The following is a 72,089-nucleotide window of genomic DNA, read 5'->3' as shown; positions in this document are numbered from 1 at the left end:
TGTTTGAGTGAAGAGTCTATTGCTGAAATCTGCAATAATCTACTATATAAACATAGCTGTCTCAAAAGAGACAGCTGCAAAACTAACTTTGTTCATTATAAGTAACTTTCTTCTGCAGCAGAAAACTCATTGCACTGCCTCCACACCACTATAGCAAAGTAACTTTTTGAACAAGTTCAAACATCAGAATTTGAACCAGGGCCTGCACAGAAGACACACACTATTTAGACGCTACTTAGACGCTACTTAGATGCTACTTAAGCTCCATACCACCAGCTCAGGTCAATCTCTGGGTTTTCTTATTGTCCCCATAAGACCAAATGTAGACGTCATTTCCACCTGGAATAAGAACATGTCAACAGTGAAAGAATTTGTGGCCAAGGGTCAACACCAGAGGTAGTGCACTGATAAAATTCTCTATGATAAATTAGAGCTAGGTAAGTGTGGGTTCTATTCCCAGTATCTCCTCCTTGAGAGGCTTTCACTAGTACAGTTTCACAAGATGAGGTGTTTTTTTTAAAGGAGAAATGCATTGATTGCCCTGTTGAGCCTCAGCCGCATTATAAAATTGTTGGGAAAAATATCGTCACTGTTAAGCATGGGCAGCAAACTTGTGTAAGTAAAGAGGACACCATCTACCATCTACCATCTACCACGCACGCACGCACGCACGCACGCACCAAGCTTTGAACTCAGGCACATGGGAAAATTTCATAGCAAACCTGGACTAAGCACTTAAGCCTCAAGCCACCCCACCGCCATGCCACAACATCAACTGAAGTTTCTCTTGTAGAAAGTCTGATTACCCCATTTCTTTAAAGTGGTGATAAACATGCCCTTGTGTAGCTGCTGTGCAGTTGGCTCACAGCGTGCATGATCTAAGATGAGCACAGGGATCACTTCTGTACAATGTGGGTTCTAATCCTCCTGATGACCCTGGGCAGCTCCCCCCCCCCAAAGTGCCACCCATGGAGTGATAGATTATGATGCCTGTTTGGGTGATGAGGTGTTGATATCTGCAATAATATACTATATAATTGTGTGAGATTCTCCTCACTTATACAAGTTTGCTGCCTGTGCTTAACAGTGACAATGTTTTTCCAACAATTTTGTCAAGTGCCTGATGCTCAACAGGACAATCCATTTCCATTTTAAAATAATTCCTCACCTTGTGAACCTGCACTGATGAAATAATTACAAGGAGGAGACACAGGGAGGAGATTCTGGGGCTAGAACCCGCATGTTCCTGACTTCTCTAATTTATCAGCAGAGAACTAAACCAGTGCACTATCTCTGGTGTCAGGGGCCGGCCACAATTCTTCCACTGATGACATGTTCTTATTCCTGCTGGGAGTGACATCTACATTTGGTCTTATGGGGACAATTAGAAAACCCAGAGCTCTACCTTAGCTGGTGGTGTGGAGCTTAAGCAGTGGCTAAATACTGGGTGTCTTCTGTGCACACCCAGGTTCAAATCCTGATGTGTGACCTTGTCCAAAAAGATACTCTGCTATGTTGTGCTCATAGTGGTGTGGAGGCAGTGCAGTGAGCATATTTCTGCATAAGAAAGTTACTTATGTGAAGAAAGTTAGTTTTAGCAGCTGTCTCTTTTGAGACAGCTGTATTTATATTGCAGATTTCAGCAATATACACATCACTCAAACAGGTATCATAATCCATCACTCCATAGGTGGCACTTTGGGAAAGGGGGGAACTGCCCAAAGTCACCAGGAGAACAACATGGGGATTGGAACCCACATTGCATAGAAGTGATCCCTGTGCTCAACTCAGATCACACAAGCTGTGAGCCAGCTGCACCGCAGCTACTCAAGGGCACATTTATCACCTCTTTAAAGAAATGGGGTAATCTGACTTTCTACAAGAGAAACGTTCGATTGCATTGGTGCATGTCAGTGCGGTGGCTTAAGGGTTTAGTCCAGGTTTGGTATGAAGTTATCCCATGTGCCTGGGTTCGAGGCTTCCTGCATGCTGCTGGGGAGGTAGATGGTGTTCTCCTCATTTATACAAGTTTGTTGCCCATGCTTAATTGTGATGATGTTTTATCCAACAATTTTGTTAAGCAGCTGATGCTCAACAGGGCAATCAATGTATTTCTCATTTAAAAAAACCCTCACCTTGTGAACCTGCACTAGTGAAAAGATGAAACACGAGAAGATTCTGGGCATAGAACCCACATGTTCCTTGCTCTAATTTATCATAGAGAACTTTACCAGTGCGCTACCTCTGATGTCGAGAGCCGGCCACAAATTCTTCCATTGATGACGTTCTTATTCCTGGTGGAAATGACGTCTACATTTGGTGTTATGGGAACAATAAGAAAACCTAGAGATTATCCTGAGCTGGTGGTGTGGAGCTAAAGCAGTGTCTAACCAGTGAGTGTCATCTGTGCAGACCCTGGTTCAAATCCTGATGTGTGTCCTTGTTCAAAATGTCTTGTTAGGTGGTGTGGAGGCAGTGCAATGTGTATGATGCTGCATAATGAAAGTTACTTATGGGAAGAAAGTTAGTTTTGCAGCTGTCTCTTTCGAGACAGCTGTATTTATATTGCAGATTTCAGCAATATACTCATCACTCAAACAGGTATCATAATCCAGCACTCCATGGGTGGCAGTTTGGGAAAGGGGGGAGCTGCCCAAAGTCACCGGGAGGCCAATGTGGGGATTAGAACCCACATTGTACAGAAGTGATCCCTGCGCTCAACTCAGATCACGCAAGCTGTGAGCCAGCTGCACCACAGCTACTCAAGGAGATGTTTGTCACCCCTTTAAAGAGATGGAGTAATCTGACTTTGTACAAGAGAAACTTTAGATTGTGTTGGGGAATGATCGTGCTTTGCCTTGGACTAGGTTTGCTATGGAGTTATCCCATGTGCCTGTGTTCGAAGTTTGCTGCATGCCGCTCGTGTGGTAGATGGTGTTCTCTTATATGAAAATATTTTTCCAACAATTTTGTCAAGCGGCTGATACTCAATAGGGTGCTGCATTTCTCGTTTAAAATAATCCCTCACCTTGTGAACCTGCACTGGGGAAAGTTATAAAGGTGGAGACACAAGGAGGAGATCCTGGGGATAGAACCTGCATGTTCTTGACTTTTCTAATTTATCAGCAGAGAACTTTACCAGTGCGCTACCTTTGGTGTTGAGAGCCAGTAACAACTTCTTCCAAAGATGACATGTTATAATTCCTGCCAGAAGTAACGATCACAGAACATTATTGCAGATTTCAGAAATATACTTATCACTTAACCAAGTTTCACATTTTGTCACCCTGTAGGTGGCGCTCTATGGGGACAGCTGAATTTTGAGCACATAAGCTGTGAGTTGGCTACTTAGTGGCTCAACGGCTCCACCGGATCACATTCTTAACCTCATAAAAAAAAGCGCGGTTATTTGACATTCAACAGAAGTCACATTAGATGGAATGAGGGAAGACGTGCGCTGTGGCTGTGGCTCTGGATGGGGGGCTTAAGGCTTAGGCCAGGACCACTACAGTGTTAGTGCATGTCCCTCTATTAGATCAGTTTGGATCACAATGATATTTTAAAGACTTATGTACACAGACCCATATAATTCAATGCGGCCGTTCACACGGCTGTTGTTTCATGGACCGGGTGAAGGGTCCGTGAGAAAATAGGACATGTCAGAAGTTTGTCGAACGTTTAGCTGCACTTTATTTTTTTTATAACAGATAAAAAGACAAACAATCGAGCACAAAGCCAATTGCTGACCACGCGGGGCCGCTTAACACAAGATATCCAAAAACCGGCGTAGGTAAGAAATATTATGCACCAATAACAGTAGATGAATAAAAGCAAAAAGAAAAATACAAAAAAAAACAAAATTGTGGAGACATAAACTTTATATAGTACAAAGTACAAAACGTGCTCGAGACCGGACTGCTTCATAAAACACGAGGAAAAGAAAGAGAAGACGACCGGTTACCTCCAATCAAGGGGTCGTCTGTCTGTCCTGGGAGATTCTTAGTAGCAGGATGGTATGTAGAGGGCAGACGATGCTTGGACGGTATGTAGTCCGGGGAGGGGACCCAGAGGAGGATCGTTTCAGGACTTAGGCCCTGTTCACACAGAGTTTTTTTTTGCAGGCAGAAAAGTTTGCTGCGTTTTTTGCATCATTTTTCACTCGCGGCCATCGAGTGCCGTGGTCAAAATGCGCCGCAAAAAACGCTTTCCCTGCCTCCCATTGATGCCTGAAGAAAGGGCATGTCGTTTTTTTTTTTCCCCTCTAGCGTTTTTTCTCGATCATGGGAATAAAACGCCTCCACCTCCCATTGACATCAATGGGAGGCGATTTTGGACTTTTTTTTTTAACATCCCAGATCCCGTCTATCTCCTTCTTACCTGCTTCCCAGAAACTATTCCAGGGCTGCTCAACCAAACGTCAGATAATGGACCTGGCGCAGAAAAACATCTCCAGCCGAGATTTTCGCTGCGTTTTTTACGGCCGTTTTTGGAGCTGTTTTTCTATAGAGTCGATGAAAAACGGCTTCAAAAATGGCTCAAGAACTGACCTGCACTTCTTTATGACGGGCGTTTCTTTACGCAGCAGTTCTTCCAAACAGCCACGCAAAAAAAACAAAAAACATCCCGTCGAAACAGAACGCCGTATTTCTCATTGAAATCAATGGGCCTCATGTATACTGCTGACCCTGTCTATGGAGGGATGCGTGAAGCGCAAAAAAATAGGACCTGTCCTATTTTTTAACTGACCCTTCACACGGCCAATTAGAAACAACCGCCGCGTGAACGGCCCCATTGAATTACGTAGGTCCGTGTGACGGCTGTTGTTTTAACGGCCGTCACGCGCACGATGATAAAAATTCTTCCTTTTCTCCTTATAGTTAAATTGATAATGATTTGTAATTTATGTATTTAGTATTAATAATAATATTTTATATTGTTGTTGTCATTATTATTATTTTTTATATTTTCTTATTTATTTTATTTCATGTTTTATTATTTGATACATTTATGTCAATACAAATATTGATAATATTTGTATTTTAATTATTTTATTTAGAATTGTTACGATGATTATCTGGATAATAAAGAAGAGGATGATGATGATGATGATGATGATGATGGTGGTGATGATGATGATGATGATGATGATGAGCGGGCGTCAGGCAGATTTTCCAATAATTTGAATGATCAGAAAATAATCTGAGTCCTGTTTTCAGGTAGAAGTGAGTGACACATGAGAATTTCCACCGTGTAATTACAAGTATCACTCATGAATCTTCCCAGTTCTGTTTATTACCCTCTACACGTCTTCAGCACGAGGAATTGAAAGTTTTATATTAGTAAATGAAAAAAAAAACAAAAAAAAAAAACGGTGGCTCTCCAGCTGTGGCAACACTACAACTCCCATCTTTCACCTTCGTTGGCTATGTTCTTACCATCACATGTTTCCCTTTTAAACGTAAAATATATAAAAAAACGATTTAAATTTGTTTAAAAGTGATTGATTTTGGAAGATGAGAAGGAAAAACATAAAAATGAAAAAACAAAAAATTTAAAAGAATCTTAAAGGGGACCTGTCACCAAAAAACCCCAACTATTTTTATATTGCCCTAATGGCACCATACGAAAGGCTGCTGGAGTATGAGTAATCAGTGATTGGTCAGTCAACTAATCCCCCTCAGCCAATCAACACTTTTAGGACTTCTTTTAGATACCCTAATATAAAGCGCTGTCCCCTTTAACAGATTTTCTGTTAGTCAGTGGCAGTAATAGATGTTCTCAACTAATTTGACCTGTTTATATAAATACTGTAATTAAAGATTGCCAGATATTGGCTGCTTCATATGGGTGGAGTTGCCCTTTAAATGTTCCTTTAAGATGAACCATTGACATAGATAAAGGCCCTGCTTCAAAAATTGTTCAAGCTCAAATCCCAAAAATTATGTTTTTGACTGGGTTGCCACATTGTAGTGAATCATGTATTAATCTGGAAGTAAACATGACCTCATTGTATATTCCCAGGTGTAATATATATATATACTTAACCCCTTCCCGCCGCAGCCATTTTTCAGATTTTCATTTTCGTTTTTTCCTCCCCACCTTCCAGAAGCCATAACGTCTTTATTTTTCCGTCGATATATAGTCCTATGAGGGCTTGATTTTTGCGGGACGAGTTGTAGTTTTTTGTAGCGCCATTTATTTTGCCGTATAATGTACTAGGAAACGGGAAAAAAAATATTTGTGGGGTAAAAAATTAAATAAAAAAACTGCGATTCCTCCATGTTTTCTTTTGCGCTTCGTTTTTACAGAATTCACTGTGCAATTAAAACGACATGTTAACTTTATTCTGCAGGTCAATACGATTACGGCGATACCAAATATATATATGTTTTTTTCTATATTTTACAACTTTTACCAGTAAAAACCTAAGTGTAAAAAAGAAAATTTATTTTGTGTCGCCAAATTCTGAGAGCCACAACTTTTTTATTTTTCCGTTGATTACGCGGTATGAGGGATTATTCTTTGCGGGATGAGCTGTAGGTTTTAAATGATACTATTTTGGTGTACATGCGACGTTTTGATCACTTTTTATTTCATTTTTTCTGGGAGATGAGGCGACCAAAAAATAGAGATTCTGGCGTTTACAATTTTTTTTTTCGGCGTTCACCGTGCGGGATAAATAATGATATATTGTGATAGTTCAGACTTTTACGGACGCGGCGATACCAATTATGTTTGTTTATTTTTATTTTTTTACTGTGCTCTAGGGGGAAAATGGGAAAAGCTTTTTTTTTGAACTTTTAATATTTTTATTTTATTTTTACAGTATTTTTAGTATATCGTGATTCTGACAGGCCGGAGGCAGCGCTTAATAGGAGCACAAAGATGGCGGACCTGGGGGTCTTATATTAGGCCCCCAGGCAGCCATAGCAAACATCGCCCCCCCCGCGATTGCGTTGCGGAGGGCGCGATGAGCTGTTAGAGGGGGTCGCCCCCCTCTTTCTAACGATTTAAATGCTGCGGTTGCTATTGACCTACAGCGCGATCCCGCTCGTTACTCTGAAGTGTTGGCTGTAACATAAAGCCGACACCGGCATCGTATGGACCGGGTTCACTCCGTTAGCCCGCTCCATACTTCCCCTACCCGACTTTGGCGTATGGATACGTCAAATGTTGGGAAGGGGTTAATATAATTATTCACTAATTCAATGTTACATTTATTATTATTATTATTGTTTTTATTATTATATTAATTATTTATTATTATTGTTTTTTTATTCTTCTTATTATTACTATTATTATTATTTTTACTATTATTATTTTATTATTATTATTATTATTTTATTATTATTATTATTACTATTATTTTTATTATTATTATTATTATTTTATTATTATTATTATTACTATTATTATTACTATTATTATTATTATTTTTACTATTATTATTATTATTATTATTACTATTATTATTATTTTTACTATTATTATTATTTTTACTATTATTATTTTATTATTATTGTTATTATTATTATTTTATTATTATTATTATTATTATTGTTATTATTATTATTTTATTATTATTATTATTATTATTACTATTATTATTATTATTACTATTATTATTATTTTTACTATTATTATTTTATTATTATTATTTTTATTATTATTATTATTATTACTATTATTATTATTATTATTATTTTTATTATTATTATTATTATTATTGTTATTATTATTATTTTATTATTATTATTATTATTATTACTATTATTATTATTATTACTATTATTATTATTTTTACTATTATTATTTTATTATTATTATTTTTATTATTATTATTATTATTACTATTATTATTATTATTATTTTTATTATTATTATTATTATTATTATTATTATTATTATTATTATTGCTTATTGTTTTTTTTTTACATGAAGAATTTCTTACAATGATACAGTGTAACAAAAATGTTATATTCTGAAGGGTTAAGGGAAGGACTCATGTGTGTATCATTACTGAGAAAACATTTTATAACTAAAAAAAAATAGTTACCCATCTAAAGCACAAAATATATCATAAAAATTAACATTAAAAATAAAAAAAATAATTTAAATTCTTAAAACATTTCTTTTAGTGCCGTGTTCTTTGTTTACTAATAAATGTGATATATTATATTTTATATTGTCATGGGATATAGAAGACTGTCAGGGACGGAAAAACTGTGAAACACAAGATCTGCTGGAGTTTTCTGCACGTACGTCGCAGGTGCGGCTGCAAATACAGAACTGGAGTATTTTTCTCATTGATGTCAGGAAGCTGAAAGAAAGGCTCAAGAATAATGTCAGAGACAGGGAATGCTGCCTTTTCACTCACTTTATCTAGATATGACATTTACACCTGTACGGAGGAGTTGTCAGAAACGGAAGCGTCTGGAAATGAGGTAACGTTTATTTATAGGACCCGTCTGATTATATTGTATAATGTGATAGATGTAAAAACAACATAAATAGAATCATGTAAAAGAAGACAAGGTAATAGATTATAATGTAATAAATAATATCCGAATACTGATGGTTATAATCTGAACTCCTTATAATATAATAGTTTCTTCCTAGTAATGCAGCGGTGACAGAGCGAGCGCTGCCTCTACATGGCTGCGGGTGACGTCATCCTCAGACGCTGCTGGTTCTGCACTTCCTCCATGTTCCTTCCACCAGCGGGCTACTCGCCGTGACTCACAATTGGAAAAATCTACCCGTGAGGTCAGAAATTTCCTGTGTCTCACTTCTTTCTACCGCAGAGCTGGGTGATGTCTCAGCGCGGAATCCATCTTCTTATTGGAGGGCAAGAGCGGAAGAGGAAGTGTGTGCGACAGACCCGGAACGCTGCGCGCCGCGTCCACAACACGACTGATTTATCTCTAGTGACGTCTCAGCCCAGCAGACAGTATCACACATGATAGGATTAGATACAGCGGCCCAGCAGACAGTATCACACATTATAGGATTAGATATACAGCTCAGCAGACAGTATCACACATCATAGGATTAGATACATGGCTCAGGATCACACATGATAGGATTAGATACAGGGCTCAGCAGACAGTATCACACATGATAGGATTAGATACACAGCTCAGCAGACAGTATCACACATGACAGGATTAGATATACAGCTCAGCAGACAGTATCACACATGATAGGATTAGATACAGGGCTCAGCAGACAGTATCACACATGATAGGATTAGATACACAGCTCAGCAGACAGTATCACACATGATAGGATTAGATACACAGCTCAGCAGACAGTATCACACATGATACGATTAGATACACAGCTCAGCAGACGGTATCACACATGATAGGATTAGATACAGGGCTCAGCAGACAGTATCACACATGATAGGATTAGATACACGGCTCAGCAGACAGTATCACACATGATAGGATTAGATACAGCAGCTCAGCAGACAGTATCACACATGATAGGATTAGATACAGAGGCTCAGCAGACAGTATCACACATGATAGGATTAGATACAGCTCAGCAGACAGTATCACACATGATAGGATTAGATATACAGCTCAGCAGACAGTATCACACATGATAGGATTAGATACACAGCTCAGCAGACAGTATCACACATGATAGGATTAGATACACAGCCCAGCAGACAGTATCACACATGATAGGATTATATACAGGGCTCAGCAGACAGTATCACACATGATAGGATTAGATACAGGGCTCAGCAGACATCAGACATGATAGGATTAGATACACAGCTCAGCAGACAGTATCACACATGATAGGATTAGATACACAGCTCAGCAGACAGTATCACACATAATAGGATTAGATACACAGCTCAGAAAACAGCATCACACAGGATAGGCTTAGATACACAGCTCAGCAGACAGTATTACACATGATAGGATTAGATACACAGCTCAGCAGACAGTATCACACATGATAGGATTAGATACATGGACCCAGCAGACAGTATCACACATGGTAGGATTAGATACAGGGCTCAGCAGACAGTATCACACATAATAGGATTAGATACACAGCTCAGAAAACAGTATCACATATGATAGGATTAGATACACAGCTCAGAAGACAGTATCACTTATTATAGGATTAGATACACAGCTCAGCAGACAGTATCACACATAATAGGATTAGATACACAGCTCAGAAAACAGTATCACACAGGATAGGCTTAGATACACAGCTCAGCAGACAGTATTACACATGATAGAATTAGATACACAGCTCAGCAGACAGTATCACACATGATAGGATTAGATACAGGGCTCAGCAGACAGTATCACACATGAGAGGATTAGATACACAGCTCAGCAGACAGTATCAGACATGATAGGATTAGATACAGAGGCTCAGCAGACAGTATCACACATCATAGGATTAGATACACGGCTCAGCAGACAGTATCACACATGATAGAATTAGACACACAGCTCAGCAGACAGTATCACACATGATAGGATTAGATACAGCAGCTCAGCAGACAGTATCACACATGATAGGATTAGATACACAGCCCAGCAGAGAGTATCACACATGATAGGATTAGATACACAGCTCAGAAGACAGTATCACACATGATAGGATTAGATACCACGGCTCAGCAGAGAGTATCACACATGATAGGATTAGATACAGGGCTCAGCAGACAGTATCACACATGATAGGATTAGATACATGGCTCAGCAGACAGTATCACACATGATAGGACTAGATACACAGCAGACAGTATCACACATGATAGGATTAGATACACAGCCCAGCAGACAGTATCACACACGATAGGATTAGATACACAGCCCAGCAGACAGTATCACACACGATAGGATTAGATACACAGCCCAGCAGACAGTATCACACATGATAAGATTAGATACACGGCTCAGCAGACAGTATCACACATGATAAGATTAGATACACGGCTCAGCAGACAGTATCACACATGATAGGATTAGATACACGGCTCAGCAGACAGAATCACACATGATAGGATTAGATACACAGCTCAGCAGACAGAATCACACATGGTAGGATTAGTTACAGCGACTCATCAGACAGTATCACACATGATAGGATTAGGTACAGGGCTCAGCAAACTGTAACACACATGAGAGGATTAGATACAGGGCTTAGCATACAGTATCACACATGATAGGATTAGATACACAGCCCAGCAGACAGTATCACACATGATAAGATTAGATACAGCGGCTCAGCAGATAGTATCACACATGATAGGATTAGATACACAGCTCAGCAGACAGTATCACACAAGGTAGGATTAGTTACAGCGACTCATCAGACAGTATCACACATGATAGGATTAGATAGACGGCTCAGCAGACAGTATCACACATGATAGGATTAGATACAAGGCTCAGCAGACAGTATCACACATGATAGGATTAGATACACGGCTCAGCAGACAGTATCACACATGATAGGATTAGATACATGGCTCAGCAGACAGTATCACACATGATATATGCTTAGATACAGCACCTTAGCAGATAGTATCACACATGATAGGATTATATACAGCGGCTCAACAGACAGTATCACACATGATAGGATTAGATACAGCGGCTCAACAGACAGTATCGCACATGATAGGATTAGATAGACGGCTCAGCAGACAGTATCACACATGATAGGATTAGATACACTGCTCAGCAGACAGTATCACACATGATAGGATTAGATAGACGGCTCAGCAGACAGTATCACACATGATAGGATTAGATACATGGCTCAGCAGACAGTATCACACATGATATGCTTAGATACAGCACCTTAGCAGATAGTATCAAACCCCTCAGCAGTTTTTTTTTCTTGAATATCTTGCAGTAGTTCTAATGGAAAATTCCTGTCAAACAAATTCATAAAATACCTAGAAAAAATGTTTTATTTAATGAAATAATTTGATGAAGGGTACGAATTTATTTTGATAATAAAATAACAGATAAGAGGCAGCACTGACTGCGGTGCACAGATAAGCTGATTATATGTAATGTCTCACCTCAGCTCCCTCAGTATACAGGGGTGTAGAAGAAAAGGGCTTTTACCAATCATTCTCATTAGCCATTAATATATTTGATTTCATATCGGTTTTCTGTGCTCTGCAGTGCGGTGGATACAGGTTTTCAGTACTATATGCTTGTAGACTGTTATGTATTGGTCCTGCCTCAGGGCAGAACATCTGCCCATTGATTTCAATGGGAAAAACGGCGTTCTGCTCTGACGGGTCGTTTTTTTTATGTGGCTGTTTTGAAAAACGGCCGCGAAAAAGAAGTGCAGGTCACATCTTGGGACGTTTTTGGAGCTGTTTTTCATAGACTCTATAGAAAACAGCTCCAAAAACGGCCGAAAAAAATGCAGAGAAAATGGCGAGTGGCTTAGATAACGTCTGAAAATCAGGAGCCGTTTTCCCTTGAAGCTCCGTATTTTCAGACGTTTTTGAGTTTGCGTGTGAACATCGCCTTATACTTTATTTTATTGTTATTTAGAAACTAAAAAAAAAATAAAAAATATTCATTATTTTTTTTTCTTTTTGTACAATTAATCTCTAAAATTTATGAAAGAAAAAAAAAACGGTAAAAAAAAAAAAAGTTATGAAAAATATCTCTGTGTTTTGCTGCCCTTGTGCCATGTGCGTGGTTGGCAGAAGCTGGCACTTCATGTTGTTGTGGTGGTTTTAAGGTTGAGTTATTCTGGGCGGCCGGCTTCCTCCAGGTGAGCAGCGGCGCCCAAAATTGATCTATTTTTTCTTTTTAAATCTTTTTTAAGAACACAAAAAAAAACATCCGTAAATATCCAACCGCACAGAAGGAGCCAAAATGAATGAAACCCTTTATGTCTGCACTTTATCTGCTATGTTATATGGTACCTGTGGGGGGCACTGTTCTGGTACCTAGGGTAGTGGGGTACATTTTTTTTCTTATTGTATTAGTAGCTGCCAGGAACCTGCTTTGAATTCACATTGTCAGGAGCTATAAATAATGTATGGAGGCATGGGGCGGGGGGGGGGGGCATGAGGGTGACCCCCATAGAAAAAAAGAACATTCTATCAGAACATGTTTTTTTACAGATTGATTACATTTTTTGTTCAATTTTGAGGCTCCAGTTTCTTTTTGTTTTTTTTTAATTCTTAAAGCACTAATATTAAAAACTAGTAATGTCTCGGTATTATGTCAATCTTTGCTGACACCTGCTGGTGATATTGGGTAATGCATTGAATAAATGAAGTTTAAAGTATATTTAATGCACCGATATAAGGTCTGCGGTGCTGCACGTGCAGACAAGTTAATAGCAGAGCTGAGTGAGGTAAGTGGTTAAATAGGTCACATTGGATGTGGACCATGAGTGAGGTTGTAGCGGATACGGGTCCCTAAAATGTTTAAAGGAGAGGTAATGCATTCCGGAGTACAGGTGCAGCAGGAGAGAAGTCCTGGAGGCAAGTGTAATGAAAGAGGTCTATAATGATAGCTAAGGTAAGCAGATAGATAGAGATGAAGCGAAAGGCGCAGCATGGTGGACAGCTTTATAGAGATTTTCTTTAATTGTTTTCTAGAAGAGACTTGTAACGGCTGTACAGAACCGAGATGTTAAGAATATGTTTATATCAAGATCTGAATTATTGTCATTCATCAAAAATGTTAAATAATGTGATTATTTGAGAATTGATGTTGAAAAATGTAAATATTTTAAATAAACTTTTCCTAAATGTTTTTAAAATATAATACAGCCTCTTAAAGGGACAGCCCCTTTCCAGATACCCTATTAGGACATTAGCCCTGGATTTGGAGGACCACAGATATCCATAGAAGTCAATGGTGTTCTTATTGATAGGAGAGTGGGTGCCCTGCCATTCCTTGTTTCACCTGTGGAGGTGCTACAGGAGAATACATTTTTTTTTCCATATTGATTCACTAGTTGATCTGGGGATCACAGCAATAGTACCATGTATAACCAGCCTGACTAATGGAGGGGTTTGGGGGGGGGGGGGGGGGCAGAAGAAGTGAAAAGGGGATTTCCAAACCTGGGCCCTAGAAATGTCTTTAGAAGTAAAACAGATTTAAGATCATGAACACAGAGCGGCCATGACGCTTGGAGGGAAAAATCATCTGAGGGACGGAGCGCAAATCTAAATCGTGATCGTTTCCTAATTGTTATGGGCTGTGGTTTCCTGCACACAACATGCCGGGGACTGGGCACATTGTGCTGTATCTAAGCCAAGTGTGATACAGTATGAGGCAGGGTGGATTTCCTGCGTATCACACCATTGTCAGTGCCAGGAGAAAGTGCAACTATAAAGAGCTGAAAACCATAAAGACTTGCAAAGAAAAGGTAAAACACGGAGGCCTTAAAGTTTGTGTCCCCCTAGACGCCATTTAAGAAAAAAAAAAAATAGGTAAAAAATGTTGTGCTTAATTTCTTAAAGGGGTTGTCCAGTCCCTGAAAATCGATGGCCTATTCTCAGGACAAGCCATTAATATTTGATCGTCGCGGTCCGACTGTCAGGACCCCTGCTGATCAGCTGTTTTGAAGGGGCCACATCGTTCGTACGAGCGCTGCTTCCCCTTCATTTCGGTCACTGCTCACACTGTGAATTGCCAACACAGCAGTAGTGTCGGTTCACAGTATTACAACCTTCACCCATTGCTCTATGGGAGCTATATATGCCTGTATGTAGTGAGCTCCCCTTTAGTGGTGGCTGCAGGGAGCAGAATCCTATCATGTAACACTATAGGAGCTGTATGTATCTGTATGTAGTGAGCTACCCCTAGTGGTGACTGTAGGCTGCAGAATGTTATCATGTGACTCTATTGGAGCTGTATATATCTTTTTATATTGAGCTCCCTCTAGTGGGGGCTGCAGGCAGCAGAAAGTTATCATGTAACTCTATGGGAGCTGTATATATCTGTATGTAGTGAGATCCCTCTAGTGTTGGCTACAGGCAGCAGAATGTTATCATGTAAACCTACGGGAGCTATATGTAACTATGTAGTGAGCTCCCCTAGTGGTGGCTGCAGGCAGCAGAATTGAATCATGTAACTCTATGGGAGCTCTATATATCTGTATGTAGTGAGCTCCCTCTAGTAGTGGCTGCAGGCAGCAGAATGTTCTCATGTAACTCTATGGGAGCTGTATATATCTGAATGCAGTGAACTCCCCCTAGTAGTGGCTGCAGGCAGCAGAATGAGGTCATGCAACTCTATGGGAGCTGTATATATCTGAATGTAGTGAACTCCCCCTAGTAGTGGCTGCAGGCAGCAGAATGTTGTCATGTAACTATATGGGGGCTATATATATATATATATATATATATATATATACATACATATATATATATATATATATATATATATATATCTATCTATCTATCTGTATGTACTGAGCTTCCCCTAGTGGTAGTTGCAGACAGCAGAATATGATCATGTATCTCTATGGGAGCTGTATATATCTGTTTGTAGTGACCTCCCCTAGTGGTGATTGCAGGTAGAAGAATGTTATCATGTAACTCTAAGGGTATGTGCACACACACTAATTACGGACGTAATTCGGGCGTTTTTGCCCCGAATTACGTCCGAAAATAGCGCCTCGATAGCGTTGACAAACATCTGCCCATTGAAAGCAATGGGCAGACGTTTGTCTGTTCACACGAGGCGTATATTTACGCGCCGCTGTCAAATGACGGCGCGTAAATAGACGCCCGCGTCAAAGAAGTGACCTGTCACTTCTTGGGGCGTAATTGGAGCCGTTATTCATTGACTCCAATGAATAGCAGCGCCAATTACGTCCGTAATGGACGCAGCGTTCAAGCGCCTCCACATGCCGTTATGGCTGAAATTACGGGGATGTTTTCAGGCGGAAACATCCCCGTAATTTCAGCCGTAACGGACGCTGTCGTGTGAACATACCCTAAGGGAGATGTATATATTTGTATATGTAGTGAGCTCCCGTAGTGGTGACTGCATGCAGCAAAATGGGATAATGTAACTCTATGGGAGCTGTATATATCTGTATGTAGTGAGCTCCCTCTAGTGGTGGCTGCAGGCAGAAGAATGTTGTCATGTAACTCTATGGAAGCTGTATATATTTGTATGTTGTGAGCTCCCTCTAGTGGTAGCTGAAGGCAACAGAATGATGTCATGGAACTCTATGGAAGCTGTATATATCTGTATGTAGTTGACTCCCCCTAGTGGTGGCAGTAGGCAGCAGAATGTTATCATGTATCACTATGGGAGCTGTATATATCTGTATGTAGTGAGCTCCCTCTAGTGGTGGCTGCAGGCAGCAGAATGATGTCATGTAACTCTATGGGAGCTTTATATATCTGTTTGTAGTGAGCTTCCCCTAGTGGTGGCTGCAGGCAGCAGAATGTTATCATATATCTCCATGGGAGCTGTATATATCTGTATGTAGTGAGCTCCCTCTAGTTGTGGCTGCAGGCAGCAGAATGATGTAATGTAACTCTATGGGAGCTATATATATCTGTATGTAGTGAGCTTCCCCTAGTGGTAGTTGCAGGCAGCAGAACATGATCATGTATCTCTATGGGAGCTGTATATATCTGTATGTAGTAGGCTCCCCCTAGTGGTGGCTACAGGCAACAGAACATTATCATGTATCACTATGGGAGCTGTATATATATCTGTATGATGTGAGCTCCCTTTAGTGGTGGCTGCAGGCAGCAGAATATGATCATGTATCTCTATGGGAGCTGTATATATCTGTATGTAGTGAGCTCCCCCTAGTGGTGGCTACAGGCAGCAGAACATCATCATGTATCACTATGGGAGCTGTATATATCTGTATGTAATGAGCTCCCTCTAGTGGTGGCTGCAGGCAGCAGAATATGATCATATATCTCTATGGGAGCTGTATATATCCGTATGTAGTGAGCTCCCCCTAGTGGTGACTGCAGGCAGTCAGAATTTTATCATGTAACTATGTCTTTGCAGGGAATGTGGAGCTCTGTATCAGAAAAATGGAGCTCCGGCCACCGTATAAATATATTATAAGATTAATCAGAACAGAATGTTGGACATAAAAAGGACATGGTGATAAAAGGTGGGGATTCACTATAAAGAGGGACCATCATGTGAGGTGTGGATTCTATTTCCAGGAATCCAGAAGAATTGTTTGTGCAGCTCTGGATGTGACTAGAGCATAACACATGATGTTGTTCAAGTTCAGCAATATGTATGCAAAGTCTATGTATATACATGTAGCTTTATATAACCTTGAGTGTTATGTGCTTTGTTCTCCAGTCACATCTAGAGCTGCATCCAGAATTGTAATTTTTTTTTCTGAAGAGCCTGAGCAATTACATCACATGGTAGTGCCATCAACATAGTCTAAGCCTTAGGGGCATTTGGTAGAGCATTGTGGGTCCCAATCAGGACCCTGGGAAAACTGGGGGATAGTCTCATACAGTAAGTGAGCTGACGGCCATTACCACATGACAGGGAAGCGTGACTAAGCCCCCACATTTATGGGTGACTGTATGACTTTTATGCACAGAATTTTCCGTAGAATTGTCTGCGCAGAACTTTCTATCTCGTGTTTTTGTATCTCTCGCAGGGTGTGAATGACTTCCGGAGTCCACTCTGCTGGTACAGGATGCTGGTCAGTATCGTTTCTCTTTATTAACCCCAAGAAATTATTATATAGTTCTGCAACTTCCTAATAGACTTTGTGTTTACATTTTTCACTATTTTCCAGATCTCTGCTTACTGTCATTGAATGAGAACCTTCCCCATCCTGTTCCTGTACAACGGCTCATTACAAGAGAGGGCTCTGATACATTGTGGCAAGTTCACGCTCTGTGTGTGAGCAGGAAAAAATCAGGGCAGGGCTGGATTCAAACAGAATTATTTCTGTTCACTGACAGCTGGCACAGGTCTTGAAAATGGCGAGGAATCAAAACACAAAGTCTGCTAGAAATTTGAAGAACTTTTCATTGTACAAAGATTAAGCTGTTAATCTCTGTTATCATCCAGTCCTGATCATTGTGCAAATTCTATACAGTAGATGACCCCGAAGATCGCACGCAGCATTTTTATTGATGATGATGATGATGATGATAATGACAGCTTTTATATATCTTTTTAATCTTACCCTTTACAATCACTTTTTTTCTTCTGTTCTCCTGTGACACTTTAGCACTGTCCATCCTGAGCTTCCTGGTTCATGAATAGAATGCAAAAACTACAGTGAAGACTGACACATACATAGGCAGGGCAGTAGAAGGGAGAGAGCAGAGAGCATGTAGTTCTATATGATATTGCAGACTTCTATGACATTCAGGATCTATAGGGGCTGGGTGTCAACCCCCTATAGATACTTTCATGACTCCCTTTAATAACTGTCACCCAGCATTCGTTACCCAATTGGGAAAACAAGATAACTAACGGAGGCGAATATTAGAGGATGACATTTCTGGAGGTACTCTCAGGGACACAGAGGGCCCTGGGCAATTGTTTCTCGATTTTGCACCTCATCAGCCTCAAAGCATGCAGAAAAAATACCCCCATACTTTTAGCAAGCGCACATGCTGATCCCATAGGGGGCAGCAGAGAGATGTGAAGTCTTGAAGTCTGGGAGCGTAAAGATAACCAACAGAATTTTGAATGCAGCTTTGGATGTAACTGGAGTATAAGACAAATCAAATATTTGCCAATTTACTCAACATTCCATGTAGACTTAAAGGGGCAGTACACTTTTCCTGAAATGAAGCATGGAGCTGTTCTTTGTAGTGACGCTGATCTCTAGCTAAGTTTCCCAATTGGTAGAAGCCCCCAATTACCTTCATATACCCTAACGGGGGTCCCCTACAAAAGTAATAATGAATCACAGGTCAGCAATGGATTCCGGCCAATGAGAAGCGTGCAGCTCGCTGACAGTATAGATGGAGGAAGTTCGCACATTTCTGACTACGGTTGACGCGTCTACTCTTCTTAGTTCCCCCTCGTAGGTTTTTGAGGGGGATGACATCAACCGGCAGTGACATCCTGTCTTACAAGCACAAGGTTCAGCGGTGGGGGGCAGCGCGGAGAGAACTGCAGACAGGAAGACAATGATGGGGATCCTGCCGCTCGTCTTGTGCACGTTCCTCTTCTGGCTTCCAGGGGGTAAGGAGCCCTTCATTTTGGTTTATCATAAGGGGGGGGGGGGGTCACAAGGGATACATCAATATAACTGGTCTGAGCCAATCACAGAGGAGGTAGAGTTATTGTATTTCTGTTTTTGAGGTATTTGCTTTTGTAATTGTTACTTAAAGTGTCCATTGGTTTTTGCGTGGTCTTCGCTCATACGAGACTGTAGGGCCCCTTTAAAGGTCTGCATTTTAATTCTACGATGACCCTATGAAATTAAACTGGCTGTACGGTTTGGGGGTCACTTTAAATATTATAGGGGATCCGGTTATGTTCTCAGGTGATGGCACCTCCAGGGCAGCGGCGGGGACTCTGCCCCCCCCCCTCCCGCAGCTCCTGCCCAGTAATGAAGGGATTCTGATCTGTGTTATAATATTTAAAGTGACCCCAACCCTCAGAGCTTCATGTTGTATAATCTGTATTGTATAAGAACTCTGATTACTGATAATGTAGTAGATGATACCTGCAGTCCTATGTAACACCACAGATAACAGTGATAACTCTCTGAGTACAGATAATGTAGTAGATGTTACCTGCAGTCCTATGTAACACCACAGATAACAATGATAATGCTCTGAGTACAGATAATGTAGTAGCGTTACCTGCAGTCCTATGTAACACCACAGATAACACAGTGATAACTCTCTGAGTACAGATAATGTAGTAGCGTTACCTGCAGTCCTATGTAACACCACAGATAACACAGTGATAACTCTCTGAGTACAGATAATGTAGTAGATGTTACCTGCAGTCCTATGCAACACCACAGATAACACACAGTGATAACTCTCTGATTACAGATAAATCAGTAGTGTTACCTGCAGTCCTATGTAATACCACAGATAACACAGTGATAACTCTCTGAGTACAGATAATGTAGTAGATGTTACCTGCAGTCCTATGTAATACCACAGATAACACAGTGATAACTCTCTGAGTACAGATAATGTAGTAGATGTTACCTGCAGTCCTATGTAACACCACAGATAACACAGTGATAACTCTCTGAGTACAGATAATGTAGTAGATGTTACCTGCAGTCCTATGTAACACCACAGATAACACAGTGATAACTCTCTGAGAACAGATAATGTAGTAGTGTTACCTGCAGTCCTATGTAACACCACAGATAACACAGTGATAACTCTGATTACAGATAATGTAGTAGTGTTACCTGCAGTCCTATGTAACACCACAGATAACACAGTGATAACTCTCAGTACAGATAATTTAGTAGTTTTACCTGCTGAGTCGTGTATCTAATTCTATCATGTGTGGTACTGTCTACTGTATCTAAGCCTCTCATGTGTGGTACTGTCTACTGTATCTAAGCCTCTCATGTGTGATACTGTCTGCTGTATCTAAGCCTCTCATGTGTGATACTGTCTGCTGTATCTAAGCCTCTCATGTGTGATACTGTCTGCTGTATCTAAGCCTCTCATGTGTGATACTGTCTGCTGTATCTAAGCCTCTCATGTGTGATACTGTCTGCTGTATCTAAGCCTCTCATGTGTGATACTGTCTGCTGTATCTAAGCCTCTCATGTGTGATACTGTCTGCTGTATCTAAGCCTCTCATGTGTGATACTGTCTGCTGTATCTAAGCCTCTCATGTGTGATACTGTCTGCTGTATCTAAGCCTCTCATGTGTGATACTGTCTGCTGTATCTAAGCCTCTCATGTGTGATACTGTCTGCTGTATCTAAGCCTCTCATGTGTGATACTGTCTGCTGTATCTAAGCCTCTCATGTGTAATACTGTCTGCTGTATCTAAGCCTCTCATGTGTAATATTGTATAATGTATCTAAGCCTCTCATGTGTGATACTGTCTGCTGTATCTAAGCCTCTCATGTGTGATACTATATGATGAATGCCTTAAAAAACCCACAAGTTTCCTGTAAGTTCTGGGGTCCGTGAGTGCGGATGTTTTTACACCTATGGTTTTCTTGTTACTGATGGGGTCTGACTGGACAACAAAGTTAATACAATATTATAATTATATATCCAGATATTATTTTACCTTCTATATATAAAATCCCGCTCACACAATGTGACAGAAAAATATGCAGGTTTTTTTTTTGAGTAATTCACTGGAGTTTTTCCTCGCTGTCTTAAATGGGCAAAAACTGAAAACCGTGATCATAGTTTTTCAATGTGGCGCGGTGATTTTCCATAGAAGCAGTTTCAGTGCGAACGCTACATATAAAAAAGGCCAAAAACATATAAATATATATATATACAGTATAAAAGCAGTAAAAATTTGGTGCAAATGCCCTTTGGTCCCCGGTTGCCAGCATCGTGCCGGACGGTGGGTCCAGTACAGCAGGTTCCAGCACATTACACAATTTTGCAGCTTTAATAATCAAATATAAAAGTGATGAAATAATTAGTTGTGACCTGAGCTTTAATTCATGATTGGACAAAAAAAAAATTCCGGAGATGTGACATTCAGGGCTGTGCGCTGGGGATCTTTGTGTAGGCTGGCCTGCGGCTAATACTAAAACTCAATATTGTGGAACCAGACTCACGACCTACCGTACAAGAGAGGGAGAAGGGGGTGAGATGATTCTGCTGTATAGATATATGACCCCCCTTTATAAGATGTCACATTAAGGGTACCCCCCATCTACGGGCGGCATGTAATAGAGAAGGAGGAGCCGAGCAGATCGATATATAGCTCCGTGGGAAAATATTTAGTATAACTTGTAATTTCTTGATTTAAATTTCTTCTCCCTCTGATCTTGAGTCCAGGAGGCGGTCCCAATCGATGATCGCCAGCCTTCCTGTAGAAGTTAAGTCCGCCTCCTGGACTCAAGAGCTAAGAGGGAGCCAGAGTTCAATTGGATAAATCGCAAGTTCAACTAAATCTTTTCCCACAAACCTATATATCAATCTGCTCAGCTCCTCCTGCTCTGTAACATGCAGCCATACAATCGTGTAGCTAAAAAAGCTTAAAAAAGGGGCAATTGTAACCGGACCTCAACATTTTAAGGGCTCATAGTCCATACAGCTACATAAAAAAGCAGGATGTGATCCTAAATACACTAATCACGTATATAGATGTCGTATAGCATTTCATCATAAAATATGGTGTCATCCTGGTTAGGTCAGTGGTCTCAAGCAGCTGTCAGGGTATGTTGAGAGTTGTAGTTTTGAAATAGTTAAAAGCCACAGATTGCGGACCACTGGGTTAGGCGATGGGCCCAGGCAAATGTTTAACACCAGGGTCCACAATTAAAACTATTACACAATGACATTATAGCTATATACAGTACATACCCCTGAACCTCCATTCTTTACACTGCAGGCTGATTATAGAGAACAGGGAAATGGAGAAAAATACTAACAAGATTGCAAATGGAGATGTTTCACCTTTTCTTTTTTGTTTTTGTTTCAGCACTTGCAGCACCACCAGAGACAGGTAAATGTTCTATAACATCATGTCTGGAATGTATAGCTTGCAATTGTTACCATTGTTGTTTATGTTTATAAAAGAATTCATCATGTATAATTAGGCTGCCAAGTTTCCACCTGCATCATCCTATAATTGTTTTCCTAGGTGCCTACTTATAGATAGACAGAGAGACACAGATAGATAGATAGATAGATAGATAGATAGATAGATAGATAGATAGATAGATAGATAGATAGATATGAGATAGATAGATGGATGGATGGATGGATGGATGGATGGATGGATGGATGGATAGATAGATGGATAGATAGATATGAGATAGATAGATAGATAGATAGATAGATAGATAGATAGATAGATAGATAGATAGATAGATAGATAGATAGATAGATAGATAGACAGATAGATAGACAGATAGATAGATAGAACTTTATCTCTGCAGGGAAATTATTTTGTTTTTCACAACTCCCAATTTACAAAATACATAACCAAACAAGGAGAAACATTACCATTTCAAAAACACAAATAATATATGAATAAATACAATAAAAAAAACCCTGATAAAAATAAATAATTACTGCTCCTTTAGCACAGACTTATGTAGCAAAGCAGCATTGGACTGGAGTACCTGGGTCCATTGGAGTTCTGATGGCCCATCCTCCAGCTACAACTCCACGCTTACACTCCTATCTTGTCTCTCATCATTGCACACGCAGATCATATAATGATCATCACTAACATCCAATAGATTACTAGTAAAGTAATCCAAAAAATCCAGTTAGTGATTTTCTTTCGATGGAGGTTTCCCTAGTAGACCTCATGGCCCTCTGGTTATTGCATCAACACCTGGACTCATCCTCTGGTCCTCTGGTGGGCCAGTCTGATCAGAAGGTTAAAGTAGTACAAGAGCTGCTGTCATCAGATGGTCCATTTTCCAGTGGTGGTCTGAGGATGAGGGTTGATGTCCTCCACTGGTCTTAAGGTGATTTACCGGAGGTGCTGCTCATCATCCATATCAACTCTTTTTGTCTTACAGACCCAGCTTGTGGAGACTGTTACCGGATTGATACCACAACCCTGATCGGGGTGGTCATCGGAGACGTTGCCTTAACAGTTATCATAATCCTGGTTGTTTATTATTGTACCAAACAAAGCTTCCAAAAACAACAGAACAATGGTGAGGGAGGTTTTATGTTTTTTTTGTAATTTTTTAAAAATTTTGTTTACATATTTTCTTTCCGTTTGGGCAAGTTTTCCTATCTTGGGTCGGATTATCTAATCATCGTCTAAATTGGAAAACACCAAATGTGGCCAAATTGACCATAGTCCCTTGACCAAGGCCAATGCCAGGATTGACCCATGTAAAGTTGGCTTCATGTATCTTATTTTAGCATTAGATGACCAATAACAATAACTCCAGTGGTCTCGACAAGCAGACGACCGTTTTCTGATATCTCATGGTACTAGGTTGAAATAAATGGTCTATTCTTCTATCTTCCAGATCACAAGAAGGTCTACATGAATATGCCGATGAACAGATAAAAATTCCATATCCAAAACTCATCCTGACCCTATCAAGAGTAAAAGCATCTGAAGTATCCTCTATATAGTTAATTTGTTCTGCAGAATATTGGAACAAGACATTTGGAGTTCCGGAAGGATGAATAGAAGAATGCTCCGTTTTAATAACTGTTCAAAAAGATTTCTGTTGTTTGTAGAGAATGGATCATTGAGGTTTGGGTTCATAGGGAGTAAGTAAAGTACTCAAAATGGTAATGTTAAAGAGGCTCTGTCACCAGATTTTGCAACCCCTATCTGCTATTGCAGCAGATAGGCGCTGCAATGTAGATTACAGTAACGTTTTTATTTTAAAAAAACGAGCATTTTTGGCCAAGTTATGACCATTTTTGTAGTTATGCAAATGAGGCTTGCAAAAGTCCAAGTGGGTGTGTTTAAAAGTAAAAGTCCAAGTGGGTGTGTATTATGTGCGTACATCGGGGCGTTTTTAATACTTTCACTAGCTGGGCGCTGTGAAGAGAAGTAACATCCTCTTCTCTTCAGAACGCCCAGCTTCTGACAGTGCAGATCTGTGACGTCACTCACAGGTCCTGCATCGTGACGGCCACATCGGCACCAGAGGCTACAGTTGATTCTGCAGCAGCATCAGCGTTTGCAGGTAAGTCGATCTTACCTGCAAACGCTGATGCTGCTGCAGAATCAACTGTAGCCTCTGCTGCCGATGTGGCCGTCACGATGCAGGACCTGTGAGTGACGTCACAGATCTGCACTGTCACAAGCTGGGCGTTCTGAAGAGAAGAGGATGTTACTTCTCTTCAGAGCGCCCAGCTAGTAAAAGTATTAAAAACGCCCCGATGTACGCACCTAATACACGCCCACTTGGACTTTTACTTTTAAACACACCCACTTGGACTTTTGCAAGCCTCATTTGCATAATTACAAAAATGGTCATAACTTGGCCAAAAATGCTCGTTTTTTAAAAATAAAAACGTTACTGTAATCTACATTGCAGCGCCGATCTGCTGCAATAGCAGATAGGGGTTGCAAAATCTGGTGACAGAGCCTCTTTAATAAAGAATGGAAACAACCCTTTGTATATACCAATAAACATTGACCAACCAGTGAGCCACACCGAGTATCTACCATGATCGGGAATTCTACGGTTACCACCAGGTTTAGTGATCATGTTTTTTCAAAAAGTTGAGCTAAAATATGTATCCTGCCGTGGCCAAGACCATAGGTCATAAGATTATACCTTTGGCTTGATGGAGTATATAATGTGGCCCCTCATGTATACATCACCTGGAAACATATAATAGTTTTAAAGTGAAAGTCCACCTTTAAAGGGGCTCTGTCACTAGTTTAGTAATGCCCAATCTCCTAGATAATCTAATAGGCGCTGTCACTCTGATAATAAGAGTGAAAATTGTGTCCCAAAACGATTATTATTTTAATAGTTATGAGCTTTTTTCTAAATACTCAAATGAGGCTATACCAGACAAGTGGGCGTCGCCACCAGTAATTCTCCTGTGGTGGAGCTCCTCCCAGCCTCTGATGCTGTCCTATCAGCATGAAGCTACTTTACACAGTGTGAGAGACTGAGGCTGGAGTGAAGGGGGGGGGGGGGTCATTTCAAATAACCGTATCTCCGGCTGTGGACCACCTAGAACAGCGGTTCTGGTGGCATATAAAACAGGAGATTCTAGTCTTTCAAACAACACAGATCCAGCTGTGAAAAAACAGAGATATCACAGGTTGAATACACAGTCGGAAATGGAAGCTGTATACTATATGATCATGCTGTGTTGGGCAGGGAAGGGGGAGAAGCTGTATGCTGATTGGACAGCGTCATACAGAAAACATTACACCGCCCAGAGCGAAAAGTGTCACCTCCCATTTGGCAAGTATAGCCAAATTAGCATATTTAGAAAAATGCTCATAACTTTGCAAATAATAAATGTTTTTGATTTTTTTTTTACTGTAGTTATCAGCATCATAACGCCTATTAGATTAGTTAGGAGTTAGAGAATTAATAAACTAGTGACAGATCCTCTTTAAACACCATGTCATCTTTAGGTCCAAGATTTTGTACTAATTAATTTCTTAATTCATCTCAGTAGTCGTAGCTCCGTTTTTCTGATAAAAGGCTCCAAATCCCCTGCATAGCCAATAGAGCTAAATAATAAAAGTCTGTCTGCCTGCAAACACCACTTGGGGGTGCTCAGGAGTTCAATACATAAACAGTATATAATAAGCTCCTGAGCTCCCTCTAGTGTTGGCTGCAGGCAGCAATAATTTTATATAGGTGAATTAGAGTTTACGATCAGTGTAAAGATATATTTCTAAATATGTCAGCAAAGAATTTTGGACATATTTAAATTAGAAAAACTAAAAACTGTTCAAAGTTGGAAACTTTAAGGAAACATATAAAACAAATGCTCTACTCAAATGAAGCTATAATGTCTACTTTCCCAGAGTGTCATGAGTTTTCGCTTATCCTGGCTTTTCTGTTTTATCCTTGCCGAACCTATGGATGTTCACATCAATCAATCATGTACAACTAACAGAGGTGCAGCACTTGTTACAGTGTATCACAGCTCCCTCTTCACTTGTGCATGATTGGCACAGGGATGTAAACCAGAAGGTTTCCGTTAACTGACAGAAAGCAGAGATCTTGAACATGGTGATGAATTAAAATACAAGTTATATTAGAAAGTTGCATAGCTTTTCTGTATACAATGATTAAGCTTTAGTCACATAGGACTGGACTGGCCCTTTAACAGGGGTTTTCACGCTAACCCGACAAATAATCATATCTTGTTTTATTCTTTGCGGTTATTCTGTTGTATCCTCTATTTCTGCGCACAACTTGAAAAAATTGTCTGTTAACTATCAAATAATTGTTTTTTTACTGTTCTCCTCTATTCATGACTAGATGAAAATTAATGCACGGACTGAAATGTATTTAAAGTATATGTTCACCGTTGCAACCAATATTTGTATGGACTCAGTGTATCTAAGTAAAAAATAAAGCAAGATCGCAATAGGTCTTTATTAAAAACGTCCTATCGTTTGGTTTCTAAAGCTGATATACAGACCTATGCGTTTCCATGGTAACAGACAACAAACAAATCAACCCTTTGTAGTCTGACCCTGTAGTCATACTCCCTTCCATTTGTCCCCCATGTCTTGCTAATATACATTTAAGTAAGAAAGAAAGAAAGAAAGAAAGAAAGAAAGAAAGAGGGGACATCAAGTCTGATCATTTGAAACCATATTGAATAGGGTATAATCCTAAGGAACTTGCAGCCTTCCCATAGTACATTCTGTCCCACCTAAGCAGCTCTGCAGTGTAATACAGGCTCAGTAGAAGATCAGTCATGTAATATATGTACAAAGTGACTCCACCAGCAGAATAGTGAGTGCAGCTCTGGAGTATAATACAGGATGTAACTCAGGATCAGTACAGGATAAGTAATGTAATGTATGTACACAGTGACTCCACCAGCAGAATAGTGAGTGCAGCTCTGGAGTATAATACAGGATGTAACTCAGGATCAGTACAGGATAAGTAATGTAATGTATGTACACAGTGACTCCACCAGCAGAATAGTGAGTGCAGCTCTGGAGTATAATACAGGATGTAACTCAGGATCAGTACAGGATAAGTAATGTAATGTATGTACACAGTGACACCACCAGCAGAATAGTGAGTGCAGCTCTGGAGTATAATACAGGATATAACTCAGGATCAGTACAGGATAAGTAACGTAATGTATGTACACAGTGACTCCACCAGCAGAATAATGAGTGCAGCTCTGGAGTATAATACAGGATGTAACTCAGGATCAGTACAGGATAAGTAATATAATGTATGTACACAGTGACTCCACCAGCAGAATAGTGAGTGCAGCTCTGGAGTATAATACAGGATATAACTCAGGATCAGTACAGGATGAGTAATGTAATGTATGTACACAGTGACTCCACCAGCAGAATAGTGAGTGCAGCTCTGGAGTATAATACAGGATAAGTAATGTAATGTATGTACACAGAGACTCCACCAGCAGAATAGTGAGTGCAGCTCTGGAGTAGAATACAGGATGTAACTCAGGATCAGTACAGGATAAGTAATGTAATGTGTGTACACAGTGACTCCACCAGCAGAATAGTGAGTGCAGTATAACGGCTCTCACCGGTTTGTTTGTGGATCCTCTGTGTCGTCTGGGAGATGATGCTTGGAACCCAGGGCAACGATTGGCACAGCGGGTTAGAGGCGGTCGGATGGTAAGGCAGAAGTCAGGACAGGCAGCAGACGTCGTAACGGGTATGGATAGCAATAGGTCAAGGCAGGCGGCAGTCAAGGATAGTCAAGTTCAGGCAGAGGTCAACAACAGGAAATCCAGACAAAGGCAGAAGGGAAGGAAACAGAGAACCAGGGTACAGGGTAACTCACGGGGAACTTGGCTGAACAAGCATGGATTAGAGGAAGGAGGATCCTTAAATAGGAAGTCTTTTGAATTAAGGCGCTCGCTGGCCCTTTAAGAAAGGACGAGTCAGCGCGCGCGCGCGTCCGCCCTCTAGTGGCTGCAGCCGCACATTGAGGATGACGGCCGCGGAGGGGGGTAAGGGATGCACTTACCTGACGCCGCCCAGGCCCAGCAGAGCGTCCGAATCTGGTAAGTGGAGCTCGGGATGAGCATGAGGTAATGGAGGCCGCAGGAACCGGTGCAGAGGCCGTGGGGAAGGCGGGGAGCTGCGCGGCAGCCGTTACATGCAGCTCTGGAGTATAATACAGGATGTAACGCCGGATCAGTACAGGATAAGTAATGTAATGTATGTACACAGTGACTCCACCAGCAGAATAGTGAGTGCAGCTCTGGAGTATAATACAGGATATAACTCAGGATCAGTACAGGATAAGTAATGTATGTACACAGTGACTCCACCAGCAGAATAGTGAGTGCTGCTCTGGAGTATAATACAGGATATAACTCCGGATCAGTACAGGATAAGTAATGTCATGTATGTACACAGTGACTCCACCAGCAGAATAGTGAGTGCAGCTCTGGAGTGGGTGGAGTAGGACGTGTGGAGAGAGCTGCTGAGACTACCGTGCAGGCCTTGGATCCAGGGACTTTCCTTATCCTATCTGCCCAGGCCTCATACCATCTGCCTGGGCTTGGAAAGTACCCTGAGGGGGGTTCCATCCTAGGATGGAGCCTCAGACCTCTACCTCCCGGAGCATGCCAGCGGGGGGTAGAGGGTCATCCCAGCTGGCTGGGAATATGCAAACAGTCGCGGGGGTGAGGAGATCATCTCGGGGCAAGGCTGTCCTGGCTCCCCCTGAGGCTGGAACCCTGGATAAGGGTATGGAGACGCGGTCCGGCAGGGTGATCGAGGTGTTGTCGTCTGGAGAAGGACCAGCACCGTCCGGACATTTGGATGACGGTCGTGTGGAGGAATGGGGACAGCTGAGGACCGGAGAGACGGTGGAGAACTTCAGCTCCCGTCTGGCAATGCGGTTGGAGGAGTATCGGGACCTCAGGAAGTCGCTGCAACGGCTCCGTGCGGACTTGGCGGTCGCCAGAGGAAGGGCTGCAAAATGCACAGGAGGTAAGAGGTCCCGATACCGTTTAAATGTGAAATCCTTGTTGGAGGAAATAAAAGAAGTGGAAGAGAGACGTGAGGAGATTTTAGCAGGCGGAGGGGTGTTTGGAGAAAAGTTAAAAAACGAAGAGAGGTTTGCCGAGATGGCAGCACCTATAAAAATAGAAAGTATGGAGGAAGACACAGCAAAGGAAAATGTGGTGGAGAAAATGGAGCATGAGAATGTAAAGTCCAGAGAAGGCACAGATTCTGAGGCACCCAGGAGCAGTGAGGAGGAGGAGGGTGGACTCACAGCTGGGAGAAATCAAGAGTGTTTTGAAACTGACAGTGAGCGGCCTCCAGGATTACTCACTCAGATCCGTAATGTGGAGTCGCCGGTATCCTTCCAGGGATTTTGTTTCGGTGCAGAGTTACCCGCAGAGGAGGAAAAGCAAAAGAAAAAAAAATTTAAGAAGAAAAAAAAGGAAAAGGAAAAAAAATCTGCTAAAGGTTCATTTAAAATGGTGTATACAGCAAGATCCTTCCTGTGCTCTGAGCCAGATGAAAGTCAGGATCAGGGCCCAGGTCCCGCAAGACCCCCAGCTCAAGCCTCTGCAGTGGGGCTGGAGCGGGAATGCGGGGAGAGTGTTACGGGTCCGGCATTAGAACACGTGGTGGTCAAAATGGCGCCGGACGCCAACCCCTGCAAAGGGGGCGGTACTGGTGGCCTGGTGACGCCAGGGGGTGTGTCCCCGTGTCCGGTGAATGGCGAGCCCGGGAAACTGGTCTTTGATGCGAGTCAGGGGTCGGGAGAACGGGTAAACCAGAAACCGGATGTGGTGTCTGAAAGCCGGAAGTCTGTCGGTGTCGCAGTAAAGCCGTCAGACGTTCCGGACAAGGGCGGTCACAGAGGGGGCTCCAGCTCTGTTGGCCACTCCTCTGTGGGAGGGGGGAGTGGTCCGGCGCCGGAGGCGGCTCCAGTGACGTCAGTGGCTCCTTCGTCCGCATCGCTGAAAAGTGGTGTAGGTGAGGAGGGGGCTGCTGGCGTCGGGGGCGACGGTGGCCCCTTTTCCAAAAATGTTCAGCACTTAGAACAGATGGAGGTTAATGAGGCGGAGGGCACAGTGGGGACACCGCTTATAACATCTGGTGGCGTCCCTGCAAAGGTGCCTGATGATGCGGAGACTGAAGCAGTGTCTACCCACACAAAAAGTACAGAAAAAATACATAACATAGAACCAGGCCTGGCCAGAAGGATGACTGCAGGGGGACCTGGTGGGTTAAATGAAAAAGTTGCGGCTGTGGATGTGGGAACTGCTGGGGGTATGCAGGTGTCTGTAAATAAAGTTGCTGGAGTGTCTGCTGGTAATGGGGTGTTGAGTGCTGTGTCTGTGGGTGGTGGGGATGGGGTATCAACCAGGGGCAATGGGCCTGGCGCTCCTCTTGCTGTGACATCCGGCAGGTCTTATGCTGGTGTGGCAGCGGGGGGACAGCGGGCCCACCCATCTTCATCCTCAAGGTCCGGGGACGGTAACTTGCAACAACGTCTCTTGGACGCTTTAAGAGAGGGAAAGCAAACCCTAACCATAGGGGGAGTGCAGAAGGACCTGTCTTTCTGGATGGACAGATATGGTCTAAATGCCTTCCGAGAGCAACGAGGAGATCAGTGGTCGCTCCCAACAGCCGGGCAGGCTGTAGCCAGGAGGAATGTGGTCCGTCTCCGGTGGCGTGGCAATGATGCATGCCCTCTCAGAAAGAGGGTGGTGGAGCTGCTGCTGGGGATGGGCTTCAAGGCGAGTGACATCTTTGCCTTGATACATCCTCATGGCTAGGTCGAGTTCGACATCAGCTTTGTTCACCTAGGGGGCCTTGAGGTCTTCTGGGGGAACTACGAGCTGGTGAAGGACGAGCCTGGCTGGCGAGACTTTGCTGCACAAGCAATTCCTCGCCAAAGTGGTCCCAAGAGAGTGACCGTTCTTACCCGTAACGAGTCACTCTCTTGTATAGATATCATGACCTGGTTGGGAAGGTACGGAGAGGTAGTAGAGATGCCACGGAAGAACATGGATGAGTTTGGCATCTGGTCAGGGGCCTGGACGTTCATGGTTAAATTAAAGCGTCTGGGACAGACGGTGTCCCACATACCATCGTCTGCTTTCCTGGGAAGAGATCGGATCCTTGTCTTCTACCAGGGGCAGCCGAAGTTGTGTCACCGGTGTGGCGACCTCTCACATTTGAGTGCAGGCTGCAAGGTGCAGAAGTGTGCTCATTGTGGGGGGATTGGTCATCTAGCCGCATCGTGTGACCGTATTCGCTGCAACCTGTGTGGTGACTTAGGTCACCCGTTCAGTCGGTGTCCTCGCTCTGTTGTCAATGCTTGTTCCAAACCTGCAGAGGATGAGAGGAGGGAGGCCTCCGTGGGTGAGGGTGCGGGCAGGGATGATGGGGCACAGGGGCAAGGGAAGAATGCAAAGAAGGGTCCCCCTTCTCGCCAGAGAAGGGCGGAGAAGCGAAGGAAGGAGAGGATTCGGAGGGCGCTCCAGGAAACTGGGACGACCTCTGATTCGGATCTGGATGCCCCCCCTGAAGCTGATGCCCCTGGGGAGGTCGAATTGAACGAGGAGATGAGGAGGATCCAAAGGGAGCAGAGGGCTGAGGACTCTCAGTCCTCCCACTATGAAAGTGTGGGAGAGGAAGAGAGGACTCAGCCTACAGCAAAAGGGACACCGGGCAAAACCCAAGGGCCAAATACATCTGGCCCCGCCCTGGCCCAGGAAGGTAAATCCTGTACCCCCTGGTGCGCTCTACTGATCGATACCATGCTCTCGTGGACATTCCAGCCTCTCATACTAAGAGGGAGGGCATGGTAGGGCACCCTAGAGTCGTTGAGCCTCCCCTGCTGCAGGGGCCGTTGCCCCCAGAGGGGGAGGTTGACCCGGTACTTGGGGATGAAGATGGGAATAGGGTGGTGAGTATGGACTCCTCAGTTTGCAAAAAGCGAGGCAAAGAAGGGGGGTCCTCATCAGATAGAAGGGGGGTGGGAAGAAGAAAGCCGACTAACTCAAACATCCATGATGGCGGCACCCACTCCGTTGACGCTGGTATCAATTAACGTTGCCAGCATTAAGTCAGATAGGGCGAGATTTGCAGCCTTTGATTTTCTTGGCCGAGTTGAAGCCGACATTTTGTTTTTGCAGGAGACCAGGCTGTCACTTTTGGCAGACGTCGTTAAATCTAGGAGGGAGTGGCGACGCGGGCCCTCCTACTGGTCTCTTGCGGCTGAGCCCTATAGCGGAGTGGCGGTCCTTTTCACCGCACCGGTAACATGCCGACGGATGATTGAGTTAGAAATGGGGAGGTGCTTGATCTTAGATGTCCTCATGAGGGGACAGGAATTAAGACTAATCAATATACACGGACCCCAGAGCAAATGGGACCGTAAAAGTCTCTTCATGAGGATTAAGCCTTTCCTTTTTTCAGGTCGACAAGTTATCTTTGGAGGGGACTTCAATACTGTCGTGAGGCCCCGAGATAGAGGAGGTTCCGGAGATAAAAAATTGACCTATGATAGTGTAGCATTAAAAAGTATAGTTAGCGATGCTCGCCTGGTGGATATCCACATCAGGCATACCCCAGGCCACTCGGGTTTCACCTATCGTAGAGGTAGTTGTAGGTCTAGGATAGACAGGTTTTTTTTGAAGGAGGAAGCCATCTCTTCACCAGTGTCCGTTGTTGAGGTGGAGTTCTCCGATCACTGTATGATTATTTTCTCTTTGAACATTGCAGAGTCCCTCCAGATGGGAAGAGGTATATGGAGGCTGAATTCTACTCTCTTGGAAGAAGCGGAGATAAGACAGGCCTTTGAGGATTTTCTTCAGAGCCAGGTACCTTTGTTGGATCTCAGTCGTACTAAGTCTGAGTGGTGGGAGTTGTTTAAAGTCCGGGTGGCAGGATTTTTCCGCAGGCTCTCGAGCCTCAGGTCCATGAGTAGGTACCGCCTATATCAGGAACTGAGGAGGAAACTCGAACATCTGGTCTCAACCGGGGGTAGTGGGGAGGAGATCTCCGTGGTGAAAGCTTTGCTCAGGAGGTGTCAGTATGATAGGCACACATCTTTAGTTCTTGAAAGGGAATTTCGGGAGGTACCGCTCACCCGACCCCTACAGGAACTGTAAGATGTCAGTGAGTCGTAAGGTTGTGACAGGACTGATTGATAGTACAGGATCTCTGAAGAGATCCAAATCAGGGATCTTGGAGGTCGTCAGATCCTTCTACTCGCACCTCTTGGGGAAGCAAGATCCAAACCGAGACGAGATGTCGGCTTTCCTGGCTGAAACCATCCCTGAGCCAGGGGTAGACCCCTCTCTCTGTGTTTTGATAGACTCGATCAAGGAAGAGGAAGTGGGATTGGCGATTGATGGGCTTGCCCTCAAAAAATCGCCAGGGCCGGATGGCTTAACATCCGAGTTTTATAAGACTTTTAAAGGAACCCTAGTTCCCCTCTTGACTGAGGTGTTTAATGAGTGCCTTTCCTCGGGTACTTTGCCAATGTCAATGAGGAGGTCGGCCTTGATCGTTTTATCGAAGGGTAAAGACTCGACCCGTATTGAGAATTGGCGTCCCATAGCGCTGCTCAATACGGACAGAAAGGTTCTCGCAAAGGTGCTGTTTAATCGGCTGGTGAAGTTTGCATCCCGGCTCCTTTCGCCGGTCCAGCATTGCTCTGTTCCAGGCCGCAGCACATTTAGTGCTGTCCTCAGTGTCAGAGAGGCAGTGGAGCAGGGAAATTCTGGTCGGTGGGAGGGGTACATCCTGTCCTTGGACCAGGCCAAGGCTTTTGACCGAGTGGACCACGAGTACCTCTGGTCGGTCCTTCTGAGGTACGGCCTACCGGGGGGGTTTGTCAATTGGCTACAGACCTTATACACTGGGGCTGAGACTTTTGCGCTGGTGAACGGTTGGGTTGGAACCCCCTTTGAGGTTGGGTCTGGTGTCCGCCAGGGTTGTCCCTTGAGCCCTTTGCTATATGCGTTCGCAATTGATCCTTTTCTTAAAAGGATCGATCGTGGGCCATTGGCGGGAGTCGGGGCCGGCCTGGAGGGGCCGGAGGCCACTCAGAGGGTGGTTGCGTACGCAGACGACGTCTCCATTTTTGTCTCCTCGAGAGGGGAGGCAGAGTGGGTGATGTCGGAAGTGGAGCGTTACTCATTGGCATCTGGGTCCAAGATCAACCGGGATAAGTGCAAAAGTCTCTGGCTGGGAGGAGGAGATCCTGGTTTTGATCTCCCGGACACCCTTCCAGAGCCTCAGGGGTCTGCTAAGATCTTAGGAGTCGAATTTGGCCCGGGTGATTACCCCAAGAAGAACTGGGAGGATAGGCTGAATCTAGTTGCCCAGAAGGTCGACCAATGGAAGGGTTGGTCCTTAACCCTGAGGGAAAGGGTTCACTTGGCCAAGGCCTACCTGGTGCCCATGTTGCTTTACCTGGGCAGTGTGTGCATCTTGCCAGAACCTCTCTGGACTCGGGTCTATAGCCTGTTCTTCCAGCTGTTATGGGGGAACAGGCTCAACCTAATCAAGAGGGAGGTTACTTACCTACCAAGGACACTAGGCGGGTTAGGTATGGTTAACCCGGTGGTGTTCCTAGTGAACACCTTTGTTAAGATCAACCTGGCAAACCTCTGGCAAGAGAGGGCTCCTTGGTGGATATCCTCCTGCAGGGGGTGGTTTCGGCCTTTCTTCCAGGAATGGGAGAGAGGAGGGCAAGTGAAAGACCTGCGTACACCTCACGGACATCTCCCGGCTTATGCCACCCTGGCGCTGAAGATTGTTCGCCGGTGGGGTCTGGAGGTGTGGGAGATCAGGACCATGTCGAGAAAATTTCTTGACAATAGGGTCCTGATGACCCACTTCCAGAAGCCCCTGGCGCTCAAAGACTGCCCAAGTAGTGACCTCGGGGTGGGATTAAAACTTTTAAATTCAGCGAGGATTCCCCAGAAGTTTTGGGATCTGGCTTGGCGTTGCTTCCATGGGAGACTGTATGTGAGGGACAATCTAAAGTGCAGAAGCTCTGATGATCGGGATTGCCCCCGGGAGGAGTGTGGCGGAGTGCTGGAAAGCATGGAGCATTTCCAGCTTCATTGCCCTTTCAATACAGAGGTATACAAAAGGGTGGGAGCCTCCATTGGTTGGCCAGGCCTAACCAGCCTCTCCTATGCTGGGTGGGCCTATGGAGTGTTCGGAGACCTCGGTGGTAGGGACCATTGCACCTTGTTTCTAGTCAGTATAGTGGTCAGGCACTTTATGTGGAATGCACGATGTCTAGTTTCTACCCAGAAGAAAATCCTCCTAGTGGATGAGGTTGTTAGCAATATCATGGGTGACCTGGTGAAGGTGCATTCTTTGGAGGTTGGCAGATTGGGAGCATCCAAAGCCTCTCGTCTTTGGAGGGGCTTTTCCTTTAGGGTGCCTTAATGTGTCTGCCTTCATGAGGGAGGGGGGGGGGGGGTCGTCACCGGTGCTCAACTGGAGGTGGGGGTCTGCGTTCCGCTGAGGCACCAAAAAAAAAATATAGCGATAGGGCTCGGAATAAGGGAAAGGTGAGGGTCAGCATAGGGTCAGCTTCAATAGGGTCAAGAAAGGGCTAGTAATAGGGTAAGGAGATAGGGCAAGCGATAGGGAGGGTGCAGCGGTGGACGTGGTACCTTGGCCTCTGGGGGGGTGCTGGGGGGGGCTTTCCCTTCTCTCTATCTGGTGATGGGCTAGGTAAGCACTGGAAGATTTTTGTTTTGTTTAGGATTGAAATGGCAGGAAAAAGGTTTACAAGCGACCGAACTTGGTGCTTTCGGGTACGGTGTATTTTGTATATGGTTTGGTATTTGGACAAGTTGGTGACGTGTATTGTATTATATTGTAGAAATGTTGTTAGAATAGGGATAGACTTAAGGGGGTTAATAGATAGGTTGGGAGGGGGTCGGGGGGGGGGTTTGCCTGACCCAGCCCCGGACTATGCGGACATGGGAGGACATGGGGCGGGGGGCTGGGCTGGGGTGTTGGGTGTGGTGGTTGGGGCCAGCATCTGGACTATGCGGACGTGAGAGGACATGAGGCGAGATGCTGGCTGGGGTGGTGGAGTTTAGGTAAGAAGGGTAAGGTTAGGGAAAGTCAGGATGTGTATAGTGTGTTTAAAAAAAAAATAAAAAAATATTATAAAAATAAAAAATTAGAAAAAAATAAAAAATAAAAATAAAAATTGGGATTAGTATTATATTTTGGATTTTTTTGGTTATTATTATTATTATTTTATTATTATTATGTTGTTGTTTTATTATTATTATCATTATTATGTTGTTTCTTTAGGCCCTTGGTTGACGCGGGTCGGGGGATTTTCTGTTGGTACTTTTGATTACGTTTATATGATGTTTGTATATGTTCTAGTTATTGTTTAGTTTCGGATGAAGTGTAGATGTAAGTATATAAGAGTGGGGTGTATGTGGCCGGGTCTGGTATGGTTTTCTCTTCTCATATACAGAGATGTATATAAGAAAATTTGTTTATAAGAATTGGGTTGTGACTTTTTGGTTATATGGAATTAGTTATGTATTTGTTTTTCAGTTTATGTTTTGTACTTTTCTATAAAATAAAGAGATACAGGATGTAACTCAGGATCAGTACAGGATAAGTAATGTAATGTATGTACACAGTGACTCCACCAGCAGAATAGTGAGTGCAGCTCTGGAGTATAATACAGGATGTAACTCAGGATCAGTACAGGATAAGTAATGTAATGTATGTACACAGTGACTCCACCAGCAGAATAGTGAGTGCAGCTCTGGAGTATAATACAGGATGTAACTCCGGATCAGTACAGGATAAGTAATGTAATGTATGTAGACAGTGACTCCACCAGCAGAATAGTGAGTGCAGCTCTGGAGTATAATACAGGATATAACTCCGGATCAGTACAGGATAAGTAATGTAATGTATGTACACAGTGACTCCACCAGCAGAATAGTGAGTGCAGCTCTGGAGTATAATACAGGATGTAACTCAGGATCAGTACAGGATAGGTAATGTCATGTATGTACACAGTGACTCCACCAGCAGAATAGTGAGTGCAGCTCTGGAGTATAATACAGGATATAACTCAGGATCAGTACAGGATAGGTAATGTCATGTATGTACACAGTGACTCCACCAGCAGAATAGTGAGTGCAGCTCTGGAGTATAATAAAGGATGTAACTCAGGATCAGTACAGGATAGGTAATGTAATGTATGTACACAGTGACTCCATCAGCAGTAGCCATTGTATATGAGGATGTCACAGTGTAGATTATATATTCACCACCACTATTGCTTTCGATAGCTCAGGTTAGTCATTGCTCACAGAGGTGTAACTAGAAGCTCCTGGACCACATACAAGATCTGTAACATGGCCCTCACCCTTGTGGTCTATCAGTGGGGGATATTTCAGCACCTCTGCACTTGTGGCTCATCCTTTCTGTTGCAATGGATTCCGATTTATAGAAGTTAAAAATAAGTGAGAAAGGAGATGTAAACCTATTGAGTGTCGCAACGTCTGCATTGTCAGTATTATCTTGTGCAAGATGCTGTTTGGATCCTGAGTCACACATCACAAGACTCCATCAGACTCATAAGATCTCCGGTTACACTTGTGTTTTATCCGCTCAGTATTTGCTCAGCGCAGGCACTAGACACATGTGTGATGATACTTTTGCAGGATGTAGTGTGGTTTCTATATGTAGTGGAGACTTGTGGGCACTCGGCACAGTTTAGCATTCAGTAGAGTCAAATGTTATTTAAAGGGGAATCCCCACCTAAATCGTAATTTAGAGCAGTAGTCAAAGTTTCGTAATTAAGTTTTAGTTCCGGATATTTTATTTTTTTGGGGAGTGGGAGGGATGACCTCCCTTTTTGCATTAGTAACAATAGAAAGTGAAGCCATATTGGCCGTCATCTTTATATTTTCTTAAATCGAATGCCTCACAATATTTCCAAATTCTAAATTATGGGAAATTTAAGCCTCTAACGTAGAGGAAGGATGGAGTTCAATCTGTTTTTTTTTATTGAACAGTTCAGAACAAGCTGTGGCAAGTAGTCAAGATCGGGGGACCTCTACCGTTGTGGGAGTCCCACTTTGTCTGCTTGTGCCGGTGGGGTCTGTGGACGCATTGGTCCCATCTATCTTTGTGCCACCACAGGTCACAGAAAAGCCATTCTCTACATCATGGTTTCTCACGCGACCAATGCTACTGGGATACACCAGATCCTCCGCGGAGGTTGCCCTCCAACACCACTTGCACTTACATGAGTCCTAGAGGAGTCACCGATACCTTTCGCGCCCACAAACCAATGTAAACTGACTGCCTTAAGCCACAACCAAAAACGGGGAGGTACGGAAAGTAGGGGAGGAAGTTTAATATCCAATCACAATAAAGTTATTTTTGAAAAAAAAGGAGTACTGCCCCTTTAAGGCTGCCCAGCAAATAAACCTTCACATAGACAAACTCTTGACTGGCATAAGCAATGTAACACAACTTCAGGTAATGATTGTCACAAGTCACCCCAGAAGGAGGAGAGGGGGGTAACATGATTTTACTGCAGTACAGCTACCCCCCCCCCACCGCACAAGCTCTTTTTCCTCAATGCAGCCAAAATCTATTTATTAGGCTCTTATGCCAAAGTTCCTTCTCCCGACAACACATTTCTGATGAATCCATCATTGCCCGAGAAGGTCAAAGGACTCCAGAATGTTTGCCCTCCACAGCCCGCCTTCCCCCGCTCTCCTCCCTTTTACCACCTCCCTCTTGCAGTCCACAAGATCGGTGCGGAACTTGACCCATACGTTGACGTAGGGTTCATCATGAGCCCAAGACCTGAAAACCGGCAATCACTGGCCACCCACATGCCTGGCAGACAAGCGGAAAATGCACACAATGGACTCATAGAGGAACAGACAACATGGGGCATGCTGGGAAGGACACCACAGACAAAGACAGCTAGTGGTTGTCTAGAGAGCACCCCACAAGCCCCTGACTGGGAACTCCCCCAAAATTGCCTATAAATACCCTTTTATTGCCACTTTGCGGACCCATTTGAAGGGAGGTGCAGGGTATCTGGCTGACCTGGTGACAGAAAAAGCAGCCCCATGAGAGCTAATATGGCTGACAGTAGACGGCGTCAGATAGCTACTTCCTGCCCCAAAAATTGAAGTAGGGAAATCTGGAGCACTGAAAAGTATTCATCGTTAGGTGAAGGTACACTTTAATATTAATTATGATATAAAACAGGGTATGACCACACAGCCTTTAAGAGGAAGGTAAAAAAGGAATCTGTACTATTAACAATTGGGGCAAGATCAGCAGTTATCCCATTGCCACCAGATGGCAGTATTAATGAAAGGTAAGACCTCTGCTATAAATGCGGAGGCAGATAACACAGCATTGACAAAAGGTAATGAGGACAGTTCACCTCCTCCTTCACCTCTGTACATGTCACAGAGCATGCTCACTACACTAACTGTAACAGAGCATGCTCACTACACTAACTGCAACAGAGCATGCTCACTACACTCTCCCATAGAAATCAGTAGGTCAATTTCTGACTTGTGTCGTGACCATATGGTCAAGTAACAGCATCAGCCTATATGTGCCCATCTAATGGCCTTTTCATTTTTTCCCAGATGAAATCCACAAGAGTTAATCAAATTATCAATATTAATCTTGGAGTTATTTAATCTGGACAGAGTGTTAAACTATGACTTTCTAATAAATAGGTAACTCTGTAATATGTGGTCACTCAGGGTCCTCCAGAGGAGTAGCTCTTTCATATGGCCAATAGAGGAAGGTCCTGAGTAAAAAAAAAGATCAAAGGATTGGGTGGGCCGCAACCTAGGTCATTCAGGACAAGCAAATAGAACGGGATCTAGATATTGTTAACAGACACTATAACTGGTACCCTAAAGTTGTCAGGGGCGAGACTTAGAAGCGAGATGGACTCTGATTGGTCAGGCGCTTGGGGAACTTGCTAGTGACCCAGCCTGAGGTGGCCTCCTGGCATGGTGCTGGTAATGGCAGCCATGACTAGGCCTATAGAGCAGTGCTGTATGGCACCCATGTATAATTATATGGGCGTATTAATGCAGTGAACCACACCTAGCCTGACGGAGACTCGTTCTGTACCACTAGCAGAGTTGTTGAGCAAAGCTTTAAATGTGGTTTTTGTAAGTCAGCCTTTCCTCTTCTGTCCAGAGCAGAAGGTCCTGTTATAGCGGACTCGTGTCTCGTAATGAGCACAGACACTTCCTCTTGAACGAAGGACAAACATTAACACACTGATCTATTTCACAAGGAAAAGTCAGTTCTAGAACCGATGTAGAAGGGGGACTCCGGCCAGATCTGCTGAATAGTCAATGTCGGGGTGAAGAACATTCCTGAAGACTGGACCACTTCATACCAAAGAAGAGTAACTCAACGTAAGATCAGTCAACATAGGATTTATCCCACCCTAGGAGAGATGTCCTGGCCAGTCCCCATCTTGTTCTTGACCGTAACCATATTTGGTAAGTTATTTGGAATCTATCTATCTATCTATCTATCTCATATCTATCTATCTATCTATCTCATATCTATCTATCTATCTATCTCATATCTATCTATCTATCTATCTATCTATCTCATATCTATCTATCTATCTATCTATCTATCTATCTATCTATCTCATATCTATCTATCTATCTATCTCATATCTATCTATCTATCTATCTATCTCATATCTATCTATCTATCTATCTATCTATCTATCTATCTATCTCATATCTATCTATCTATCTATCTCATATCTATCTATCTATCTATCTCATATCTATCTATCTATCTATCTATCTATCTATCTATCTATCTATCTATCTATCTATCTCATATCTATCTATCTATCTATCTATCTCATATCTATCTATCTATCTATCTATCTATCTATCTATCTATCTATCTATCTATCTATCTATCTATCTATCTATCTATCTATCTATCTATCTATCTATCTATCTATCGAACACCTTGCTTCTTATTAGTATTACATAGCAACATGCTAATTTTATAACTTTTATAACACTTTCCACTATATACAAACAATTGAATAACTCCATGTAATACTGGTAACGTTGCTTTGAGTAGACGTAGCTTCATTTCTAAGACCTCAAAATTCCGCTTATTCTGAGTGCAGGAAATAAAAGGCCGGAGAATGGACATTGATGAGGTCGTTGAGCGCACCTCCTCCCACTCAATATCCCATGTACAGGGGAGTTGTCATTTTTTGTCACAACTGACCCGAAGCTGTAACCTGGAGCTATTATAAATATAATACCTGGTGCATTCATTCTGCTGATGGTGCCCACAGGGGTTTGTCAGGGATTTTGTCCCACAGCCCCGCAGGCTCATCACTTCTGCAATGCTGATAAGGACATGAGCTCATATATTAGCTCACAGTGGAATTACCTGATAGAATTGGTAAAGTGGTCGAATTATTACCGGTGTTCATTATGATAAAAGTAAATAAGGAAAAAAAACATTTATTAAAAAAATATTGATTGTTCAAACCTATAAATCTGGACAAATTTTCACTGATTTCGAGTGCCATGATCTCTAAACTTATCATCTTCCTGAAAAAAAAAAAGAGTGGGAGCCACTATGATAGCAGACGTTAAACAGTCAACTAGACAACTTGGAAGGTGATCATACTCACTGAGGTTGAGCAAGAGGAAGAAACAATCAATCGATCGATCGATCAATCGATCAATCAATCGATCACAATCAGTCACTCCTAAGTAGAAGAGACTAAAAGGGGACGTACATTAGAAAGTAATGGTGCCAGATGTCGGACTCACATGGAAGGAGGAGGTGTCAGGGCATGTGACCCTCAAGAACTGAGAAAGATCTGTAGACGGTGTCTATTATAAACTGGCACCTCATCTCAATACCAGCTTCAGGGGGCACCATTTCATTATATTGACAGACCTCTTTATTCAAGACTGAATACGTTTATTGCCACACTCGGTTATTGTATGAAGAGATTCTCAGGCTCAACCCCTTAGTGACCAGCCCATTTTAGGCCCTAATGACCAAGCCATTTTATTCGTTTTTCTATAGTCGCATTCAAAGAGCTATAACTTTTTTATTTTTTTCGTCTACATAGCTGTATGAGGGCCTGTTTTTTGCGGGATTAGTTGTACTTTTTAATAGCACCATTTTAGGGTACATTTTATTAACTTTTTTTTGGGGGGATTATAAAAAAAACCTGAAATTCCACCATTGTTCTATGCGGTTTTAAATTGACGCCGTTCACTGTGCGGCGTAAATAACATGTTACCTTCATTCTATGGGTCGGTACGATTACGGCGATACCACATATGTAGAGGTTTTTTATGTTTTACGACTTTTGCACAATAAAAACACTTTTGAACTAAAATTATTTGTTTTTGCATCGTCGCTTTACAAGAGCCGTAATTTTTTATTTTTCCGGGCTCCTAGCATCATAGTTATGTACGATGCTAGGAGTCCCTGCCTCTATGTGGAACTACTATCCCGTACTGAAAACATGATTACAGTACGTGACAGTTGTCCGGCAGCGAGGCAGGGACTCCTAGCATTGTACATAACTATGATGCTAGGAGCCCGGCTCCCTGCAGTGTGTTCGGTCCGGGACTTGCGGCCGAAATAAGTTCCGTTCTTTACAGACCGAACACGCTTGTGTGAATCCAGCCTAAGAAATAAAGGAAATCCCGGGTGAAGCCCTACCAAGTCTTTGCCCATTCTCTGCCCTGGGTTTGGTGGTAGTTTTGCCTTTGGCTGAAGACCTGAGTCATCTTGCACAGGCTACTAGGGACAGGCTTCCGGACAACCACATCTGAAAAACCTGTGGTTATCAGGCAGCGTATCCCTAACAACCGGACTGTCAGACAGGACTCTACGATCAGCTGGAGGGTGGACTGGCACTTTCAGTAGGGAGAAGATGTAGCCCATTTGCGGCCGTTGGGTCATACCATAAAATACCTTTTTAATGAATTGTTAAAATTGATAGAAACATGATACACGGAGAAGGAATCTTAAAATGTGAAAATCTTGAAGGCGTCGCAGAAACTTTTCTCAACTTCCTCTAATACTCAGAAAAACCTGTGAAATTTCTCAACACAAGTAAACAATATCCTGGTAACGTTACCCCCAATATTAAGATCCCTACATGCGCGGTCGCAGATAACGGAGCCCCACCCTGGACCCAGACTGAGGAGCCTCTGCATAGAGCAGCCCCTCTTCTACAGTAGGAATGGGGGCCATATGCTACTAAATGGTGCTGGCGATAACAGCTCATCATGGGTGAGGCGGGGGGGGGGGGGGGGGGGGGATTTACATTAGGAGAATGGGTGTTGTCCAGATTGGGACCTGCTCTAGAGATACAGTGGCCACAGGGGTAAATTAACCATTCTTAGATTCGGATGGGCATCAACTTTTTTCTTTTTGGAAGACCCAAGAAACACCGACGTAGTTATTTGGACCTGCTGTTTGTGCAGGGGTGGTGCAGTATAGAAACCCACAATCATATACCCTATAAGGGATTTCAGAGTTCAGGATTTTCTCGGCAGAAGTGGAGAGCGGTTACAAAGAGCGTCTCTCTCTCTGGAGGACCTGTCCTGTCCTTTATTACATAGACAACACATTGATATGAATGGACACTGTGTAATGCTTCACTTCTCCTGTGGTGGCACTGCAGGAAAATAAAACACTTACTGCCAGTTTCCCCCAAAGCTGATCACTAGGGCTCCCAGCAGGGGGGCACTTTATAACTGGCTTATTGCCAAGGGGCCCTTCTTACAAGTAGTGATTGTTCAGCAGACAAACCCTTTCAGCAGTTTGCCAAGATGACTGCTGGAGCCTTTGTAAGTATATACACATTTTTAGCGGCCATCTGGATGGGGCAGTGGGGGGACTCTGCAGGGAACATGATGTCATCATTGGAGGTATTCTTTAAGATTATTTACTAATTATGGTTACATTAAGGCAACATGACGCCAGCAGCTACGGGACCGGCGTGCCGTATATAAGGGCATCATCATCCCATCAGTGTTGGGGGCACCGTTTTGCTTTTTGCCTTTTCTAGAGTCCGTACAAAGTTTGTTGGTCCCAAACAAAAACATTTAGTGGGTTGTGTCCGGTTCTTGATCAACCATCCGAAAAGTCTTTCCAAATGTAGGAATATTGAGGGACAAATAAATATGTGATTTCTTTTGATGTCTCTTTAAGAAGAGCAGAGGAAATGGATTTCCAGAATGAGGAACTCTCTGCCGGATTGTACAATGAATATCGTGAGCGGCGAGTCTGAAATAAAACCGTTACCAGGAAACGCCAAATATTTACCCTCCGATGCTGCAATAAAAACGGTGGCTCCATATTTAATATATTCAGTTCTAGACATTGAACAGCATCTCATTTTGTGGCATGAAGTGGAAGGGTTAATTAAAAAATGATGCAATATTGGTTTATATTATAAAGAAGTTCTCCGCTTTGGACAATCCCTACTTGTTAGAGGGCTTTCTTGCCAATAAGCTGTTCACATATTGTCCCCCTTGCTCGGTCCCCCAGCGATCAGCTATGATATTGAGGGGAGATCAGACAGTAAAATTGTTTCATTTCCCTGCAGCACCACCGCAGGGGAAATGAAGTATTACAGCGTCCATTCATATGACTGGCTTGTCTATGTAATACAGGAGCCGGGGCGAGAGACACTCTTTGTAACCGCTCTCCACTCAAGATGAGGAACCTAAAAAGGGAACTTATTAACTCAGAAGTCTCTAAGAGGGTATATGCAAATGGGATTTCTAAACTGGACAATCCTTTTAAGTGTGTCCCTTATTAAAGATCCACAATCAATAATAAATTCAATATTAATATAAATTTGAATTCCCTCCCCCCATGATCCTCTTGTATATATATTTTTGTTGGACTTATTCTTTAATTTAATTACAGGTTACTAAAACATCTGACTAAAGAAAGTAACAGGGGGCGGGGCTATGACAACCACCATTAAAAATTATTGTACAGTAATTATTCTTATTATAAATGCAGCAGCTGTTACTTAAAGAGGATCTGTCGCCTCTACTGACACGTCTGTATAGTAAATAATTGTATTCCTCATGAAATAATTCTGGAGCATCTTTTCTTAGAACTCTACCTTCTACAGTTCCTCTGTTATTCCTCCAAGAAATATTTGATGAAATTGACAGCTGGGTGTTACCAGTTGGGGGTGTGTCCCTACATGGACTTGCACTGACCAATCAGTGCTGACTGAGTGAGTCTGTGTGGGGACGCACCCCTTTGACAAGGTGAATGGGAACACCCAGTTGTCAATTTATTTATACATTTCTAGGAGGCGTAACAGAGGGTCAACACAACACAGAAATTTAAATAAACATGTCCCAGAATTGTTATTTCATGGGGAATATAAGAATTTACTAAAATAGACATGTCAGGAGAGATGACCGCCCTCTTTAAAGAGGCTCTGTCACCAGATTTTGCAGCCCCTATCTGCTATTGCAGCAGATAGGCGCTGCAATGTAGATTACAGTAACGTTTTTATTTTTAAAAAACGAGCATTTTTGGCCAAGTTATGACCATTTTTGTAATTATGCAAATGAGGCTTGCAAAAGTCCAAGTGGGTGTGTTTAAAAGTAAAAGTCCAAGTGGGCGTGTATTAGGTGCGTACATCGGGGCGTTTTTAATACTTTTACTAGCTGGGCGCTGTGAAGAGAAGTAACATCCTCTTCTCTTCAGAACGCCCAGCTTGTGACAGTGCAGATCTGTGACGTCACTCACAGGTCCTGCATCGTGACGGCAGCAGAGGCTACAGTTGATTCTGCAGCAGCATCAGCGTTTGCAGGTAAGATCGACTTACCTGCAAACGCTGATGCTGCTGCAGAATCAACTGTAGCCTCTGGTGCCGATGTGGCCGTCACGATGCAGGACCTGTGAGTGACGTCACAGATCTGCACTGCCAGAAGCTGGGCGTTCTGAAGAGAAGAGGATGTTACTTCTCATCAGAGCGCCCAGCTAGTGAAAGTATTAAAAACGCCCCGATGTACGCACATAATACACGCCCACTTGGACTTTTACTTTTAAACACACCCACTTGGACTTTTGCAAGCCTCATTTGCATAACTACAAAAATGGTCATAACTTGGCCAAAAATGCTCGTTTTTTTAAAATAAAAACGTTACTGTAATCTACATTGCAGCGCCTATCTGCTGCAATAGCAGATAGGGGCTGCAAAATCTGGTGACAGAGCCTCTTTAACTATGTGGTTTGTGTATATTATAATCTCCTAAAATCCCTATACAGATAAATCAGAAGAGGGATTATGTAATTTTAGGGGAGTTACACTTCTCATATTGGACTAATCCCCTTCCCTTTTGGTTAGAGAAGCAGTTATAGAGATATTGTGGGAAGTGTTGTATTTGTTTTATGTTTATACGGTTATAAATAGAATCATATTAGTATTTGGTAACAATAGTAGCAGGGGGCGGGGCTGTGACAACAAGTTATTGAATAGTAAATCACATGATTACCTCATCAAAATGTTATAGTGCTACACAGGAAAAGGCTAACAATCTGGAAGGGGAATGATGCACTTTGAGTGGAGTTACCCTTTAATATGTGTTATATTTTTTGTATGGCAAATTGTATACAGTGAGTCATATACCCTACGCGTGGTGCAGACCTTGTGAGACATAATTTGTAGGTCATCTAACCACACGACTGGACACCTGCTGAAGTAATCCGAGTTATGTGATAACGCGCTTCCTGTTCGGTTTTTTGTCACATAGAATTTAATGTAAATTGGGCTGCAGGAAAGATCTATCTTCATGGTCTGTCTATCTATCTATCTATCTATCTATCTATCTATCTATCTATCTATCTAATATCTATCTATCTCATATCTATCTCATATCTATCTCATATCTATCTCATATCTATCTCATATCTATCTCATATCTATCTCATATCTATCTATCTATCTATCTAATATCTATCTATCTAATATCTATCTATCTATCTAATATCTATCTATCTAATATCTATCTATCTATCTATCTATCTCATATCTATCTCATATCTATCTATCTCATATCTATCTATCTCATATCTATCTATCTCATATCTATCTATCTCATATCTATCTATCTCATATCTATCTATCTATCTATCTATCTATCTATCTATCTATCTATCTATCTATCTATCTATCTATCTATCTATCTATCTATCTATCTATCTATCTATCTCATAAATAAAAAGATATTTTTTTTAAACAAAATTGTTATTTCTTTTTTTAGGGTCTGCCTTGGCACAAGAAGGTGAGTAATGATGTCCATAAAACTATTCGGCTTAATTATTAAATTGGTAAGGTTTAAAATATAGAAAAATCCCAAGAGATTAAAACAAAAGAAATGACCATCAGTCATGTAAGAGAAAGTGATTATTCTTATTATTTGTAGGATGTGGAAATTGTTTTCAGCTCAACACTGGGACCATTGTTGGAATTGTGATTTGTGATGCAATCTTCACCCTAATGATTGCAGGCCTTTCCTTCTGGATATCAAATAAAGTCCAAAAGAAGAAATACCAGGGTGAGCGATCAGAGACCGAATATTGTAGATGATGACTAATTATATTTACTCAGCTATTGTTCTGGTCCCCATATACAAGAATATAACTACTATAATACTGCCCCTATATACAAGAATATAACTACTATAATACTGCCCCTATATACAAGAATAGAACTACTATAATACTGCCCTTATATACAAGAATATAACTACTATAATACTGCCCCCTGTATACAAGAATATAACTACTATAATACTGCCCCTATATACAAGAATATAACTACTATAATACTGCTCCCTATATATACAAGAATATAACTACTATAATACTGCCCCCTATATACAAGAATATAACTACTATAATACTGCCCCTATATACAAGAATATAACTACTATAATACTGCCCCCTATATACAAGAATATAACTACTATAATACTGCTCCCTATATACAAGAATATAACTGCTATAATACTGCCCCCTATATACAAGAATATAACTACTATAATACTGCCCCCTATATACAAGAATATAACTACTATAATACTGCCCCTATATACAAGAATATAACTACTATAATACTGCCCTTATATACAAGAATATAACTACTATAATACTGCCCCCTGTATACAAGAATATAACTACTATAATACTGCCCCTATATACAAGAATATAACTACTATAATACTGCCCCCTATATACAAGAATATAACTACTATAATACTGCTCCCTATATACAAGAATATAACTGCTATAATACTGCCCCCTATATACAAGAATATAACTACTATAATACTGCTCCCTATATACAAGAATATAACTACTATAATACTGCTCCCTATATACAAGAATATAACTACTATAATACTGCTCCTATATACAAGAATATAACTACTATAATACTGCTCCCTATATACAAGAATATAACTGCTATAATACTGCCCCCTATATACAAGAATATAACTACTATAATACTGCTCCCTATATACAAGAATATAACTACTATAATACTGCTCCCTATATACAAGAATATAACTACTATAATACTGCCCTTATATACAAGAATATAACTACTATAATACTGCTGCTATATACAAGAATATAAATACTATAATACTGCCCCTATATACAAGAATAGAACTACTATAATTATCTTTATTATTTGAAAACTTGCAACAAAATATTACAATACCTTTGCAATACACTCATAACAGATAAAGAAAATAAACGTATGTCTCTTAATAACATCACAATCATTAAACAAACCATAATATATGAATATTGCGCCAGTATAGATTGTTTCAACTATTTTCCATGATATTATTCTAGACAGTATTACAGGAGAGTTCTTCTTTATTGGTGACCGGGCAGCATCGCGCACACCACAGATGGTACACGGTCACCACATTTATGACATATAGTGAACCTCTATGATATAAACTGAGTTCGGGGTAGAAGTCTCTATACAGCAGCTGAGAGCTTCACTGTCCCACTAGATGTGGTGACTGCAGGGACACAGCAGGGACATTACTCTGTAGATAAGTCTCTTGTATAAAGATGACATTGGTTTTGTCGTCAGACAGACGCTGGAATATCGCCCGCCACCTGCTCCTATTCTTCACACTGTTCACATTAATAGGAGGTGATTTTCAGCCTCATCCTGGTTACATGTCTTTCCTACTTTTTTTCCTTCTTCCACTACTATGTCCTGTAACACCCCATCTTTTGGTGGACATATGGGGGTCAGCATCTTCATCCAGAGGTTCGTTGTCTGGGTTGTGTGAGGAGACTTGCTCCATCTCTGCTTCTTCTTCCTGGTCATCTTCTCCCAGCGCACAGTAACGTCCACCAGTTATCGCCAGCACTGGAGACTCCTGTGATTTCTTTGCAGTAGTGATTTTTTTCCTAGAAGAATCATCTGTTTTACTTCTCCTTTTAACCGTCTGAAATCCCTCCTCATCCATACTGGTCGCTGCGGCTGGATCAGCTGGTTTTTTACTGGTCGCTGCGGCTAGATCTGCTGTTTTTTTACTGGCCGCTGCGGCCGGATCAGCTGGTTCCTTACTGTTCGCTGCGGCTGGATCAGCTGGTTCTTTACTGGTGTTGGGCAGATGTTTAGATGCTTTGGTGACAGAGTGACTGGATATTTTGCTTTTAGCATGACCTCTATTTTCAGTGGCTGGTGACACTTGTGCAGCATCCACAGATGGGACATTCGTCCCTGGAGCAGGGTCTCTGGTACTTCGGCTTACATCATCGCTGGGACTTCCAGGTTCTGGGGTTGTATCTACACATATGGAGACATCCTCCTGCTCTTCCTCCATGGCTCCTTTAAAGGCCTCCTCCTTATTATGTTCTGCATGCGGACACTCCCGGAATGTATGTCCAGGTCCTAAGCACAGGTTACAGATGACAGGTCCTGTACAATCGTCCTTCACATGCCCAAACTGACCACATAGTGAGCACTTAATACGGGAACAGTTGAATGCCAGGTGTCTGCCCCCACATCTATGGCACCGTCGCGGTTGACAAGGGTAGTAACATACGCCTCTCTCCGAGCCCAGGTAGAATGAGTGCGGCAGATGTCTGGTCACTCCATTCTCCTGAACCAGCTGGATCTTGACAGAATATCCTCCATTCCAGATCTCCTCCTCATCATAGATCTTTGCTGGCAGTCTCTTCACCTCACAATATCTGCTCAACCAGTGCTGCAAATCTGCCAGAGCCACCACCTCAGACTGGAACAGGACGGTGGCGGTGACTACCTGGGGTTTAGTCAGCGGGATGACATGTAGATGCTCCCACATCGCGTGCTCCTTTGTATCGTTATAAATACTCCAGAATAAGTCTAGACTATATTGCAGCTTGAAACTGATGTCATAATTCCTGCTGGAGGGAACGTGGATCAGAGCGAACACCTCAGAAGCTTTAAACTTCATAAAATCCTTCAACAAAACTTTCCCAATGTAGAGTCTGGAGGGGAGGTTTTCCTCTGGTCCTGAGTACCTGATTCTGACCGCGTTCCTCCTCTGAGGTGTGGGGTTAGTCGGTCTTGTGACGCTGGAGAACAGTCTCCTGTACTGAGGTCTGTCAGCAGGTGGGTCAGGACTGGACCTCTCCTCAGCTGATTGTACTGCAGATCCTCCTGTGTCTGCTCCTGATCGCTGTGTAACCTGTACTCCATTCACTGACACTGCAGACGGCTGAACCTCCAGAACAGGGTCTACAATGTCCGCCTCAGCCTGTGCCGCTGGTTCATCAATCTCCGCGCTGAGCGAGGTCTCACTTATAATATCCGGACATGAGGCACTTTCTTGCTCACTCCCAGGAGTGCCACTCGCATTCACTTCATCTGTACTGCACATAGAGTTTACTGCAGTTAACCCCTCGTCAGCTGGCACACATTTCTCTGCAGCTTTAGCAGCATTTTTGTTGACTGATTGCACAGACCCCACACATGATGAGAGATGTGATCCTCCAGCCACTGCACACTCATATCTTCCAGGGTTTCCCTGCTCCACAATATTATATACAGTCTTATAGTCAGTGTCTTTTTTTGCAATGATATTTTTTCTCTTCACAGTTTGGGCTCTGGTCTCCCTTTTGTTCTCAATTGCCCGGTTCTTTATTTTGGGTACTGTGCATGATTCTTTCTGCAATCTCTCCTTCAATATCACCAGCTCACGTGTGCAAACATCCAGACACTCACATTTCATCAGCTTTGCCTTTGGATCAGTCTCTTGGTTAATTTCAGTTCTCAATTTGCGAACTTGCATTTCCATTTTAAAGATATTTTTCTTTGTCATTTTTGTGCACAATTCACCAACATCGTGAGATTCAGTTGACTCACCAGCCACCATTTCCAGATCATCACCTCCACCATCTCCATGCTGCAGGCCAAACTCCAGACTCTGGGCTTTCCCAGGATCATCAGCCCAGGACCCCTCCCCTCCACCTGGGTCAGAAGCCATGCATAGTCCTAACAGGGAGCTCACAAGCACACGTCTATCCTCTCCTATGGACAAGAATAGAACTACTATAATACTGCCCCCTATATACAAGAATATAACTACTATAATACTGCCCCTATATACAAGAATATAACTACTATAATACTGTCCCTATATATGAGAATATAACTACTATAATACTGCTCCTATATACAAGAATATAACTACTATAATACTGCCCCCTATATACAAGAATATAACTACTATAATACTGTCTCCTATATACAAGAATATAACTACTATAATACTGCTCCTATATACAAGAAAATAACTACTATAATACTGCTCCTATATACAAGAAAATAACTACTATAATACTGCCTCCTATATACAAGAATATAACTACTATAATACTGCCTCCTATATACAAGAATATAACTACTATAATACTGCTAATATATACAAGAGTATAACTACTATAATACTACCCCTATATACAGGAATATAACTACTATAATACTGCCCCTATATACAAGAATATAACTACTACAATACTGCCCTTATATACAAGAATATAACTATAATACTGCCTCTATATACAAGAATATAACTTCCATAATACTGCCCCTATATACAAGAATATAACTACTATAATACTGCCCTTATATACAAGAATATAACTACTATAATACTGCTCCTATATACAAGAAAATAACTACTATAATACTGCCCCTATATACAAGAATATAACTACTATAATACTGCCCCTATATACAAGAATATACCTACTATAATACTGCTCCTATATACAAGAAAATAACTACTATAATACTGCCCCTATATACAAGAATATAACTACTATAATACTGCCCCTATATACAAGAATATACCTACTATAATACTGTCCTCTATATACAAGAATATAACTACTATAATACTGCCCCCTATATACAAGAATATAACTACTATAATACTGCTCCTATATACAAGAATATAACTACTATAATACTGCTCCTATATACAAGAATATAACTACTATAATACTGCCCCCTATATACAAGAATATAACTACTATAATACTGCTCCTATATTCAAGAATATAACTACTATAATACTGCCCAATATATACAAGAATATAACTACTATAATACTGCCTCCTATATACAAGAATATAACTACTATAATACTGCCCCTATATACAAGAATATAACTACTATAATACCGCTCCTATATGCAAGAATATAACTACTATAATACTGCCCCCTATATACAAGAATATAACTACTATAATACTGGCCCTATATACAAGTATATAACTACTATAATACTGCCCCCTATATACAAGCATATAACTACTATAATACTGCCTCTATATACAGGAATATAACTACTATAATACTGCTCCTATATACAAGAATATAACTACTATAATACTGCCCCATTATACAAGAATATAACTACTATAATACTGCCCCCTATATACAAGAATATAAATACTATAATACTGCCCCCTATATACAAGAATATAACTACTATAATACTGCCCCCTATATACAAGAATGTAACTACTATAATACTGCCCCCTATATACAAGAATATAACTACTATAATACTGCCCCCTATATACAAGAATATAACTACTATAATACTGCCACCTATATACAAGAATATAACTACTATAATACTGCCCCCTATATACAAGAATATTTCTACTATAATACTGCTCCTATATACAAGAATATAACTACTATAATACTACCCCTATATACAGGAATATAACTACTATAATACTGCCCTTATATACAAGAATATAACTACTATAATACTGCCTCCATATACAAGAATATAACTTCCATAATACTGCCCCTATATACAAGAATATAACTACTATAATACTGCCCTTATATACAAGAATATAACTACTATAATACTGCTCCTATATACAAGAATATAACTAATATAATACTGCTCCTATATACAAGAATATAACTACTATAATACTGTCCCCTATATACAAGAATATAACTACTATAATACTGCTCCTATATACAAGAATATAACTACTATAATACTGCCCAATATATACAAGAATATAACTACTATAATACTGACCCCTATATACAAGAATATAACTACTATAATACTGCCCCCTATATACAAGAATATAACTACTATAATACTTCTCCTATATACAAGAATATAACTACTATAAGGGCATGCCCACACGTGGCGGATTTCCTCCGCAACTGTCCGCATCAATGCCGCACAGAATCTGCGTTGCAGATTCTGCGGCGGATCTGCCCAAAATGTGCAGTAAATTGATGCGGACTAGTTGCTGCGGACTGCGGTAAAAGTGCTTCCCTTCTCTCTATCAGTGCAGGATAGAGAGAAGGGCCAGCACTTTCCCTAGTGAAAGTAAACGAATTTCATACTTACCGTCCGTTGTCTTGGTGACTCGTCCCTCTTTCGGCATCCAGCCCGACCTCCCTGGATGACGCGGCAGTCCATGTGACCGCTGCAGCCTGTGATTGGCTGCAGCCGTCACTTAGACTGAAACGTCATCCTGGGAAACCGAACTGGAGACAGAAGCAGGGAGTTCTCGGTAAGTATGAACTTCTATTTTTTTGACAGGTTGCTGTATATTGGGATCGGTAGTCACTGTCCAGGGTGCAGAAACAGTTACTGCCGATCGCTTAACTCTTTCAGCACCCTGGACAGTGACTATTTACTGACGTCTCCTAGCAACGCTCCCGTAATTACGGGAGCTCCATTGACTTCCTCAGTCTGGCTGAAGACCTAGAAATACATAGGTCCAGCCAGAATGAAGAAATGTCATGTCAAAAAAGCAAGACGCATCCGCAGCACACATAACATGTGCATGACAGCTGCGGACTTCATTGCGGAAATTATAATCTCCATTGAAGTCAATGGAGAAATTCCGCCATGAGTCCGCAAGCAGTCCGCCACAACTCTGCAACATCCATTGCATGCTGCGGACACCAAATTCCGCACCGCAGACTATGCTCCGCAGCGGAATTTTCAGCCTCGTCTAAACGAACCCTACTAAATAGAAGTGGAAGTCAATGGAGAAACGGCTCCGCTGCGGAATTCAAGAGCAATTACGCCACGTGTGGCTTTGCCCTAATACTACCCCTATATACAAGAATATAACTACTATAATACTGCCCCCTATATACAAGAATATAACTACTCTAATACTGCCCCTATATACAAGAATATAACTACTATAATACTGCCCCCTATATACAAGAATATAACTACTATAATGCTGCCTCTATATACAGGAATATAACTACTATAATACTGCCCCCTATATACAAGAATATAACTACTGTAATATTGCTCCTATATACAAGAATATAACTACTATAATACTGCTCCTATATACAAGAATATAACTACTATAATACTGCCCCCTATATACGAAAATATAACTACTATAATACTGCCCCCTATATACAAGAATATACTACTATAATACTGCCACCTATATACAAGAATATAACTACTATAATACTGCCCCCTATATACAAGTATATAACTACTATAATACTGCTCCTATATACAAGAATATAACTACTATAATACTACCCCTATATACAGGAATATAACTACTATAATACTGCCCCTATATACAAGAATATAACTACTATAATACTGCCCTTGTATAAAAGAATATAACTACTATAATACTGCTCCTATATACAAGAATATAACTACTATAATACTGCTCCTATATACAAGAATATAACTACTAGAATACTGCCCCCTATATACAAGAATATAACTACTATAATACTGCCCAATATATACAAGAATATAACTACTATAATACTGCCTCCTATATACAAGAATATAACTACTATAATACTGACCCTATATACAAGAATATAACTGCTATAATACAGCCCCCTATATACAATATAACTACTATAATACTGCTCCTATATACAATATAACCACTATAATACTGCCCCTATATACAAGAATATTACTACTATAATACTACTCCTATATACAAGAATATAACTACTATAATACTGCCCCCTATATACAAGAATATAACTACTATAATACTGCCCCCTATATACAAGAATATAACTACTATAATACAGCTCCTATATACAAGAATATAACTACTATAACACTGCCTCTATATACAAGAATATAACTACTATAATACTGCCCCTATATATAAGAATATAACTACTATATTACTGCCCCCTATATACAAGAATATAACTACAATAATACTGCCTCCTATATACAAGAATATAACTACTATAATACCTCCCCTATATATAAGAATATAACTACTATAATACTGCCTCTATATACAATATACCTACTATAATACTGCCTCTATATACAATATACCTACTATAATACTGCTCCTATATACAGGAATATAACTACTATAATTCTGCTCCTATATACAAGAATATAACTACTATAATACTGCACCTATATACAAGAATATAACTACTATAATACTGCCCCTATATACAAGGGTATAACTACTATAATACTGCCCCTTGTATACAAGAATATAACTACTATAATACTGCCTCCTATATACAAGAATATAACTACTATAATACTGCCCCCTATATACAAGAATATAACTACTATAATACTGCCTCCTATATACAAGAATATAACTACTATAATACCTCCCCTATATATAAGAATATAACTACTATAATACTGCCTCTATATACAATATACCTACTATAATACTGCCTCTATATACAATATACCTACTATAATGCTGCTCCTATATTCAAGAATATAACTACTATAATACTGCTCCTATATACAAGAATATACCTACTATAATACTGCCTCTATATACAATATACCTACTATAATACTGCTCCTATATACAAGAATATAACTACTATAATACTGCCCCCTATATACAAGAATATAACTACTATAATACTGCCCCCTATATACAAGAATATAACTACTATAATACTGCCTCTATATGCAATATACCTACTATAATACTGCTCCTATATACAAGAATATACCTACTATAATACTGCCTCTATATACAATATACCTACTATAATACTGCTCCTATATACAAGAATATAACTACTATAATACTGCCCCTATATACAAGAATATAACTACTATAATACTGCCCCCTATATACAAGAATATAGCTACTATAATGCTGCCCCTATATGCAAGAATATAACTACTATAATACTGCTCCTATATACAAGAATATAACTACTATAATACTGCCCCTATATACAAGAATATAACTACTATAATACTGCCCCCTATATACAAGAATATAGCTACTATAATGCTGCCCCTGTATGCAAGAATATAACTACTATAATACTGCTCCTATATACAAGAATATAACTACTATAATACTGCCCCTATATACAAGAATATAACTACTATAATACTGCCCCTATATACAAGAATATAACTACTATAATACTGCCTCCTATATACAAGAATATAACTACTATAATACTGCCTCTATATACAAGAATATAACTACTATAATACTGGCCCCTATATACAAGAATATAACTACTATAATACTGCCTCCTATATACAAGAATATAACTACTATAATACTGCTCCTATATACAAGAATATAACTACTATAATACTGCCCCTATATACAAGAATATAACTACTATAATACTGCCCCTATATACAAGAATATAACTACTATAATTATCTTTTTTATTTGAAAACTTGCAACAAAATATTACAAAACCTTTGCAATACACTCATAACAGATAAAGAAAATAAACGTATGTCTCTTAATAACATTACAATCATTAAACAAACCATAATATATGAATATTGCTCCAGTATAGATTGTTTCAACTATTTTTCATGATATTATTCTAGACAGTATTACAGGAGAGTTCTTGTTTATTGGTGGCCGGGCAGCATCGCGCACACCACAGAGGGTACACAGTCACCATATTTATGACATATAGGAAACCTCTAGGATATAAACGGAGTTCGGGGTAGAAGTCTCCATACAGCAGCTGAGAGTTTCACTGTCCCACTAGATGTGGTGACTGCAGGGACACAGCAGGGACATTACTCTGTAGATAAGTCTCTTGTATAAAGAGGATATTGGTTTTGTCGTCAGACAGACGCTGGAATATCGCCAGCCGCCTGCTCCTATTCTTCACACTGTTCACATTAATAGGAGGTTATTTTCAGCCTCATCTTGGTTACATGTCTTTCCTACTTTTTTCCTTCTTCCACTGCTATGTCCTGTAACACCCCATCTTTTGGTGGACATTGGGGGGTCAGCATCTTCATCCTGAGGTTCGTCATCTGGGTTCTGTGAGGAGACTTGCTCCATCTCTGCTTCTTCTTCCTGGTCATCTTCTCCCAGCGCACAGTAATGTCCCCCAGTTATCGCCAGCACTGGAGACTCCGGTGATTTCTTTGCAGCAGTGATTTTTTTCTTAGAAGAATTATCTGTTTTACTTCTCCTTTTAACCGTCTGAAATCCCTCCTCATCCATACTGGTCGCTGCGGCTGGATCAGCTGTTTTTTTACTGGTCGCTGCGGCTAGATCTGCTGGTTTTTTACTGGCCGCTGCGGCTGGATCAGCTGGTTCCTTACTGGTGTCGGGCAGATGTTTGGTGACAGAGTGACTGGATATTTTGCTTTTAGCATGACCTCTATTTTCAGTGGCTGGTGACACTTGTGCAGCATCCACAGATGGGACATTCGTCTCTGGAGCAGGGCCTCTGGTACTTCGACTCTCATCATCGTTGGGACTTCCAGGTTCTGGGGTTGTATCTACACATATGGAGACATCCTCCTGGTCTTCCTCCATGGCTTCTTTAAAGGTCTCCTCTTTATTATGTTCTGCATGTGGACACTCCCGGAATGTATGTCCAGGTCCTAAGCACAGGTTACAGATGACAGGTCCTGTACAATCGTCCTTCACATGCCCAAACTGACCACATAGTGAGCACTTAATACAGGAACAGTTGAATGCCAGGTGTCTGCCCCCACATCTATGGCACAGTCGCGGTTGACCAGGGTAGTAACATACGCCTCTCTCCGAGCCCAGGTAGAAGGAGTGTGGCAGATGTCTGGTCACTCCATTCTCCTGAACCAGCTGGATCTTGACAGAATATCCTCCATTCCAGATCTCCTCCTCATCATAGATCTTTGTTGGCTGTCTCTTCACCTCACAATATCTGCTCAACCAGTGCTGCAAATCTGCAAGAGCCACCACCTCAGACTGGAACAGGACGGTGGCGGTGACTACCTGGGGTTTAGTCAGCTGGATGACATGTAGATGCTCCCACATCGCGTGCTCCTTTGTATCATTATAAATACTCCAGAACAAGTCTAGACTATATTGCAGCTTGAAACTGATGTCATAATTCCTGCTGGAGGGAACGTGGATCAGAGCGAACACCTCAGAAGCTTTAAACTTCATAAACTCCTTCAACAAAACTTTCCCAATGTAGAGTCTGGAGGGGAGGTTTTCCTCTGGTCCTGAGTACCTGATTCTGACCGCGTTCCTCCTCTGAGGTGTGGGGTTAGTCGGTCTTGTGACGCTGGAGAACAGTCTCCTGTACTGAGGTCTGTCAGCAGGTGGGTCAGGACTGGACCTCTCCTCAGCTGATTATACTGCAGATCCTCCTGTGTCTGCTCCCGATTGCTGTGTAACCTGCACTCCATTCACTGACACTGTGGATGGCTGAACCTCCAGAACAGGGTCTGCAATGTCCTCCTCAGCCTGTGCCGCTGGTTCATCAGATATCAGACTGTCAATCACCGCGCTGAGCGAGGTCTCACTTATAATATCCGGACATGAGGCACTTTCTTGCTCACTCCCAGGAGTGCCACTCACATTCACTTCATCTGTACTGCACATAGAGTTTTCTGCAGTTAACCCCTCGTCAGCTGGCACACATTTCTCTGCAGCTTTAGCAGCATTTTTGTTGACTGATTGCACAGACCCCACACATGATGAGAGATGTGATCCTCCAGCCACTGCACACTCATATCTTCCAGGGTTTCCCTGCTCCACAATATTGTACACAGTCTTATAGTCAGTGTCTTTTTTTGCAATGATATTTTTTCTCTTCACAGTTTGGGCTCTGGTCTCCCTTTTATTCTCCATTGCCCGGTTCTTTATTTTGGGTACTGTGCATGATTCTTTCTGCAATCTCTTCTTCAATATCACCAGCTCACGTGTGCAAACATCCAGACACTCACATTTCATCAGCTTTGCCTTTGGATCAGTCTCTTGGTTAATTTCAGTTCTCAATTTGCGAACTTGCATTTCCATTTCAAAGATATTTTTCTTTGTCATTTTTGTGCAAAATTCACCAACATAATGAGATTCAGTTGACTCACCAGCCACCATTTCCAGATCATCACCTCCACCATCTCCATGCTGCAGGCCAAACTCCAGACTCTGGGCTTTCCCAGGTTCATCAGCCCAGGACCCCTCCCCTCCACCTGGGTCAGAAGCCATGCATAGTCCTAACAGGGAGCTCACAAGCACACGTCTATCCTCTCCTATGGACAAGAATATAACTACTATAATACTGCCCCCTATATACAAGAATATAACTACTATAATACTGCCCCTATATACAAGAATATAACTACTATAATACTGCCCCTATACACAAGAATATAACTACTATAATACTGCCCCCTATATACAAGAATATAACTACTATAATACTACCCCCTATATACAAGAATATAACTACTATAATACTGCCCCCTATATACAAGAATATAACTACTATAATACTGCCTCTATATGCAATATACCTACTATAATACTGCTCCTATATACAGGAATATAACTACTATAATACTGCCCCCTATATACAAGAATATAACTACTATAATACTGCTCCTATATACAAGAATATAACTACTATAATACTACCCCCTATATACAAGAATATAACTACTATAATACTGCCCCCTATATACAAGAATATAACTACTATAATACTGCTCCTATATACAAGAATATAACTACTATAATACTGCCCCCTATATACAAGAATATAACTACTATAATACAGTCTCTATATGCAATATACCTACTATAATACTGCCCCTATATACAAGAATATAACTACTATAATACTGCCCCCTATATACAAGAATATAACTACTATAATACTGCCCCCTATATACAAGAATATAACTACTATAATACTGCCCCCTATATACAAGAATATAACTATTATAATACTGCCCCCTATATAGAAGAATATAACTACTATAATACTGCTCCTATATACAAGAATATAACTACTATAATACTGCCCCTATATACAAGAATATAACTACTATAGTAATGCCCCCTATATACAAGAATATAACTACTATAATACTGCTCCTATATACAAGAATATAACTACTATAATACTGCCCCCTATATACAAGAATATAACTACTATAATACTGCTCCTATATACAAGAATATAACTACTATAATACTGCCCCCTATATACAAGAATATAACTACTATAATACTGCCTCTATATGCAATATACCTACTATAATACTGCCCCTATATACAAGAATATAACTACTATAATACTGCCCCCTATATACAAGAATATAACTACTATAATACTGCCCCCTATATACAAGAATATAACTACTATAATACTGCCTCTATATGCAATATACCTACTATAATACTGCTCCTATATACAGGAATATAACTACTATAATATTGCCCCCTATATACAAGAATATAACTACTATAATACTGCTCCTATATACAAGAATATAACTACTATAATACTACCCCCTATATACAAGAATATAACTACTATAATACTGCCCCCTATATACAAGAATATAACTACTATAATACTGCTCCTATATACAAGAATATAACTACTATAATACTGCCCCCTATATACAAGAATATAACTACTATAATACTGCCTCTATATGCAATATACCTACTATAATACTGCCCCTATATACAAGAATATAACTACTATAATACTGCCCCTATACACAAGAATATAACTACTATAATACTGCCCCCTATATACAAGAATATAACTACTATAATACTGCCCCTATATACAAGAATATAACTACTATAATACTGCTCCTATATACAAGAATATAACTACTATAATACTGCCCCCTATATACAAGAATATAACTACTATAATACTGCCTCTATATGCAATATACCTACTATAATACTGCTCCTATATACAGGAATATAACTACTATAATACTGCCCCCTATATACAAGAATATAACTACTATAATACTGCTCCTATATACAAGAATATAACTACTATAATACTACCCCCTATATACAAGAATATAACTACTATAATACTGCCCCCTATATACAAGAATATAACTACTATAATACTGCTCCTATATACAAGAATATAACTACTATAATACTGCCCCCTATATACAAGAATATAACTACTATAATACAGTCTCTATATGCAATATACCTACTATAATACTGCCCCTATATACAAGAATATAACTACTATAATACTGCCCCCTATATACAAGAATATAACTACTATAATACTGCCCCCTATATACAAGAATATAACTACTATAATACTGCCCCCTATATACAAGAATATAACTATTATAATACTGCCCCCTATATAGAAGAATATAACTACTATAATACTGCTCCTATATACAAGAATATAACTACTATAATACTGCCCCTATATACAAGAATATAACTACTATAGTAATGCCCCCTATATACAAGAATATAACTACTATAATACTGCTTCTATATACAAGAATATAACTACTATAATACTGCCCCCTATATACAAGAATATAACTACTATAATACTGCTCCTATATACAAGAATATAACTACTATAATTCTGCCCCCTATATACAAGAATATAACTACTATAATACTGCCTCTATATGCAATATACCTACTATAATACTGCCCCTATATACAAGAATATAACTACTATAATACTGCCCCCTATATACAAGAATATAACTACTATAATACTGCCCCCTATATACAAGAATATAACTACTATAATACTGCCTCTATATGCAATATACCTACTATAATACTGCTCCTATATACAGGAATATAACTACTATAATACTGCCCCCTATATACAAGAATATAACTACTATAATACTGCTCCTATATACAAGAATATAACTACTATAATACTACCCCCTATATACAAGAATATAACTGCTATAATACTGCCCCCTATATACAAGAATATAACTACTATAATACTGCTCCTATATACAAGAATATAACTACTATAATACTGCCCCCTATATACAAGAATATAACTACTATAATACTGCTCCTATATACAAGAATATAACTACTATAATACTGCCCCCTATATACAAGTATATAACTACTATAATACTGCCTCTATATGCAATTTACCTACTATAATACTGCCCCTATATACAAGAATATAACTACTATAATACTGCCCCCTATATACAAGAATATAACTACTATAATACTGCCCCTATATACAAGAATATAACTATTATAATACTGCCCCCTATATAGAAGAATATAACTACTATAATACTGCTCCTATATACAAGAATATAACTACTATAATACTGCCCCTATATACAAGAATATAACTACTATAATACTGCCCCCTATATACAAGAATATAACTACTATAATACTGCTCCTGTATACAAGAATATAACTACTATAATACTGCCCCCTATATACAAGAATATAACTACTATAATACTGCTCCTATATACAAGAATATAACTACTATAATACTGCCCCCTATATACAAGTATATAACTACTATAATACTGCCTCTATATGCAATTTACCTACTATAATACTGCCCCTATATACAAGAATATAACTACTATAATACTGCCCCCTATATACAAGAATATAACTACTATAATACTGCCCCCTATATACAAGAATATAACTACTATAATACTGCCTCTATATGCAATATACCTACTATAATACTGCTCCTATATACAGGAATATAACTACTATAATACTGCCCCCTATATACAAGAATATAACTACTATAATACTGCTCCTATATACAAGAATATAACTACTATAATACTACCCCTATATACAAGAATATAACTACTATAATACTACCCCTATATACAAGAATATAACTACTATAATACTGCTCCTATATACAAGAATATAACTACTATAATACTGCCCCCTATATACAAGAATATAACTACTATAATACTGCTCCTATATACAAGAATATAACTACTATAATACTGCTCCTATATACAAGAATATAACTACTATAATACTGACCCCTATATACAAGAATATAACGACTATAATACTGCTCCTATATACAAGAATATAACTACTATAATACTGCTCCTATATACAAGAATATAACTACTATAATACTGCTCCTATATACAAGAATATAACTACTATAATACTGCCCCCTATATACAAGAATATAACTACTATAATACTGCTCCTGTATACAAGAATATAACTACTATAATACTTCCTCCTATATACAAGAATATAACTACTATAATACTGCTCCTATATACAAGAATATAACTACTATAATACTGCCTCCTATATACAAGAATATAACTACTATAATACTGTCTCCTATATACAAGAATATAACTACTATAATACTGCCCCTATATACAAGAATATAACTACTATAATACTGCCCCCTATATACAAGAATATAACTACTATAATACTGCCCCTATATACAAGAATATAACTACTATAATACTGCTCCTATATACAAGACTATAACTACTATAATACTGCCTCTATATGCAATATACCTACTATAATACTGCTCCTAATAATATTTTTTATATTTTTCTCTATTATTTTTATTTCTTTAGAAAGATTGAAGAAACTGAAGAAGATTTCTTCTGGAAATGAAGCTACTTACGCGGTGATTATGATGTTTCACATTATTCTTTATATTTTTGATGTAATATGTGATGAACATTATCCCTTGACATAAATAAAAAAAATCACACTTAACTATTCGCTAATATCTTAGCGATGGGACAATTCCGTGCTTAGCCTCCAATTTCATTAGCCCCGTGTACCCCTGAGGACGCTACTAGTTAGCGAAACATGTCGGGGGGGGGGGGGGGCTCTAATTGTTGTTTTTAATTCCTGCCTTAGCCGAATTTATTGCCTTATTCATCCAAGCGTGGCATTCTGCCTCTTGACTGACCTGCTGATGTCAGTCAGCATTTACTTTTGGCTGTTTGCATACTTTGCTGGACTTTACCAGCTGGCTGCTTTCACTCTACTTCGGCTTCTGGCAGTGACAATTTTAAACTGTTATATGTGGTCTGTTCTTTGCTATGCGTAGCCTAATAAAAATTTAAAAGTGCAAATAAATTTATTTTCTATTAATAATTTGGGTAGTCAGGAAAAAGGGTTCTGTTGGCCTGCAGGCATTCCTTCTTTTGACTATATGCATTGTACCTGCTGACTACCTAGGGTCACAATCTGTCTTTTCTGGCCTCCAATTTAGACACAACAGTGCGGTAAAGTTTCTCTTGCAGGAAGATGCCTCCCAGTCTTAGAATGTTAAGCAAGCACTATGATCAAAACATACATGACCCCCCTATAACGTCACTAAATCTTCTTTCATATGTCTTGCTCCCTTCTCTCCCTAGGAACTGCATGGACAAACGGCGGACATTTACAATGACCTAAACGCTTTACGTAATTGACTTTTGGCTTTTTGAAACCCTTCTAATGAGATATTGAATCCTTTTCTGCTTACGGACCAGTCGTTGCACCGGCATCACACCTGTAGAAGATACATCATCAGAATGTCACGGCTTGAACATGTTATTCCCATTGATACCAAGAGTTGGAAAAGAGAAGAGTGAGAAAGGACTAGAAAGTTCCACCTGTCTCTGACGTATCATTGCTTTAGCTTCCATTTACTATTTCTTTTAGGTTATGCACTTAAAACATCTTTGACCTTAGATACATGGTGACAAGCGTTGTTTTTTATCAAAAAAGTTCTACCAGTACAGCAAAGCCATGACCATAACCTATCTGCCTTGTGTACTGTATTGTGGTTAGTCAGTCCTGAGCAGTTCTGTCACCATTACTGTAATTTAGACCAAATAGGTTTCTTTTTGATTTTTCTATAAAAAATAAAATGTCTCTTTCTTAAAGGGCAACACAGTGGCCTTGCAACTTACCTAAACAGATCCGTGTGATATAAAATACAGTATATACTGACCAGGAATTGCTCATAGATGTTAATGTACAGGAGTTAGTATAAGAGACAACACTTTCATAGAAAATTACTGGGACAATTCCTTTCTTTCTCATGAAATAATTAAAAAGTTAGTTGAGACATTCAAGATCTCATCTTGTCTCCTGCAATATTCTCCTCTATGGTCTATCTATAAATTGACTTGCATTTTACACTCAGCTTATTGTCCTCTCCTCTTATGTCTTGAAGGCAACTCCTCTCTCTAAGTCCCTTTATTGGTCACCATAAAAATTCAATACAAAGTCTTGGCTCCTCCATACATTTTCTCATTAACCTCCTGTTACCAAGCCAAATGTAACCTTCACTCTGTACAATATCATCTACTCTTCTACTCTCCTACCCTCTCATACTCTCTTCTCTTCTCCTACCCTTTCCTCCTCTCCTTTCCTTTCCTCTCTTCTCTTTGTTCTTTCGCTCTTCTCTGCTTTTCCCCACCCTATCCTCCTCACTTCCTCTACTCTCTTCTCTTCTATTGTTTTTCTCCTCCCCTACCCTCTACTTCTTTCTTGTCTCCTTTCCTCTCCTGTCTTCTCTTCTCCTTCCAACCAACCCTACCCTCCGCTCTTTCCCTACTCTCTTCTCCTGTCTACTCTTCTACTTCCCACCCACTCCTCCTTTCTTGTCTCCTCTCATCTTTTCTCATCTCCTCTCTACTCTCCGCTTTCCCTACACTAGTCTTCTGTTTACTCTTCTGCTTCCCTGACCTCTCCTCCTTTCCTCTCCTCTCTTCTCCTCTCTTTCCCTACCCTCTCTTCATCTCTTCCCCTACTTTCATCTCCTGTATACTCTTCTGCTTTCCTATCGTCTCCTCCTTCCATGTCTCCTTTCCTCTCATCTCATCTTTTATCTTCTCCTCTCTACTCTTCTCCACTCACCTCTCCTCTTTTCTCGTCTTCTTTCTCCTCCTTTGTTCTCTTCTGTTCTCCTCTTTCCTCCTCTCTTTCTCTACTCTCTCCTGTGCCTCTCCCCACCTCTTGAATATGGTACCAAATGCCAATTGATGCTCTACTAGACTTTAAGTCATAAAATCCATCCTTCAAAAATTCCCCTTATAAGAATATAATCATTATGAAGCTTCTCTTCGATAACTATCTTGGCACCACCACCTCTAAATGTGCAGTATTGACATCCCTAAACCTGTTGTTTCTATCCTCCATTCCCTATAGATTGTAAGCTTATACTGCCACAATTCTCCCAATGTATTTTGTTACTGTTATGTGTGTTTTGCTTTGATAATTGTAATGTATGTTTATGTTCTTACATTGTACAGTGCCACAGAAGATAGTAGTATATTAAAAAAAAATCTTTTAATAATATATTTAACATGGTATTCAAAGTATATTTGTCACAAGGACAGGTACCTTATGCTTCAAGGCATGTGTCATGTCCTATCACTAGTTGGCATTCCTATTTACAGAGACAGAGGGTCTTGAAGAAATAACCCCCAACACAATTATTTCAGCTACAAGAAAAAATTCTCTTGGCTCTGCTGTTTGGTTGGAAGGACTATCTGTTTTGAAGGAAGTGGTGGGCAAGGCTAAGGTCAGACTGGTCCACCTGAGTACCAGAAGATGGCCCAAGCTCTGACAGAATAATAAATTCCAAAGCTTCAGTATAAGGCAACCTCAGTTGGAGGTGACTATAGAGCTAATCACTTGCCACTATGGTCTATTCTATATGGGATGATCACAAATATTATTGATGATATGTCCTATATGTACAATGATAACAACAAATAATACAATTCAGTAAATCTGGACATGCACATGTTTGGCATAGATAGATGGTGGCCTCAGAGTCACCTCCTCTGGTGGGGAACCAACATCCAAATCAGGTCTTATTGTCCCTCTTGGTCACATAAGCTGGGTAATTTTGTGGATGCGATTGCACCCACTAGTCCATCTTTGTTAATATGTCAGACATACACTCTGATCTGAAGAGAAATTTTCACTTATATCAGTTGACTTTTAAGGGGGGTTAGCCAACTTAGAAAATATATTTTCACACACCCTGTCCAGATATTCTGAGGTAATAAAAGGGGGTTCCCTGTTCAGGACCTTCACCTCTTGGTCAGAGTGAAGAGTGACTACTTAGAGCGTCTGTCGCACTGGAGGACCGGTTCTGTCCTGCATGCCACAGACAACACATTGATATGAATGGACACTGTGTAATGCTTAATCTCTCCTGTGGAGGCACTGCAGGGAAATTGAACACTCACTGGCAGGTTTCTCCAGAAATTACAGCTGATTGCTGGTGGTCCCAGCAGATGTAATATCTATGAAGGTGTGAAGAAGACATTCAAACTTACGGCTTTCCCAACGTACACGCTTAACGTAAGGCCTACAGTCCATAAGACCTACAGTCCACTCAGTGTACTGAATATTTATACATAGTAAGAATAATAAATCCATTAAAAGCAACTTGCTGATGGTTTTCCTGAATATGGATACATAGTAATAATAAAAGATCTGGGAAAAGCAGCTTGTTGATAGTTTCCAGGAAGCAGCAATGAAGATGTTATAAAACAAATCAAACTCACAGCCCAGTCAATGTAATGAATAGCGATACATAGTAAGAATAAGAGATCCATGAAAAGCAGCTTGTAAATGGTTTCCACGGAGCTGGCATTGAGGTTTTTATAGGCCGAGCTGTGGGGATGCAGAGTTAGAAAACTATAACCGTTAAATACAGAATTTATTTCACAGAGCAAAACAGAATTATACTAAATAGTAGAAAGCAAACAAAAAGTGGAGCTTCAGTGTGATGTGATATAATAATGATTGATTCATTGTTTTTCACACCTTAAGAGAAATAATTGCTGGGAAAGTAAAACATTGTGGACAAATATTGAACCAAAATATGTTAATGTGCAATAATTAAACCAATATTTAGTTTGAGTGTTACTCCTCAGGCTTCATATTATATGTACATATGGTCTGCTCAGAAGACGTTTATATAACTTCTTCACTGGATCCAAAATTGTGCAAGCCTCTGAAAAAACATTGCGTGGGACCCCCTTACATTTTTTTAAAGGACAATAGCTTAGAAAAATAAGGGTTTATATAAAATATTCAAATGATACAGTTGCAATGTATAAATAATGGCACATACAGTGCTCAAATAATACCAGCATACTGTCATTAAATAACACCAACATACAGTGCTCGAATAAAACCAACATACAGTGCCCAAATAATACCACCATACAGTCACCAAATAATACCAACATACAGAGCTCAAATAAAGCCAACATTCTTTCACTAAAAAAATACCACCATGTAGTGCTCAAATAAAACCAACATACAGTCACCAAATAATACCAACATACGGTGCTCAAATAATACCAATACTGTGATCAAATAAAACCACCATACAGTGCTCAAATAATACCAACATACAGTGCTGAAATAATACCAATATACGATGCTCAAATAATACCACCATACAGTGCTGAAATAATACCAACATACAGTGCTCACATAATACCACCATACAGTCACCAAATAATACCAACATACAGAGCTCAAATAAAGCCAACATACTTTCACAAAAAAATACCACCATACAGTGCTCAAATAAACCAACATACAGTGCCCAATTGATACCAACATACAGTGCTCAAATAATACCAACATACAGCGCTCAAATAATACCAACATACAGTCACTAAATAATACCACCGTGCAGTGCTCAAGTAATTCTAACATACAGTGCTCAAATAATACCAACATAAAGTGCTCAAATAATACCACCATAGTCACCAAATAATACCAACATACGGTGCTCAAATGATACCAATACAGTGCTGAAATAATACCAACATACGGTACTCAAATAATACCAACATACAGTGATCAAATAATACCACCATACAGTGCTCACATAATACCACCATACAGTGCTCACATAATACCACCATACAGTGCTCAAATAATACCAACATACGGTGCTCAAATAATACCAACATACAGTCACCAAATAATACCAACATATAGTGCTCAAATAATACCAACATACAGTCACCAAATAATATCAACATTCAGTGCTCAAATAATACTGCGATGCGGTGCTAAAATAATACCACCATACAGTGCTCAAATAATACCAACACAGAGTCACTAAATAATACCACTATACAGTGCTCTAATAGTACCAACATACAGTGCTCAGATAATACCACCATACAGTGCTCAGATAATACCACCATACAGTGCTCAGATAATTCCACCATACAGTGCTCAGATAATACCATCATACAGTGCTCAAATAATACCCACATACAGTGCTCAAATAATACCCGCATACAGTGCTCAAATAATACCAACATACAGTCACCAAATAATACCAACATACAAAGCTCAAATAATGCCAACATACAGTGCTCAAATAAATACCACCATACAGTGCTCAAATAATACCACCTTACAGTGGTCAGATAATACCACCATACAGTGCTCAAATAATACCTATATACAGTGTTTAAATAATTACAACATACAATGCTCAAATAATACCAACATACAGTGCCCAAATAATACCACCAGTGCCTAAATAATCCCACCATACAGTGTCCAAATAATACCACCATAGTGTACTCAAATATTACGACTATACAGTGCTCACATAATTCCACCATACAGTGCTCAAATAATACCAACATACAGTGCCCAAATAATACCACCAGTGCCAAAATAATACTACCATACAGTGTTTAAATAGTCCAACCATAGTGTCCAAATAATAACACCATAGAGTTCTCAAATAATACGACTATACAAATAATGCCACCATGCAGTGCTCAAATACAACAGTTTCTGTGGCTCCTAGATTTTGGAGACCCATGGACATTCGCCACTTTGCTCTCCCTATAATAATTCATGCAGAAATACAATGACTCTCATGAATCAAAACGGTCTCAGAAAACACATGTCCTTCTTGCCCATAGCAACCATATTTCACTTTTCCCATGCAGGATAACAAAGGAACATTGAACTCATTGTTATTGGCAATATGGACCTTTTATCTGCAGCACTTTTGATGCTTAAGGCCCAAAGAGGAAAATATAAATATATGAGTGTAACATTACCACAAGAAAAATGGAGGGTAAGGAAGGTCTTAAATTTTCCATTGACCCATGGGTGATCGGGCCACTTCAACCATTTATGCCAATTATCTGAAATTCTGAAAGACTTGATTATAAACTGGATATCCATAAGTTTTGGTTTGGGTCAAATAGTCAATAGATGTCTCTGTTGGAGGGTGGTCTTCATCCTATCCCATGTGTTGGTGATTAGGTACTTTGGGAGAACCTTTCATTGCTATCATACCTCCCAACATTTTAATTCCAATTGCTCTATGCTGAGGATACCAGGCTG

At 40.6% G+C, this 72,089-nt stretch overlaps 2 protein-coding genes across 3 annotated transcripts; both read left to right on the top strand.

Annotated features, from left to right (window-relative positions):
* The first annotated feature begins 17,644 nt into the window (after nucleotides 1-17,644).
* LOC142661649 (hematopoietic cell signal transducer-like) lies at nucleotides 17,645-24,437 on the top strand. Of its 2 annotated transcripts, XM_075839071.1 has the most exons (5): nucleotides 17,645-17,688; nucleotides 19,024-19,193; nucleotides 22,614-22,637; nucleotides 23,668-23,808; nucleotides 24,133-24,437. In XM_075839071.1, exons 2-5 carry the CDS (start codon nucleotides 19,139-19,141, stop codon nucleotides 24,171-24,173), a joined length of 261 nt encoding a protein of 86 aa, XP_075695186.1. In that variant the 5' UTR covers nucleotides 17,645-17,688; nucleotides 19,024-19,138; the 3' UTR covers nucleotides 24,174-24,437. The 2 variants fall into 2 exon arrangements, with proteins under 2 accessions (XP_075695186.1, XP_075695185.1); XM_075839070.1 differs by lacking the exon at nucleotides 17,645-17,688 and having other exon boundaries at nucleotides 18,955-19,193.
* A 16,578-nt stretch (nucleotides 24,438-41,015) lies between these two features.
* TYROBP (transmembrane immune signaling adaptor TYROBP) lies at nucleotides 41,016-67,994 on the top strand. Its single transcript, XM_075839069.1, has 5 exons — nucleotides 41,016-41,320; nucleotides 48,140-48,160; nucleotides 48,302-48,433; nucleotides 65,303-65,355; nucleotides 66,098-67,994. The coding sequence occupies exons 1-5, from the start codon at nucleotides 41,275-41,277 to the stop codon at nucleotides 66,152-66,154; spliced, it is 309 nt and encodes a 102-aa protein (XP_075695184.1). The 5' UTR covers nucleotides 41,016-41,274; the 3' UTR covers nucleotides 66,155-67,994.
* The last annotated feature ends 4,095 nt before the right edge of the window (nucleotides 67,995-72,089 follow it).

The sequence above is a fragment of the Rhinoderma darwinii genome, chromosome 10 (genome assembly GCF_050947455.1).
Source record: "Rhinoderma darwinii isolate aRhiDar2 chromosome 10, aRhiDar2.hap1, whole genome shotgun sequence".
Taxonomy (NCBI): Eukaryota; Metazoa; Chordata; class Amphibia; order Anura; family Rhinodermatidae; genus Rhinoderma; species Rhinoderma darwinii.
This window is presented reverse-complemented; position numbering and strand designations above follow the sequence as displayed.

Bases quoted from the DNA above. Each gene is read 5' to 3' on its own strand.
- LOC142661649 (XM_075839071.1), top strand. From the start codon at position 19,139: ATGATGGGGATCCTGCCGCTCGTCTTGTGCACGTTCCTCTTCTGGCTT. The intron at 22,638-23,667 runs GTAAATGTTCTA...TTTGTCTTACAG, and splicing joins TGCAGCACCACCAGAGACAG to ACCCAGCTTGTGGAGACTGT. The intron at 23,809-24,132 runs GTGAGGGAGGTT...TCTATCTTCCAG, and splicing joins CCAAAAACAACAGAACAATG to ATCACAAGAAGGTCTACATG.
- TYROBP (XM_075839069.1), top strand. From the start codon at position 41,275: ATGTCCTGGCCAGTCCCCATCTTGTTCTTGACCGTAACCATATTTG. The intron at 48,161-48,301 runs GTGAGTAATGAT...TATTATTTGTAG, and splicing joins GTCTGCCTTGGCACAAGAAG to GATGTGGAAATTGTTTTCAG. The intron at 65,356-66,097 runs GTGATTATGATG...TTCTCTCCCTAG, and splicing joins GAAATGAAGCTACTTACGCG to GAACTGCATGGACAAACGGC.